At 41.3% G+C, this 72089-nt stretch overlaps 3 protein-coding genes across 3 annotated transcripts; all 3 read right to left on the bottom strand.

Annotated features, from left to right (window-relative positions):
* Positions 1-15882: 15882 nt before the first annotated feature.
* Positions 15883-16980, bottom strand: LOC149832866 (uncharacterized). Its single transcript, XM_090012618.1, has one exon. The coding sequence runs from the start codon at positions 16935-16937 to the stop codon at positions 16362-16364; it is 576 nt and encodes a 191-aa protein (XP_089868744.1). The 5' UTR covers positions 16938-16980; the 3' UTR covers positions 15883-16361.
* Positions 16981-41328: 24348 nt separating this feature from the next.
* Positions 41329-45385, bottom strand: LOC149832865 (heat shock protein 83-like). The gene is made up of 4 exons (XM_090014749.1): positions 45034-45385; positions 43667-43808; positions 43302-43582; positions 41329-43152 (listed from the first exon to the last, which is right to left on the bottom strand). Exons 1-4 carry the CDS (start codon positions 45160-45162, stop codon positions 41590-41592), a joined length of 2115 nt encoding a protein of 704 aa, XP_089870875.1. The 5' UTR covers positions 45163-45385; the 3' UTR covers positions 41329-41589.
* A 9034-nt stretch (positions 45386-54419) lies between these two features.
* Positions 54420-71842, bottom strand: LOC149832864 (uncharacterized). Its single transcript, XM_090013321.1, has 11 exons — positions 71709-71842; positions 71422-71593; positions 71243-71341; positions 70959-71060; positions 70765-70847; positions 70552-70668; positions 56078-56180; positions 55201-55987; positions 54818-54999; positions 54677-54772; positions 54420-54542 (listed from the first exon to the last, which is right to left on the bottom strand). The coding sequence occupies exons 1-11, from the start codon at positions 71840-71842 to the stop codon at positions 54420-54422; spliced, it is 1998 nt and encodes a 665-aa protein (XP_089869447.1).
* Between the last annotated feature and the right edge of the window lie 247 nt (positions 71843-72089).

Raw genomic sequence — 72089 nt, 5'->3', positions numbered from 1 at the left:
TAAGTTAATATTTTTTTAGTGTTGCTACGTGTGTCTTTGTTTTACTCCAACAAATACCTCTCATCCTCAACATGGAAGTCGAGAATCCTTGCAGCTCATGCTGGTTGCCGGTCAGGGTCATTCATGGAGGTCCACACAAAAAACGTGTAAAGGCCAAATAGAAATGCCTCTACTTCACGCTTCTGCTGATGTACGCCTATTTGGTTTCATTCTCTTTGTGGGTATCGAAGATGAATGAGTACCCTCCCTCCATTATGCCTCTGTGAAGGAAGAAATGGAGTGAGGAGGAAGAACGGACCATCATAGACATGTAGGCTGAGATGCTTGCCGATGGAACACTGGGTAGGATGAAGACCAGGGAGAATCTGTTCAGACCCATCGCTGCCCATGTGAATATGGTGCACCATGCCCATGACCCAATTGCCTTCCCTTGGCAGTGGACATGGAAGGATGTGTCCACCAAGGTGCAGAACATGAGGCATCAGTACTTGGGTGTCAAGCAGAAGATCAAGAAGAGCATGGTAGCTCCTGATCAGGGCGGTGCCGTCAGGCACGAAGAGTATGATTGGGTGGATGGCCTAACCCACGGGCCCAATTTTCTCAGATACAAGGATGTGGTTCCAGGACTTGATGACTCTGTTGATGGGGCAAATCAAGCTCTGGTGCCATGAATGATCAGATTCATTCTTTTCTGAATATTTTTTATGAGGGTTTTTTTTTTTTCATTATGGAAGGATAAGGGTTCCCACCCTCGAATGCCTTTACATGCGGCGATAGGGTATGACATATACCCGCTCCCGGAACCAGACTCTGTTTGTTACACCCACCCAAGGGAAGACACTTTCACTTGAAAGGGGGCCCAAGAAGGAAAGTGATTTCCCATAGGGGGACATGTGGAGCCATTTTGATAAGAAAGATGTCTTTTTGCATTTATTAAGTGTAGGAGTGTCAACGGGTCGGGTTTGGTTCAGACCCAGGTGAAACTAGACCTGACCCTGATTTTTTGGTATGATATCGGGTTTGAATCCGGATTTAATCGGTCCCAACATAAGAGAAACCATACGCAGACATGATAATAATAAGAATTACATGAATCAGACCCGGGCCATACCCAATAAAATAATATTTTTTTAATCATTTTTACATTGAAAATTTGTGGGTCTTAATCGGAACTTGGGCCGGGCCTGTGTCTGGTATAAAACTTCACAAACAATACCCGACTCCATGTATTAAATGGACCTTTGGGTCTGGACCTGGGTCTTAATCGGGTCTTCTTATTTATACCCAGACACTATAGGGTTTGGTAGGGGTCTGGTCCGTTTAAACCCGACCTGTTGGCACCCCTCATTATGTGGCTACATATTTCTCATGTTGTTGGTGGTTTCACCCACCTTGAGAAAGATGCCTATTTTTTTTTATGAAAGATGGCTTCTTTCATAGGAAAAGCATAAACAAATGCCCCCTTATAGGGCTGGTAACAAATGATCTGAGGGGTAGGTGACCCGTTTCCCAGAAAGGTTCCTTGTCAACATAAAAACTAAGCAACTATTAAAATAGACATTGTTTTATGGACCATATCAGCTCAAAATACATTCCGTTGGGTTTCGGCACTCGATCCAAATCCAACCCACTCACACCCCTATGTATGCCATAGTGAGGCAAAGTTCGATGCTGGAAGCCTGGAAACAGGCTGGACCTTTTAAATCTTACACAGATCCAGATCCAAATGGGTATGTTATGTAGGGCAACACGAGAAGAATGGTAAGGGCACTGATTTGAATCTGATCTAAATCTATGTCAAAATTGCCCAACCAGGTTCAGGACTGAGGTGTTCAGCTTTAGCAGTACCATGAACTCAACAATATTGCACCCATTTTTTGTGGGCATGGATCCATACTTGATCAACCTAGATTCCGCTCCTTAGTGGCCCTATTAAACATCGGTTGTGGCCATGATAGCTCAGCAGGACTTTCCAATGCAGCATGCAGATTGCAGACGTGCATACACGAGGACATATGACAAGGGTTCGACTCGCAATTTTTTGAAACCAACTCTTGAGGTGTGGAATGCATCAATTGCAGTGGAATCCAATTTTTTGAAAAGATTTTGACAATGTCACCAAGAAATGTGGACACGAGGACGTGTGACATGGGTTCTACTCGCAAGTTAATTTTTTTTTTTTGGAAAATATGACACGAGGACACACATTTTTTTTAATTTCTAATAAATTTAAAACTATTTTTTTGATATTTTAATGCTAAAATTGTATTTTTTATAAAAAAAATTTGTAAACCAATAAAAAGCGAACACATAATATTAAAGTATCATATGTCAGTGTCTATGTACACGTGTCTGTTAGTGTCACCAGGGACACGCCTCAATGTGGCATATATATAGGGGTGTCAATGGGTCGAGTTTGGTTTGGACCAGGTGGAATCAGACTTGGCCCCAATTTTTGGGTATGGTATCGCATCTGGACTCGGGTTAAATCACACCCACCGATAAAAACTACATCAACCAAACCTGGGCCATACCCGGTAAAACATTGTTTTTTTTATCATTTTTATATTAAAAAATTACGGGTCTTAATAGGAACTCGGGTCTGGTATAAAATTTCACAAACTATACCTGGGTCCATGTATTAATCAGACCTTCAGGTCCAGACCCAAGTCTTAATTGGGTTGTCTTATTTATCACCACACCCGGGCCATCTAGGGTTTGATACGGGTCAGGTCTGGGTAAACCCGACCCGTTGACACCCCTAGTGTCTAGGATTTTTACCAACATATCAAGGATTTCAATCATCAACATAGGATTCACAACAAAATAAAAACAAACAAAAGGTAAACAGATGCATTCGAATGATAAGGATATTTACATGAACAAAATAAGGGATGTTTACAAGAACCATGTGTGTGCGCACGTACACATAGACATTCATTAAGACGTGCGTGGATGGGGGCACATGCATGCAGATTGCAGACGTGCATGCACACATGCTCATAAAGACACACATCAATACAAACATTAATGGTGTTCCCTTGCGACTTATATTGTACAGTTGCGCTTAGAGTCTATTTTGCTTTTGTTGAGTCTGATGTAAGCTGCCCAGATCAGGTTTATCAATACCAAGAAGGGGCAGCCCGTATACTTGAATTGTAATCGTCTGCGGGCAAAATTGTGAATAAAGTAAATGTGTTGAGCTTTTTTTTGTTCCCCCTTGTTGTGATTGCAATTTTTCTCCCTCTATTCTCTCTTGCTCTGTTGCACTCTGATTACAAGCTTCCGTGATCGGCAAGCGAGCTGACAAATAGGTTTGCGGTGGTGAAGAAGGATCATCGTGTTGCGCTGACCCATTAAAGAAAATAGACCTGTGACAAGTGGTACCAGAGCCCGTTCTCATGCTGGTGAAGGGACTCCGAAGTCGGTGTCGACAAATACGGCGATAAGCTGTGATTTGTGAGCAAGACATCGTGGCGCCTTATCAAAATTTGTGCACCAGCAAAGGCAAGGCAGTTGTCGAAGCTGAGGAGATGGGTTCACCTCGGGGCCAAGAAGAGTTGGCTGCAACTGTTAACAAGCTGGTGAAAGATGTGACTTCACATAAGAAAGCGATTTCACGCGCATGTGAATCATTTAGTGGATTGAATGATGTGGTGGCGAGCCTGCAAGAACAGGTAAACTTACTAATGGGGCAGGTCACTTCGTTGACGACTACAATGACCGACTTGCAGACTGAAGTAGGGGAGATTCAGTTGAAAAACCGTACGTTGCAGCCGACGGTGACCCTAAATGACGGAAATGGTGAGAGGCCATCAATGATTGATGTGCCAAGACCCACAAAATTCAATGGTTCTCGCGATAGCAAGGCCATTGAAAACTTCTTGTTCCAAGTAGAAGACTACTTGGATATCCAGAATATGATCATTGAGGATCTGAGGATTAAGGTCGCAGCAACCTTACTTGTTGGAGATGCTATCGTTTGGTGGAGACGGAAGCACAACGACATGAAGAGGGGTCAATGCGTGATAGACACCTTTGACAACTTCAAAATGGAGTTGCGCAACTATTTCATGCCAAGAAACGCGCAGAGGCAGGCATACCAGATGGTTCATGAGCTCAAACACTGTGATTCGTTGCAATACTATGTCAGAACATTCCAGAAGCTTATGTTGGAGATACCTAACATGCTAGAAGACGACAAGCTCAATTGGTTCATTGTGAGACTTCAGCCATGGGCACAGTCTGAAGTACAAATGAGCAACCCTCATATTTTGAAAGATGCTTATGTGGCGGCCGAGCGCTTAGTTGACACTCAGCGCAAGCCTTTCACTCCATCCACCAAAATCGGGAAGAAACATGACCACAAAGGCAAGAAGAATGAGCGGCGCGATGATAAAGGTGAGGCATCAACACGCTATCAATCCAAAAAAAAACAGAACTTCACAAAGCATAACAACAGCAACAAGGGTGCAGTTGTGACATGTTGGTTCTGTGATGATAGACATATCGTGAGGCAGTGCCCAAAGTGTCTCGTGAAGGACGACGGGCAAGCCAATGCTGCACAGGAAGAATGCAGTGATACTGAATGCAGTGACACTGAGACAATGCAACCAAGGATAGGGGTCATGCGATCGATTAACGCAGCTAGAAGTTGCGCGGCTAAAAACATGCAGGTCAGTAAGAAACTTATGTACTTGAAAGTCATTATGAATGGAAAGTCTACTTCAGCAATGATAGACCTTGGGGTCACACACAACTTTGTCTCGCGGGAAGAGGTAGAGCGGTTGGACTTGAAGCCTGGGCCAAAGCAGAGGACCATCAAAATGGTAAACTCTAGGGTCAAGCATGTCCTTTGTGAAGAAAGAGATGTGGCTATTGAAGTGGGGATTTGGGTGGGTAAAGCCAACTTCTCTGTGGTGCTCCTGGACAATTTCAAGGTGATTTTGGGTATGAAGTTTTTGCGAAACCAGAATATTTAGATGCTGCCAAAGTTTAACACGTTGACGATCATGGGGTCAGACCTATCCCACACAGTGCAGTGCCTTACGCAGAAAGACAAGTCTTCAGTGCTATCGACAATGCAGTTGAAGAAGGGTGTCAAGCATGAAGAGCAGACATTCTTATTTGCAGTGCGCGCAGAAGAAGGGGAGGTAGAAGCAGCAGTGCCGCTGATCCCAGCCCTACTATTGGAGAAGTTTTGGGGGTGATGCCTTCAGAATTGCTGAAGCGTCTTCCACCATGACGTGAGGTCGACCACAAGATTGAGTTGACCCCGGTAGCGAAGCCTTCCGCAATGATTCCATACCGTATGGGGCCAGCTGAGTTGAAGAAGTTGTGCAGGCAGCTAGATGAGATGTTGGACACTGACATTGTTCGTCCATCGAAATCCCTATTTGGCACCCCAGTTATTTTTCAGATGAAACATGATGGCTTTAAACGGTTATGTGTGAATTAGTGTGCTTTGAACAAGGTCACAATAAAGAACAAGTACCCATTGCCCCTAATAGCAGACTTGTTCGATCAATTGGGCAGTGCTCGAGTCTTTTCAAAGCTAGCCTTGAGATCGGATTATTGGCAAATGAGGATTGCAGATGGCGATGAGCCGACGACAACTTGTGTCACCCGCTATGGTGCTTACAAGTTCTTAGTAATGTTATTCGGGTTGACGAATGCTCCAGCTACATTCATGACCCTAATGAATCAGATTTTCTACCCGTACTTAGACAATTTTGTGGTAGTCTATTTGGATGACATCATGATCTACAGCAGCAACATGGAGGAACATGTCGGGTACTTGCGAACAGTATTTCAGGTGCTAAAGAAGAATGACCTCTATGTTAAGCGAGAGAAGTGTCTCTTCGGGTAGGAGGAGATCTGCTTCCTTGGCCACGTTCTGGGGCGTGGTGTGCTGCGCATGGATGGGCAAAAGATAAGAGTCATCCAGAAATGGGTTCCGCCTTACAAAGTACCAGAGTTGCGGTCATTTCTTGATTTGGCAAACTACTATCGGTGTTTTATCAAAGGCTATTCCCTCATTGTTGTGCCCCTCACCAATTTGCTAAAAAAGAATTAGGTATGACTCTGGATAGGAGCGTGCCAAGATGCTTTCAGCGGCTTGAAGAAAGCCTTAGTGAGGGAGACAGTGTTGCGACTGTTTGATCATTCAAGACCCTTCGATGTCCACACGGATGCCTCAGACTTTGCCATTGGCGAAGTTATTATGCAAGATGGCCATTTGATTGCATATGAGAGTCGTAAGCTAAAAGATGCAGAGAGGCGTTACACGGTGCATGAACGTGAGATGACAGCCATTGTGTATTGTCTCGGAACTTGGCGGCACTATCTTCTGGGTGTTGAGTTTGGCGTCAAAACAGACAATGTGGCCACGAGCTATTTTCAGACACAAAAGAAGTTGGCACCTAAAAAAGCCTGGTGGCAGATGTTTTTGGATGAGTTCGACTTTGCCCTATAGTACAAGGTTGGAAAGACCAATGTTGTGGCAGATGCCTTGAGCTGCAAGGCTGAATTGGTAGTTGCACGTGCGGAGCCTTCTGAAGTGCATTTGGAGGGTGCATTATTAAGCTACATCCGCGAAGGTATGCAGCAGGATCCAACAGCACAACACCTTATTTCTCTGGCGCAAGCAGGGAATACTCAACGATTTTGGCTACAGGATGACCTCCTTGTGACAAAAAGGGAAAATATCTTCGTGCCGCGGTGGGGAAGCCTCCGTTGAGAACTACTTAAGGAGTGTCATGATACACTATAGGCCGGTCATCCTGGTCAGGAGCGGACCTTAGCACTCCTTGAGTGTGGCTACTATTGGTCGCAGATGAGAGACGACGTTGAGGAGTATGTGCAGACATGCCTCATCTGCCAGCAAGATAAGGGGACAAACTTGAAAGTTGCTGGTCTCCTTGAGCCTCTACTAATTCCAGAACATCCTTGGGATAGCATTTTCATGGACTTTATTGTTAGTCTGCCAACGGTAGAGGGTCTCAGTTCTATTTTGGTTATGGTAGATCATTTCTCAAAGTATGCCACATTTATCCCAGCTTCCAAGGAGTACCCTGCAGAGAAGACTGCAAAGTTGTTCGTAAAGCATGTGGTGAAGCACTGAGGCATACCAAAGAGCATTATGAGTGATCGTGATGCTCGCTTCATGGGCAAGTTTTGGCGTGAAGTATTTTTGCTACTTGGCTCTGATTTGCTGTTTTTAACAAGCTTTCATACGCAGACAGATGGGCAGACAAAGCGCATCAACGGGCTACTTGAGCAGTACCTTAGGCACTTTGTTAGTGCCAATCAGAAAAATTGGGTGAAGCTCCTTGACGTGGCACAATTTTGTTATAATTTGCAGAAGAGTAAGTCTTCAGGTCACAGCCCGTTTGAGATAGCCACGGGGCAACAGCCACTGACCCTGCACACTCTTGCCCCACAAGAAAAAGAAAGGTCATCTTTCACCTATCAGTTTGTTCGCGACTGGCACGAGCAGAATGAGTTGGCGAAGACATTCTTACAAAAGGCGGCAAAGAGAATAAAGAAGTGGGCGGACAAGCATCGTCGGCCCGCAGGGTTCCAAGTTGAGGACCAAGTGTTGGTGAAGCTTTATCCTGGTCGCACATGCATCTTCTGTGGGCGGCACCGCAGACTGATCAGAAAGTATAAACAACCCTTCACCATCACAAAGAAGGTGGGCAAGCTGGCATACAAGTTGGAGTTGCCCCCAGACTTCAAGGTGCACCCGGTGTTCCACGTGTGCAACCTCAAGCAGTTTCATCCAGATGATAGAGACCCAAAATGTAGTGTGTCACAACGCGCTCCTATCATGCAGAAGGCTCCGACAAAACAACGGGCCGAAAAGTACCTCAGTCAGATCCTTCGCCACAAGGTCCACTACTTGGGTGAAGCGAAGAAATACTTGGTGCAGTGGGAGGAAACAACGGAACCAACGTAGGAGCCTGCATTTCGAATGAACAGTCGCTACCCAGCTGAAGTCAGGGCTTACCACGAAATAGATGGCGCCGAGGACGATGCATGATTTGAAGGGGAGAACATGTTCTCTTGCGACTTATATTGTACAGTTGCGCTTAGAGTCTGTTTTGCTTTTGTTGAGTTTGATGTAAGCTGCCCGGTTCAGGTGAATCAATACCCCGAAGGGGCAGCCCGTATACTTGAACTATAATCGCATGCGTGCAAAATTGTGAATAATGTAAATGTGTTGAGCTTTCTTTTGTTCACCTTCGTTGTGATTGTTTCTTGTGTTTGCAATTTTTCTCCCTCTATTCTCTCTTGCTCTCTTGCACTCTGATTACAAGCTTTCGCGACCGGTAAGCGAGCTGACAAGTAGGCTTGCGGCGATAAGGAGGGACCGTCGCACCGCGCTGGCCCATTGAAGAAAATAGACCCGTGACAAATGGCATACAATCAAACATGAATATTAATGATGATATACAATAATATCTGCAATTTGCTGTTTTTCATACAATAATATATGCAATAATACAAGCAAACATGAATACAATACAAGCATTAGGGGTGCATTTTAGAGCATCCCTAGTAAATATGTCCTTCAAAATGTGGGATCTGAGATACTTTTTTGAAGGCCTCCTTCCTGAGCACCAACATCGTGCCAAATCCTCGGATCTAAGGGTTCTCGAACTCACTCTCTTTTTTTTTTTTTGAAAGGCAAGCTGGTCTAGGCAGACCCCTCACCAGTTATTATTCAAATTACCACTGGGTTTTGAACCTGGAACGTCCCACCGTAAGGAGACGTACACTACGACATATCCTATCAACTACCCGGAGCTCCAGTTGGTTATCAAACTCACTGTAGCTTGACAAGAGTGCCCATGTTCTATCAACCTCGGCCCCTAAAACCACTGACAGCATATTGACAGGCTTTTGGTTGGTAAAACCCTTGAGGTACCCTCTTGGTCACTGTAAAGTACACCCAGGTTTCACCTTTTGGCAAGGGAAACCACCCAAGGGTTTTGAACTCGTGATGTCCCGTGGCGTGATGATCAGAAGTCGCCCCTACTAGGTGAGTAGGGCCCTTGTAGGCAAAAGTTAAGGTACTTTCAGTGTTCGGTTATAACAATTCCTCAGTTGAGGCCCACAAGGGTTCCCCCTTCCCATCTAAGAGCATCCATAGTTTGTCACCTAACATGAGACAGCCACAGTTCGAAACCCATTGAGGTATCCCTTACTACAAGATTGCAGCTAAGGCTTCGTCTGTTTCATTCCCATCAATCAGAAAATACCTCCATGGAAAAGTCATCCAATAATGGGAAGGTCATCCCATGTGTGAAAAAAATCATGTAAATCTGCGAATGGATTTTCGTGTAAAATGCATGGTCAACCTGAAAAGAAACCCCTACCAGTTATACAACTATACCATCGGGTTTTGAACCTGCAACATCCCAACATAAGGTGGCGTGCACTAGCTTCTCCTACCAGACAAGTGGAGCCTCCGTTGGTAGAGTTGGCATGTTTGTTATGGGTGAAACAAACGAAGCCTAAGTAGATTAATTCCCTAATGTGCAAGGGGAACCTCAAGAGTTTTACAACTGAAGGCCTGCCAATGCTCAGTTGGTGATAGACAAAGTTTTTCCTTGACCTAACTAAAACAATGCCAGTGTACGTACATTCAAGAATGGTTAACACAAATTCCCCGCATACTGAGCATCTTTTAATTGAATATTCGTGAAGCATGTCTAATTTACCCTGCCTTTCATAGCCATGATGCACTCATATATATATTGATTACTGTGGTAGATGGCACTGGTGTGTGTAAATGTGACAGTCCACCATAAAACTGCAAATGCTCACCTAATCCATAGAGCAAGATTCCAGATCTGCTTGTCATCGACCATCAAACATTTTTTTTTCTTTTCTTTTGTCTGCCAAGACCATGTCAATCGTTCACACTTGCAGGGTAAGAAGGAACGTCTGCTTGTTTCTGCTTGTTTGTTGTTATGTGATGTTTAAAGATCAAGCAAAATCCTTCCAACGAATATGGTGTGAACGTGATCATAGGCTTGTAACCATGGTAGGCAAGGGGTTCCTTCGGGAATGTGATATTGGATAAAACTATTTCACCCCAAAAAAAAAAAAAAGATTATGACATAGGTGTGTACATGCATGTGTATGAAAGAAGCTTTGTTAGTGATAATTGGCTCTTGGATCATCCTACTACGACATATAAGCGGAAACAGATCAGGTCATGCTGAACATGAGTGTTTTTGTTCATGCCGACATCGTGGCCTTTGCATTTTGGATGAATGCCACGTGGTTTTGTTGACTTTTGAGCTTTTTAAAATGCAAATCGGATGGCCACGATGTCAGCACGTGCAAAAACGCTCATGTTCAGCATGACCTGATCTGCTTCCCATATAAGCATGTTTTTATAAGGCTTAAAAAATCAAAAGCCTGCAATTTGTGATACTTCCTTGGCTCATAAATTGCTGTTTTTTCATTAAAAAAAAACATGAATAAAGAAGCGATCCCCAGCAATTGGCCAATGCTAAACACATCTATGAGGTCCCATTGGATCAAAACAACATGCATTGATGATTTTAGAGACGACATGATGTCATGGAGCCCTTACCAAATTTTATCTCCCAATGCATATCATTCTCTATTAGCAGTTGTAGACACTCCAATTTTGACTTGAGACTCTTGTGTCAAAGGTCACCTTTCAGAAAAAACAGTTTTTTGAGTCTTTCCAGCTAACATACTCCAATTTTACTATATTTTTGGCATACAAACCACAGCATCTTCAAAGTTTTTGTTCAAAAGAAAGTTGAAACTAGAGGGCCTTAACTTTCAAAAGTGACAAAATTCAAGTCATTTTGATTTCAGAGTAGCACAAAGTTATGACCAAAACAAGTTGATTTGCTTACCCGAAAACCTGCTTTTGGGTAGGGTTCATTTTGAGTCCAATTTTGATTCTAAAATCTACTGAAAACCTGTTTTTAAACGATGATTGTAGCAGACAATCCTTGATTATTTGAGCAGAAAGTCAATCGATCTTTACTTTATAGCTGATAATACACGTACAGATGGATGAACAATTCAAGGATCTTTGATGACACGCTTCTGGCCCAAATCAAATTAAGTGGTTTTTTTCTGTTTCATAATGCAAATGGGCCCTATGATGCTGGATACCAAAACACCTTCTCTCTTTCCACAGTTTTTGGTAGCTATGGGGGCTACTGAACAAGTCTAGCAGCGGCAGCCATTGCTTTTCAACTGCATACTATGGATTGTAGATACAAGGGATGAACTGGTGCAGGACCCACGTAAGTCAGATCCGGCCCCAGTTTTGCAAACAGAGAACCTCAAATCGAAGGATCTGAAATTCTCAAAAACCCTCATAGGCTGTTTGATGCCCTGAACGCACAACTCTTCCAATAGGGCTGGGAAACAAGCCGAGCCGCTCATGGTTTGGATCATGTTTGTCTTGTAAAGAGCTCATTCAAACTGGTAAAATAGCCTGGGCAAGCTAAATAGATAATTGGTTCCGCTCAACTCGTACAAGCTCGTTTAGTAAAAAAAAATATTTTACATCATATATATTTTGTAAAACATGTGATTGAACTACTTTGTTTGCACAAAAAATATGGTTAATGGTAATATCTTATTACTTTTGTCCCTAAAACAATGCATTTTTTGTAATATTAAAACAATGTACTTTTTCTCTAAACATGCCAGCTCTAACTCTGTTCATTTAACTCGGGCTCACTATGAGCTCAAACTCACTTGGCTTGCCACAAGAATGAGCCAAGTTTGAATACTTCATGCTGGGGAATCAGAGCTCCGTCCGGCCTCGCCCTGTTTGGACCGGGGATGAAGGTTAAAATCAAAACCGGTATGGAGATGGAGGGGGGGATGGACTTACGCTTTCCCCCACCCCACCCCATCCCCAATCCTTCTAAGGATGGCAATGGACCGAGGGAAAATGGGTCCCGCTTCGCCCTGTTTGGACCGGAGATGAAGGACATGAAACGGGTATGGAGGTTAAAATCCAAACCCGTGTGGGGTGGAGAAGGGGATGGAGGTCTGGATTTTGAGACGGGGCGGAGGTGGAGACCTTGTCCCCTGCCCCCGCCGGGTCCACTGCCATCCCTGTAAGGGAGATCCTCGAATTTGAGACTTGAGAGTCTAACAATAGGCCCTTCTCCATTCATTCTCTGATTCAGGATTTGTTACCCATTCCTCTCTAGATCTTGGCATGGGGCACACACCACATCATCCGTTATTTTGGATATCTTTTGTGGTTGGACTACCAAGTTCAAAACCAATAAGCTGAACCTAAGTTCAAAATTTTTTTTTGAGATAAAATAAAAAATGGCTACAATTATTAATAAAAATCTATTTCATATGGACAAATCAAACTATTTGCTGCAGTCAGGGCTGGGCTAGGACTGGACTGGGCTAAAATAATGGATAAAAATCTATTTCATATGGAATCAGGGCTGGGCTAGGACTGGGCTTTTAAAAAAAAAAATTAACTGTTTCAGGAGGCAGGACTGGGCTCCGCCTCTGCATGCAACCCTGAAAAACTCCGCAGGGAAACCGTCAAGGCCCGGTGATTTGCCAGTCGTAAGACTCCGAACGACCCCTTTCAATTCTTCTAAAGAAAACTCCGGCGTCAGTTGCCTGTTAATCTCCTCTTCAATTGATCGGAATTCCCTTCCACTCATATCAAAAGCTGGGTTCATCCCCAGCTGTGAATCTTCTACCGAAAAACTCCATCACCTCGCACAAGACGTCTTGGCCTATACACTGTTGGCATTCTATATGCAGAGAGGAAAATTGATTCCTCCTCCGCCTAGCAGATGCGTACATATGGAAATATCGGCTATTGGAGGAGTCAGGTAGAACTGAATCATATCTTCAATCAGCTTTTATTCAGTGGCAGAGCCAACTAAAAAGGAAAGCTGACTCAAATAGCCAATAAAAAAACAAAAATTTATGAACACTTTACATAAATAAAAAAAAACATGATTTTTTATGATAAATAATCAATAAAAAAAACATAAATATCACATTTAAAAATGTGATATTTACGTTTTTGATGAAAATATCATGAAAATTCATCATTTTTTAAAATTTCAGGTAATTTCTCGTGATATTTTTCACGATCTCGCAAGCTTTGTCATTGTGGGCACAACATGGCATTGATTTTTTTTAAATTGTTTTTCTAACTGTAATGTCCGTACAAAATTTACGAGCACTTTTCAGTAATAACAAAAAACTACAAGTAATTTTGGAAGGAAAGACTCATTATGAGATACATTAAAACTTGCAGCATATTCTCCAAGACTTAACTTTTGACCTCAAACATAAAAAAAAAATAGTGAAAAATATCAAATTTTTTTAATGAATACCACCAGCTATACAAGACACTGTTTTTGTTTTTTTTTAAAAGGCAAGCTGGGATTAGGCAGACCCTCACCGGTTACTATTCAGCATACCATTGGGTTTTGAACCTGCAAGGGCTCACAACAAGGAGACGTGCACTCTGACAACTCCTACCAACCACGCGCCATTGGTATTTGAGCATAAGCTCTTACCAGAACCGATCAGAAAATATGGACCTAAAACAACTATTATGATTAAAAACAGGCTTTTTAGGATTAGCTAAGGATCTGAACCTCACTTTGACCCGCACTTGATTAGGTTATTCATGATCTGTATATGACATGAGATTCAGCGTAGACTGCAACTAGTTCTAGACAAGGCTGATTAGCCAATTATCTCAGGCATGGTTATGTGATAGAATCCGGATCTGGACCTGAAGAGACCTCGACCTCCTCTCTCTCTCTCTCTCTCTCTCTCTCTCTCTCAAATGGAAGCACCCCTTCATCGGGGTTGGCGATATGAACCAAAAAAGAAAATACCCAGAACATAAATTGAAGTATTAACATCAAACAAGTTTCTTTAATTATATTTGTGCTGACAGGACAGCAACCGTAAGTTTGGCAGGTTGAACCAGCGGGGCTCGGTGAGCAGTTTCTCCAATTAAAATATATATATAAGCAAAAGCTAAATCTTCCAACCAACAGCAAATGCAGACGGTGTGTGTGCACCAAAAATCTAATCAGCCTTTCCTCAACAACATCCATCAAAATCAAATGCACCAAAGTTCCTCTGTTAGATGAACTACCAGACTAAAAACTCACCGAATTACTCTGAAATTGGAATAAAGACTCCCTCTTCCACCAAACATAAAACACCAAAAACAAATTATGACAACCAATTTAAACCATTTAATGCATCTGACAGGAAAAATGAAAAAAAAAACTTTGGAAAGAAAGATCACCAAGTACCAAAGCCCTATCTTTTAAGCTCAAATTAAGAGAACCCCCACGAGGGTTCACAAACTTTTTTTTTTTACACAAAAACCTAAACGTTCTTAGCATCAAAAACCAAAAATGCATTTATAAACCAAAATGAAAGCACTCAAAACCCAAAAAAGAAGGGAAGTACTGAACCAGCCACAGTATCCATGAACCACATTAACTCAAATGTGCAAAAAGAGATCACAGAAACAGACGACACTCAAAAAAAAAAAACTAAAACTAATATGAACAAAAGAACAAAAGATTTCTTAACAGCAAAGTAGCAAAACACATCCTGATCTACATATAAAAAAAAGTATATCCCACAAGAAAACCAATATCTGCATCATACATCAGAACAAACTCATCTCGTTCACTTAAACAAATAGCAGCTCTCGTTTTAATCGTACACCCAAAAGCCAAAACAAAGCTTTTTAACACGTTCTGCATATCAATTTCTTGGCTCTCATGAATTTGAAGTACAGTACATTGGCATGCCCAAATGCTCAAATCGACAACCCCAAAATGCCAAACAAGAGAAGAGATTCCCATTATACATATATAGAGAGAGATCCTAGCTCTTGCCGATTGGAGAATACAATACACCGAAGACATGCCCAAGTGCCCAAACCGATCGAATCAACATCCGCAAAACACCAATCAAGGAACATCGAACACAAAGATCCCCCCATCTTGGCATTTTGAGAGAGAGATTTCGTAGCTCTGCTCAATTAGAAATGCAATATACCGACATGCCCAAGCGCCCAAAACGCAGGAAAACAAAGCTCCCCATCTTGGCATTTCCAGTGAGAGATCGAGAGAGAGAGATTTCGTAGCTCTGCTCAATTAGAAATGCAATATACCGACATGCACAAGCGCCCAAAACGCAGGAAAACAAAGCTCCCCATCTTGGCATTTCCAGTGAGAGATCGAGAGAAAGAGAGAATGGAGGAGCCCCGCCATTCTAATGGGTGAAGGCGTAGAAGACGGTGGAGATGTAGGCGAGGAGTACGGTGGTGATGAGCCCCGCAACGGCCCTCTGCGGTGCCTGGCTCCCGCACGGCAGCAGCCCCAACCTGATCTCGATGACGCACACCATGGACAGCACTAGGAACACGCATCCCATCACCGACCCGAAGGCCGACGCCAACATCCCCATCCGAAGAAAGACCACCACCGGTAACCAAAGCCTTAACTTTTAAGCTCAAATTAAGAGAACCCCACAGGCTTTCACCAACTTTTTTTTTACACAAAAACATAAACCAGTTCTTAGCATCAAAAACCAAAAGTGCACTTATAAGCCAAAATGAAAGCACTCAAAACCCAAAAAAGAGGGGAAATACTAAACCATCCACAGTTTCCATGAACCACATTAACTCAAACGTGCAAAAAGAGATCCCAGAAACAGAGGACACTCAAAAAACTAAAACCAACATGAACAAAAGATTTCTTAACATCAAAGTAGCAAAACACATATCCAGATCTACATATAAGAAAAGTATATCCCACAAGAAAACCAATATCTGCATCATACATCAGAACAAACTCATCTCATTCACTTAAACAAATAGCAGCCCTCATTTTCATCGTGCACCCAAAAGCCAAAACAAGCTTTTTAACACGTTCTGCATATCAATTTCTTGGCTCTCATGAATTTGAAGTACAGTACATCGACATGCCCAAATGTTCAAATCGACAACCCCAAAATGCCAAACAAGAGAAGAGGTTCCCATTATATATATATATATATATATATATATATATATATATATATATATATATATATATATATATATATATATAGAGAGAGAGAGAGAGAGAGAGAGAGAGAGAGAGAGAGATCCTAGCTCTTGCCGATTGGAGAATACAATACACCGAAGACTTGCCCAAGTGCCCGAATCGATCGAATCAACATCAGCAAAACATCAATCAAGGAACATCTAACACAAAGATCCCCCATCTTGGCATTTTGAGAGAGAGAGAGAGAGAGAACAGAGGAGCCCCGCCATTTTAATGGGTGAAGGCGTAGAAGACGGTGGAGATGTAGGCGAGGAGTGCGGTGGTGACGAGGGTGACGAGCGCAGCTACGGCCCTCTCTGCTGCCTGGCTCCCGCACGACAGCAGCCCCAGCCTGATCTCGATGACGCACACCATGGACAGCACTAGGAACACACATCCCATCACCGACCCGAAGGCCGACGCCAGCATCCCCATCCGAAGCAGCCTGTTGCTGATGCGAGCCCTGAACGCCTCCTCGGCGTCGTTGCTGTTGAGGATGTTGATGGCAAGCTTCAGCCCCTGCGCCACCAGGCTCGAGAAGAGGAAGAAGCTGAAGGACACCACCTCGAAGACCAGCAGCCTCCGCGCCACGTCCGCTCCCGCGTCGCACTCGTACTTGTTCTCCAGGCTGCGCTGCCCTGAGGTCGTCAGAGACAGCCCCACGAACACCGCGATCGTGAACAGAGAGTTCACGTTCACCAGCCCGTCCAGCGCCGTCACTTGCACGATCGTCGTGTTCCTGGACATCGTCTCCATGATCCCCCGGTGGTGGTTCCTCCCCTTATTCTCCTCCTCCTCCTCTGCCATTGTGAGGAGCAAGGAGACTAAGGATCAAGTAAAAGGCACCAAATGGAAGATGGGTAAAGTGGAAGCGGAGGACAAAAGGGTAGTGACTAGTGACCTAATATAATATAATGCCTGGGTAGTTGGATTTAGAACACGAAACCGTCAATTGAAATGGCATGGCTTCCATCGTACATTCAATCCTAGTCATCCAATCATCTGATGAATGGCTAGGATTGAATATATGATGAAATCCATCCTGTTTCAATTGATGGGATCCGTGTTGGTTGGATTTCGGATGTCATTTTTCTATTCGAGTGCCTTTTAAGTGTTGTGTTTGGTGTAGTGCAACTAGGGATGGCATTGGATCGAGGCGGGGGTGGGGGAGAAGGCCTCCACCCTGCCCGGTCTCAAAATCCGGACCTTCATCCTTGCCTCCATCCTCAGTTTGGATTTTAACCTCTATCCCCACTTTCATCCTCGGTTCAAACGGGGTGAGACGGGGCATTTACAACCACAAAACCCACCAAACAGTACCTTAGCTCATTTCTGGTGGGACCGAGCGATGAAGGACATGAAACGGGGATTGGAGGCAGGGATGAAGGTTAAAATCAAAACCCGTGCAAGGATGAGCTTATGCTTCCCCCACCCCACCCCGCCTCGTTCTGGTACCGATCCCCACCTTTCCCCATCCCACAATCCCCCATTCTTCTTTAGGGATGTCAATGGATCGAGGGAAAACGGAGCCTATTGTTATTTTGATTATTTTAAAAAAAATTTAAGGCGCTGCCCTCGAACTCCTACTGTTAATAAGGGGCCCATTTTTTCCCTCTGCCTCAGGCCGTGTTAACATGATTGGCTTCTCGACCTGTTGCTGGAGTTTGCTAAAATATGGATGTGGTACATCTACTTTGTCTTTTGAGAGAGAGATCAGGTGTGGGCGGCTCAAGAGAAGTAGAGGCCCTAAATTCTTTTCATTGTACATAAAAATTTTATTATTTATTAAAAGGGTTGCATCTTTTTTTTTTTTAATTCTTAATATCCTCCATATTTACTAATTGGGTTCATATATATATATATATATATATATATATATATATATATATATATCATACTACATCAGAAAAAATATAAAATAATTTAAAAAATAATATCTAAAATCTAATCTCACTATGCGTTTTCCAGGATCAGCTCTCCTTGGCAAGAGAACAAAGAATATGTAAAATTGAATTTTAGGTAGGAAAAATTGTGGGGTTAAAGGTTGAGATGCCTTTTTCAATAAAGTGAGCATCTTTTAGTGGAGATTGTCCCTCCCCTGCTTGGTTTTGAACACATTTGCTTGGCCCTTTTTCTCATTTTGCTCAGTTTCTCAAGTGCAAGCAAATTGGAGAATTGGGCAGTGAGATTTGAAATCACATTTACCAAAGGCTCTCCTTGTCTGGCAGGAGCAGTAAGTGCAGGTCACCCTGTGTTGGGGGTAAGCCGAAGCTTGGTGATTCTTTGGGGTGGAGGGGTAACGACATGATGAGACAATGCGGCTAGGTCTATGCTCCTAGGGGCATTTTCTTTGAGTAAAAATATAAAAAAAAATATTTTACTTTTCAAGATAGTAAAAAATTAATGGCTAGCATACCAAAATTTGGCAATGAAAAAGATCGAGTTTTTTAGTGAAATAGTTCGTTGCAAAGTATGTTTTCTAGTAAATGATTATAATACACATCTACTATTATAATATACCAACGGGGCTCCGCATGGTTGGTAGGAGCTAGCAGTGCATATCTCTTTATAGTGGGACGTTGCAGTTTCAAAACCCAGTGGTATGTTGAATAACCAGCTTGCCTTTTTAAAAAACACACATCTACGATTAGATAAAAAAAAACCTTGATATGACACTTTGAAGCGATCCATAATTGAGTATATTATCGTATTAGGAACTATAATAGACACATTATTCTCGGTCACCATCGTCATCAGGCCTTAGGGCCAACTTTTATAAGTCATGTTTCTTCGTTCCTTATTATCTAAGGCTACAAGTTCGATCACCTTGAATCCCTGTTATCACCTTTCATTGCTTCTTTCTCAGTCTTAAATGGTATCTCTAGGGGTATTTTGCTAATACACAGTTCATGGCTAGAACCAATTTAATCCTATTTAATCAATTTCAAGTTCATGCTGGCTGCCCCAAGGGGAGTTGGCACAGTGGGGTCAGGCCTTGGCTACTAGACAGACAGTCAATGTTCGATTTTCATGAGTGTCGTCCCTCTATGCAAGCCAATGTGTAGTTAGGCCTCGGAGGTAGGGGTCCTAGCCTTCTAGTTTTCAGCTGCCCGGCAGGAGGACCGTAGGTATGGTAAGCTAAGTCAGTGCAATCAGGTCTTCATGTCGGGTGCGGTTTCTTTGGGTTATAAATTCAAAATAAAAGTTCGCGCTGACTCCCAAGAATCGAACTCAAGTTTGTACATAGTGAGCGGCAGAGGCGGAGCTGGGGGGGGGGGGGGGGTCCGGCCTCCCGAAACAGTTAATTTTTTTATTTTTTTTAAAAAGCCCAGTCCTACCCCAGCCCTGATTCCATATGAAATAGATTTTTATCCATTTTTTTAGCTCAGTCCTAGCCCAGCCCAGCCCTGACTGCAGCAAATAGTTTGATTTGTCCATATGAAATAGATTTTTATTAATAATTGTAGCCATTTTTTTATTTTATCTCCAAAAAAAGTTTTCGGGGGCGCTGCCCCCGAACCCCCGACTATCACACCAAATTTTTTTTTTTTGCTACAGCCATGTTTGCCCCCCCCCCCCTCACATGAATCCTAGCTACGGCACTAGGCTTACTTAAGGGGTGACACCCATGGGATTTGAACCTAGGCTGCCAGTCAAACAGCCTAGGCTCAATCCCACTACGCCAAACCCCATGGGTATTTAAAAGTAAAACTTATGGTATATTGAAAATAGTTAAACATTCTCACATAGTAACTGCAACATGCCATACACATTTATATGTTTAAATCTAGCTTTTGTTGGCTAAATGCATGCAACATGAGATTTTACCACCATATGATATCGTCGTTCAAAGAGTCACGTTAGTTGTTTTCGGACACAACATATACATATATGATTACGGATGGGCAACGTGCCCGGCGGTCCGATGGAAGAAGCTGACCCAGCCCGCCATAGACCGGTTTTGGGTCAAGGTTTTAGGCCCGGGCTCATTAAGTTCTGGGCTGAAACCTGACCCGTTATATATGTGTGCCGGGTCCGGGTCCGGGTCCGGGTCGGTCTGCGAGCTACTGGGCCAGCCTAATGGGTTTGAGCTATTTATTAATTATAATATAAAAATTAAAAAAATATTATTTACCTAATTAGTTTCATTAATTTTTTAAAAACTAAAAAAATATTGATTACATAAGAACTTATTAATTAATTATTATTTACCTAATTAGTTGGGTTTGGGCCCCGGCACACTTCACATTGGCCCATTGGACCAATGGGACGGGTCATGGTCTGCTCTTTAAACTCGAGCCCATTAAGAACCGGGTCGGGCCACCCTTAAAGCCCGATGAGCCAAGCTCTAAATGGGATCAGACCGGCCCGATGCCCACCCCTATATATGATATATATGGTCGGAGACGGAGACGGAGGCTGTGTTTGGGAATTGGTAGTTGGGGTGGTAGTTTACGCATTTGATAAAAATATGGTCAAACTACTTTGGTGGTGGACGTTTGGGAACTGGAAGCTAAGATGGGAGTTTATGCATTTGGGAAAGGAAATGGGAGCCTCCCCCCTTTGTATTTTTTACCAAATGCTGGATTTAGTAAGGTAGGAACTACCACCTCCTACAATGGTAAACTCCACCCACTCCCAGTTTTCAAATAGAGCCTAATTTTCTTTGTCAGAGAAGGTCTAACCACTCCACACCATTTGCACTTGTCTTAATATTCTATCCTAAAATACTCCTCAATTTGATTGAATTGCATTTTTCTTATATTTTTATTGCTTATTATTTAATTTAATTAGCAACTTGTGTGTTAAATCTAAATAAGCCAATACGGGTTAACCTACCCTACTAATATGCTTTTCTTACCTAAGGGGGAAAATGATCGAATCGTTAAAAAGCTAACAGTCTTACTGTAAAAACATAAAGTAAAAAAGAAAGATACTTTGATTGAAGTAGCCTTACACAATGAGGGACATCTACTTTTTTCAATTTTGTGTTGATGTAACTGGCACGTGCACCCATGTGCATATTTCTCCAATTAATAATAGAGTATGGTAGTTTGTCTTCGTCGATTGTTGAGAGAAGTATTATGAACAGTCAAGGTTCAAATCCCATGGGCGTCACTATTGAGTAAGCTGCCGAAGCTTAGCGACTCTCCTAGGTCGATAGTGACCGTAAGTGTGGCAGGCTAAGCCAGCACAACTAGGTCTCTGCGCTTGAAGCGGTTACTCAGTAAAAAAAAAAAATTTGAAAACTTGTTGCATGTAAATGAGACAGGAGGCCTGAACTGATGTTTGTAGACTAGTTGAGAAAAGTATTGCCTGATGATCCATTGTTGGAGTTTCTTCCAGCCAAATTTTGTCATTTAGGGCACGTTCCGTTGGATCATTCTGATTTATTTTCTCATTCGAATAAGAAAGTGAATCTGATTTGTATAAGCAGGCGAACATAAAAAGTAATGCAGTGAGAAAGTTAATATCATTTGTCTTTGTAAATGAGAGTCACTTTCAGATTCACAATCTTGATCAACTTTCTAATTTGCTTGAGATTCAAAATCACATGAGACGCCATGTGATTATGAATCTCAACCAAATTATAAAGTCATTTTGAATCATGTTTTTTGAAAGGAGCAGCAGAACGTACCCTTAAAAAACAAGACTTGTTGCTGATCAACTTTTTCTAATGAAGTGGGCTTGACTACTTTACTTTATTCACATTGTCTTGTACGGGATTCAAAAGGAAGCAAAAGCAAGCTGATCCAGAAGATCCACAAATCAGCAAGCAAGTTTGTTTTCCTTTCACATGATGGTTACGGTGGATATATTAATTTGCATTTGGGCTGAGATGAAATTAAGTGTAGATTTTTGGATCGGGATGTGTGCGGGGAGGACTCGAGGAAAAAAGGATTGAGGATTGATTAACGACCTACATCAGAGGGAATCATTGAACCTCTTCACTTACTTTGCAGAGGTAGAGGGCTGAAGAATTTAACCTTCTTTAGGTAGCCATTATCCCGCTTAATTGTCTCATTGAATTCCCAAACATGTTGGGAATCTAATGTGTAATGGGCTCCACCATTATCCTGGTGGTTCATATCTCAATAGCCCACTAAGTGGGTCCTTGGATTTCTTGTGAGACCCATTTGACCACACTAGATCCATACCAGGATTTAACATCTCCCACTTGGTCATATGGGGCGAACACCCATATTTATCATAACCAGTGCATTACGTATTGCACTCATGACATTATGAGATTTACATACGCTAGTTGAATTTTTTTTCATGATATATCGCTATCGTGAGGTTATTCACAAACTAAGTTATTTTTTCATCATGTCATAACTTTTAAGTATTCACCATTCACTGCATATTAAGTCATGCAGTCCATGAATACATAATAATGTGGGTCTCACATAGTCATGGGGTTCTTTGGCTCTTTCATGACCTTACCATAGGCATGCACACTAGTGGAGTACTATGAAAATTTATTAATTCATAAATATCTGATTTGCTAAATATAACAAATACTCGCACTTCTCAAATCTTATACTCCTACTTTTCATGTGTATTATCACATAGTGATAATTACCTAATCATTTTAGATCAGTATATCCGAATCCAATAGTTATAAGTGTGATTGACCAACACCATTTAACATTTTATGTATGAAAACAAAAATATCCCTTCATGCATTTATACAAACATATCATAAGAAGCATTGTTATTTAACACTATATACATATAAATGTCTTCACATGTATGTGTAAAATTATAATTCTGCTTTCACTTTTCAAATGCATTGCATTTAAGCAATATTTGCATTAAGTCATGACATTATTTAGTTTTACATAAACTAGTTGGATTTTTTCTTCATGATATATCCCTATCATGAAGTTATTCGCAAGCTAGGTTGTATTTTCACTATCAAGTAAGTCATAAATCTCATACCCAAATCCAATTTGACTATGCACCAGATCCATTATAACATTTTGAAAGGCCAAATATGATAAGCCAATTTTAAGGCTTTAATCAAACCACAAGTTTGAACATTTAAGTTCAAAGCCATGAGATTTGTCTCTAGATCCATATATATATTCAATTTTATTGGATTTATAGGATTTCATATCCAAATCTGACTTGAGATGTTATCTATCAAATCCAACATGATCCATATTAAAATGGATCTTCATACAAATTCAACTAAAACCATGAATCTTACAAGATTTGACCATAATCCAAATCTATATCTGAAACCATATATTTCAAATGCCAATGGATCCATATTACATATTCAGTATTCCACTTATCTGGATCTAACCATGTAAATTCTGGATCCATACAAAATATATCATTATTAGATCCAAATATATGGCTTAATACTATCCAGATTCAACATAAAACTAAATCAAGTCTAGATCCATATAGTATGTGTATATCTATTTAGATTTGTCTATCGATCAATTCTGGATCCATATCACATATATACTTATTTGGATCCATCACAAAAACTGGATCAAACTATATCCATATAGTATATATACATAACTTGATTAAAAACATGAATCAAATCTAGATCCATGTCCCATATCTGGGCATATCACTCAACTGGATCCAATCTAAATCAACCTAGAACCAAAACTAATTGCATTGGATTTATACTAAGTCATATCATATCCAGATCCATATAAATTAAGACCCAAAAAATTAGATCGATGTCAGATCCAAAACATAAATCATAATGTGAAGCGTAAGAACAATACAATAACTCAAAGAATTTCATGATCCAAAAGGTTTTACCGGATCCAACCAGGTCTTTTACGAAAATACATATACCAACTGGATCCAAACCTGGTAGGATGACGCTTTGGGAGTTATTCCGCTAACCAGAAGCACTTTTCTTCAAAATCAGAAAAATCAAAAACATTCTGGGTAAAATCAACAATCCATAACACCAAAACATAATTTTTTGAGTTAAACCGAAAACTTTAGGTGGTCTTCTATAATTTCAGAAAACATGCTTTTATCTCGGGTATTAACTAGGAGACAGGTTTATTTTTGAAATTTCAAAAAATTGGAGCCTCTATTCTAAACATAATAGAGGTACCAAAAAGTAATATCACATAAAAATATGGACTGAATGTGAGAAAATGAAAAACAGAAGAAAGAGATAAAGGGTTCTCGAGTTATAGAGAAACCCTAACTCTTGTTTTCATTTTTTTTCTTTCGCAGGTTACCCTACGGTCGGTGCCGCGACCGAGATTTTCGACAAGAGCCAGGTAGAGATAAAGCCACATCGGGAGATGCAACAACTGTGTCGCCTTTGGCGCAACCATCCGGAGCCTCCACCTCCCGGCGGTCAGTCGATCAGAGCCCCACTGCGATCCCTCCCTGGCGTTGCCTTGCAGTTATAGTAGAAGCAACTTCTCCTCCCTCACTATTCAGATTTGCAGAGGGTTTTGACCCTCCGCTCTCTCTATGTTCCAATGTCTCTCTTTTATTTTATTTTATTTTTCTTTTTGTCTCTGTTTCTGCTCTCTGCAGACAGAGGAGGGAAGCACGGGGTTCTCCTCTGTCCCTTTCACCCGAGTGCCACCTATTCTAGCTACTCCACCAGCCGAAGGGGGTTTTTCGATCTAGCACCGTAGTTGGAGGATTTGAGGTTAGCGTAATAGTGTCGATCAAGGTGGCTCTGCTGGAGCGGCCCGAGGCCGAGCTTGTGGCGGTGAATATGCCAGAGTGGTTGCTAGCCGATTGGCAGATGAAGATCAAGGTCAAGACCAGCGGAGCGACGGCGAAAGCTAGGGATAAGAATTTCTATGGCCCAGTGTCAAAACAGCGTTCCAAATGGCAAGTCTTCAGGTTTCTTGCAAAGGAAAAACACAAAAAAATGGCATGTCGATCAAATCCGGCCTGTCGATCAAGGTTCTCTGATTTCCCTTAAATAGATGGTTCGATGGTCTAGAATCGAAGGGTGTGTGTCTGTCGGATGCGGTCGTAGGAAGATGTTGTGAGTGAGTCGGTGTCAGAGAGCCAGACCGACTTGTGGGAGCACAGGGTGTACCCGGAGATGGCCTGCCACCTTGGGCTTCGCTGAAGAGGTCAGTCAACGCTTCGATGACTCTGTTGCTCATGGCCGAAAAAGTGAGTGAGTGGGGATTACGATGATGACTTTATCGAACCGTCATCCTGCCCAGTCGTGACCACGCCTCCGTTCTCATAGAACCCTAGTCGGACACGATCGGTAGATCCTTCACCATCGTTCTGCTCCATAAGGTCGTTTTCTTTCAAACCCTCACTCGTCTTTCGGTTAAAAACTTCAGAAGCTTCACTATGTTGTTGTCTTGGAAAGGCCTCGTTCGACATCACCGTCAACGGCTGCAGGCAAACACATTCACCATTTGCCTTGCCTCTACCTGATCGCAGAGTGTTGAGGCTCCTTGCCAGATGCCTCTTGCTTGCCATCGCTCTGCTCGCCCTCCCGTGGCTCGAAGGAATCCAGTACTCCTCTACCTCTGGCGTCTCATCCTCTGTGAAATGGCTGCTAGAAGATCTCATCCCAGCGATGTTTCGGGATCTTGTCCACCAGTGTCTGCTTAGGGTGGGTGAGTATGCTCTCTTCATCGATGGCCCGTCGGAGGCCGCTGAGATCCAGTCTTACATCGACGATGACGTACTGCTGCCCCTAGAGATCGTCAATGAGGCCATGTTTCGACCCTGAGGATGCGGTCGATCAATGGAACTCACCGGAGATGACCTCGGATCTAACCCTCGCCACATGGATGTGGAAGTCGGACGCGGCCTGAGGATGCGGTCGATCAATCTAATCATAAGAAGCATTGTTATTTAGCACTATATACACATAAATATCTTCACATGTATGTGTAAAATTATAATTCTGCTTTCACTTTTTAAATGCATTGCATTTAAGCAATATTTGCATTAAGCCATGACATTATTTAGTTTTACATACACTAGTTGGATTTTTTCTTCATGATATATCCCTATCATGAAGTTATTCGCAAGCTAGGTTGTCTTTTCATTATCAAGTAAGTCATTAATCTCATACCCAAATCCAATTTGACTATGCACCAGTTCCATTATAACATTTTGAAATGCCAAATATGATAAGCCAATTCTAAGGCTTTAATCAAACCACCAGTTTGAACATTTAAGTTCAAAACCATGAGATTTGTCTCTAGATCCATATATATATTCAATTTTATTGGATTTATAGGATTTCATATCCAAATCTGACTTGAGATGTTATCTATCAAATCCAACATGATCCATATTAAAATGGATCTTCATACAAATTCAACTAAAACCATGAATCTTACAAGATTTGACCATAATCCAAATCTATATCTGAAACCATATATTTCAAATGCCAATGGATCCATATTACATATTCAGTTTTCCACTTATCTGGATCTAACCATGTAAATTCTGGATCCATACAAAATAAATCATTATTGGATCCAAATATATGGCTTAATACTATCCAGATTCAACATAAAACTTAATCAAGTCTAGATCCAAATAGTATATGTATATCTATTTATATTTGTCTCTGGATCAATTCTGGATCCATATCACATATATACTTATTCGGATCCATCACAAAAACTGGATCAAACTATATCCATATAGTATATATACATAACTTGATTAAAAACATGAATCAAATCTAGATCTATATCCCATATCTGGGCATATCACTCAACTGGATCCAATCTAGATCAACCTAGAACCAAAAGTAATTGAACTGGATTTATACTGTCATATCATATCCAGATCCATATAAATTAAGACCCAAAAAATTAGATCGATGTCAGATCCAAAACATAAATCATAATGTGAAGCGTAAGAACAATACATTAACTCAAAGAATTTCATGATCCAAAAGGTTTTACCGGATCCAACCAGGTCTTTTACGAAAATACATATACCAACTGGATCCAAACCTGGTAGGATGATGCTCTGGGATGTATTCCGCTAACCAGAAGCACTTTTCTTCAAAATCAGAAAAATCAAAAAAATTCTGGGTAAAATCAACAATCCAGAACACCAAAACATAATTTTTTTAGTTAAACCGAAAACTTTAGGTGGTCTTCTATAATTTCAGAAAACATGCTTTTATCTCGGGTATTAACTAGGAGACTCGTTTATTTTTGAAATTTCAAAAAATTGGAGCCTCTATTCTAAACATAATAAAGGTACCAAAAAGTAATATCACATAAAAATATAGACTGAATGTGAGAAAATGAAAAACAGAAGAAAGAGATAAAGGGTTCTCGAGTTATAGAGAAACCCTAACTCTTGTTTTCATTTTTTTTTCTTTCGTAGGTTACTCTACGGTCGGTGTCGCGACCGAGATTTTCGACGAGAGCCAGGTGGAGATAAAGCCACGTCGGGAGATGCGGCAACAGTGTCGCCTTTGGCGCAACCATCCGGAGCCTCCACCTCCCGACGGTCAGTCGATCAGAGCCCCACTGTGATCCCTCCCCGGCGTCGGCTTGCAGTTATAGTAGAAGCAACTCCTCCTCCCTCACTGTTCAGATTTGCAGAGGGTTTTGACCCTCCGCTCTCTCTCTGTTCCAATGTCTCTCCTTTATTTTTTTTTTCTTTTTGTCTCTGTTTCTGCTCTCTGCAGATAGAGGAGGGAAGCACGAAGTTCTCCTCTGTCCCTTTCACCCGAGTGCCACCTATTCTAGCTACTCCACTAGCCGAAGGGGGTTGTTCGATCTGGCATCGTAGTTGGAGGATTTGAGGTTAGCGTAATCGTGCCGATCAAGGTGGCTCTGCTGGAGCAGCCCGGGGCCAAGCTTGTGACGGTGAATACGCCAGACTGGTTGCTGACCGATTGGCAGATGAAGACCAGCGGGGCGACGGCGAAAGCTAGGGATAAGAATTTCTATGGCCCAGTGTCAAAACAGTGTTCCAATTGGCAAGTCTTCGGGTTTCTTGCAAAGAAAAACACAAAAAAATGGCATGTCGATCAAGGTTCTCTGATTTCCCTTAAATAGATGGCTCAATGGTCTAGAATCGAAGGGTGTGTGCCTGTCGGATGCGGCCGTAGGAAGATGTTGTGAGTGAGTCGGTGTCAAAGATTCAGACTGACTTGTGGGAGCACAGGGTGTACCCGGTGATGGCCTGCCACCTTGGGCTCCGCTGAAGAGGTAAGTCGACGCTCCGATGACTCTGTTGCTCATCGCCGAAAAAGCGAGTGAGTGGGGATTACAACGATGAATTTATCGAACCGTCATCCTGTCGAGTCGTGACCACGCCTCCGTTCTCATAGAACCCTAGCCGGACACGATCGGTAGATCATTCACCATCATTCTGCTCCATATGGTCGTTTTCTTTCAAACCCTCACTCGTCTTTCGGTTAAAAACTTGAGAAGCTTCACTATGTTGTTGTTTTGGAAAGGCCTCGTTCGACATCGCCGTCAACGGCTGCAGGCAAACACATTCACCATTTGCCTTGCCTCTACCTGATCGCAGAGTGTTGAGGCTCCTTGCCAGATGCCTCTTGCTTGCCTTCGCTCTGCTCGCCCTCCCCTGGCTCGAAGGAATCCAGTACTCCTCTACCTCTGGCGTCTCGTCCTCTGTGAAATGGCTGCTGGAAGATCTCATCCTAGTGATGTTTCGGGATCTTGTCCACCAGTGTCTGCTTAGGGTGGGTGAGTATGCTCTCTTCATCGGTGGCCCATCGGAGGCCGCTGAGATCCAGTCTTACATCGACGATGACGTATTGCTGCCCCTAGAGATCGTCAACGAGGCCACGTTTCGACCCTGAGGATGCGGTCGATCAATGAAACTCACCGGAGATGGCCTCGGATCTAACCCTCGCCACATGGATGTGGAAGTCGGACGCGGCCACCATATGGAAGGCATTGGTGAGTGGTTCTAGGAGAAGAGTCGATACCAGCCATCGCAACCTCAATCAATGGTCTCTCCACCGACGGCGGTGGCGCCTCCGGCCTACTGGGCATTGCAAACGCGGGATAGGCATGTGTTGGTGCCAGACCAAGCAGTGTACTCCTCTGGTTATGTTCGGCTGATGATCGGTCTGGCGGTGGGCCAGAGCTACTACATTGTGCTGTCGGCGAAGATGATGCCCCAACCGCAGCCTCCTCTCCTGCTTTTGTCGGTTCATCGGCAATCAGTATGGGATGAGACCAAGGATGGGCCAACGGTACCCGGAAACGGAGGTAGCGGTGCAGGGTGTTGACTCGGCCTTGCAGTTCTCGCACCAACGATGAGTTTTTGTGCACATCGAAACCATGGCTCTGATACCACTATAGGTTTTTTGATCGGGATGTGTGCATAGAGGACTCGAGGAGAAGAGAATTGAGGATTGATTAATGACCTGCATCAGAGAGGATCTTTGAACCTCTTCAGTTACCTTGCAGAGGCAGGGGGCTGAAGAATTTAACCTCCTTTGTAGTTGTTATTCAACCCAACTGTCTCATTGGATTTTCAAACATGCTGGGAATCCAATGTGTAATGAGCTCCACCATTATCCTAGAGGTTCATATCACAATGGCCCACTAAGTGGGTTATTGGATTCTATGTGAGACCCATTTGGCCATATTGGATTCATACCAGGATCCAACATTAAGGATAAGTCATTGGTGCGGATGTGTATATTGATAAGTTGAAACTTTTATATGTAAATTGTTTTGACACAACCTTACCGATAGATATGTTCAACATAATCAATTTGTTAGAGATCGACCCTGATGGTGTTTTTTCGGCTAAAATTTTTACCTTTTTTAAGTTATAAAAATGTGTTTATAGCCTTTGAATTTTTAATCTCCAAAACAACTTTCAAACACTAGATGCTGGTGATTCTTTTTCTCTTTTTTTTGGAAAAAGAATAAAATAATTTTTATTTATGAATAAAACTCAAGGCCTAAGACGATGAGAGATCAAACCCCATCTTTGATAGAATAAAAGAACAATCATAAAAAATAGGATGAGTCCAAGAGACGCCCATCCCTGGCCATTTTTGTTTGACCATTAGGAATACATCGGAGAGGATATGCCTATTCACCAACCTTGAAGGTCTAGCCCGTCCTCCAAATATCATGCAATTGCGCTCCTTCCAAACTGCCCACCAAGTTGTGAGTAGCCAGCATCACCATACACAATACCATTTGCAGTTTGTAGTCGTCAACCCCAAACCCAATAGTAGATCTCGTGCGACCGCAAACCAAGATAAGAGGCTCGTAGTTGAACAATCCTACAATCAAAGAGGTGGGATGTTGTAGCAGTAGAGACAGGTCTCGTGTTGAAAAGATAGACCTCACTCTTAGCCTTATTCATGTGCAACCATGATAATAGCCTAAAGGTTTTGAGGATGCAAAGCACTTTGAACATCTTATCAATATTAGCCTCACCAACCAAAAGTGATAAAATCATCAACAAACTGCAGTAAAGCAAAATCAGACCAAAAAAAAAAGATGTTGGATTGAAGAAGCCAATGTTGGATGCTTGTTGAAGAAGAGATGTCAATCCTTCTGCCACCGTATAAAAAATAAAAGGAGATAAGGAGCAGCCTTGTCTAAGACCTCAATGCAAGTCAAAAACCTGCTTAGATTCACCATTCAGGTTGACATGGGCTTACTTAGATTGGACCGATTTTTTTTACCCAACCACACTATATAGGTCCAAATCTCATATTTGCCAAGGATTACATGAGGAAAGATGAGAAAACATAATCAAATGCTTTAGTAATATCCAATCTAAACATGAAATAAGACTGAGACTCGAATTGGAGATGTTGTGGATGGCTTCTGAGGCGAGCACAATACAATCTTGTATTGAGCGCCCTTTTGTGAATTAATGATTACACTGAAGATGACCAATTGCATCCTAGTTGCCAGCACCTTAGTTAGGATATTATATGGTGTGCATAGGACTTAAATGGGCTAGAATGATGAGATGTCTATAGCGTTGATTGTCTTGGGCAATAAAATGATTTCTGATGACCAAACACTTTGAGCAAATTATAATAGTGAAAAAAATCAATAAACTTGGAGCATAAATTTGATTTGACTACTTTCCAGAATCAAAAGAAGAAATCCACAGGGTACCCATTAATCCCAGAGGATTTAAGCTGTGACATGCTCCCTGACTACATGGATCTCCTTAGGACTAAAACGAACTTCCAATGACACCATTTGCTCGATAGTTTGAGGCAAAAATCATGCCCCTCACGACGATAGTCTTTTCAAAGAGACTGTGAAAATGCTCTGAAATCGTTAGAAGCAAATCTCCCCCCCCCCCCACACCCACACACACACCAAAGCTCCCCCAATCTTCATAAACTCATGTCTATTAACATGATTTATGTTGGAAGCATAACTATGAAAGAATTTGGTATTTTTGTGTCCATCCTTAAGCCAGAGGAGCCAGAGGACCCGGGACTTCTGATGTCATTTCTGCTCCTTAATTCTCCACTCTGTGATACAGGTAATGAGTTCGGACTCCCTACTCCCAGTAGGGGCTGACTGTAGACCACCTCCATACTTTGAAAGGCCTCTTATCGCCTATAACTCAGACTCTCATTTAGAGGCCTCAAAGTTCTTTAACCAATGCATGGCCTTATCCCTAAGGCGGTTAAGCTTCTTATGTAATTGATAGGCAGCCCACGTCCATTCTACTAGAGCAGCCCAAGAGCTTTGTACCATCTCAATAAACCCCTCCTCTTGCAACCACCAATGTTCAAAACGAAAACGTTGACTGCTCCAAAAATTGAATCCCAAACAAAGAAGCAAATGCCCATGATTCAAGATAGACCATGGATGTCAGACAACATATCTAAAGCCCCTTGAGAGAGAAGAACTCGATCAAGCTTGCGAAGGCATGGGCTTACATTTGAAAGTGAGAAGTATCGCACTTCCAAAGCACGCTTCCAAGAACAAAGACCTTTATAAGAACTACCCTCATTTTTTTTTTGTTATTTACATGGAGAAACCGCTTCCAAGAATAAAGACCTAACCACGCTCGCTTTGCCTGTCGTCACTTTTCTGACAACATAAAACTTTGTGGGCTTACCTCTTTCTCCTAGGAAATAGCCACATTTCTGCTTGCAAAAAGGGGTGTCCCACAGTATCGGAAAATGCAGAGAATCAGAGTTGGGGTGAGGGTACCTTAGAGGTTTGAAGAGTGTTGGAGGCCGTGTCTGGATGAGGGAAACCCATGGATCATAGACAGCGTCTTATCGGGGTTTTAAGAGTCATTTTTTGTTACTATTTAACCATGATAAATAGTTAATTATGGTTAAGTTGACGCCACCTACTGGAAGGACCTTTGGTGTCACGGGCCTATTTCCTTCAATGGGTCAGCGCGGCGCGACGATCCCTCCTCATCGTCGCAAGCATACTTATCAGCTCGCTTGCCGATCACGGAAGCTTGTAATCAGAGTGCAAGCGAGCAAGAGAGAATAGAGGGAGAGACATTGCAATCACAAGAAGCAATCACAAAGAGGGTGAACAAAAGAAGCTCAACGCATTTACTTCATTCACAATTTTGCCTGCAGGCTATTACAGTTCAAGTATACAGACTGCCCCTTCGGAGTATTGATTCACGTGAACTTGGCAGCTTACATCAGGCTCAACAAAAATAAAACAGACTCTAAGCGCAATTGTACAATATAAGTCGTAAGGGAACATGCTCCCCCCATCAAATCATGCGCCGTCCTCGACGCCATCTGTTTCATGGTAAGCTCTGACTTCAATCGGATAGCGGTTGTTTATTCAGAATGCATGCTCTCACATTGGTTCTGTTGTTTCCTCTCATTGTACCAAGTATTCCTTCGCCTCCCCTAAGTAGTTCACCTTATGGCAAAGGATCTGACTGAGGTGCTTTTTGGCACGTTGTGCTGTCGGGGCTCTCTGCATGATGGGAGTGCACTGTGGCACACTATGTTACGGATCTCTATCATTCGGATGGAACTGCTTGAGGTTGCACATGTGAAACACCGGGTGCACCTTGAAGTCAGAGGGTAACTTCAGCTTGTATGTCAGCTTGCCCACCTTCTTTGTGATGGTGAAGGGTCCTTCATACTTTCTGAGTCGTCCGTGGTGTTGCCCGCAGAAGATGCCTGTACGACCAGGATATAGCTTCACCAACACATGGTCCAAAACTTGAAACCCCGTGGGCCGACGATGCTTGTCCGCCCACTTCTTCATTCTCTTTGTCGCCTTGTGTATGAATGTATTCGTCAACTCATTTTGCTTGTGCCAATCGCGAACAAACTGATAGATGAATAATGGCCTTCTCTTTTCTAGTGCGACAAAAGTGTGTGGGGTCAGTGGTTGTTGCCCCGTGGCTATCTCAAACGGGCTATGGCCTAAAGACTCGCTCTTCTGCATATTATAACAAAACTGTGTCATATCAAAGAGCTTCACCCAATTTTTTAGATTGGCACTAACAAAGTGCCTAAGGTACTGTTCAAGTATCTCGTTGATGTGCTCTGTTTGCCCATCTGTCTGTGGATGGCAGCTTGTTGAAAACAACAAATCAAAGTCAAGTAGTCGAAATACTTCACGTCAGAACTTGCCCGTGAAGCGAGCATCGCGATCACTTATAATGTTCTTTGGTATGCCCCAGTGCTTCACCACATGCTTTACAAACAACTTTGAAGACTTCTCTGCAGGGCACTCCTTGGAAGTTGGGATGAAGGTGACATACTTTGAGAAACGATCTACCACAACCAAAATAGAACTAAGGTCATCTACCTTTGGCAGACTAACAATAAAGTTCATGGAGATGCTATCTCAAGAACGTTCTGGAATTGGTAGAGGCTCAAAGAGACCGACAGCCTTCTTATTTTTTCACTTATCTTGTTGGCAGATGAGGCATGTCCGCACATACCCATCAATGTCGTCGCTCATTTGCGGTCAATAGTAGCCATACTCAAGGACTGCTAAGGTTTGATCCTGACCAGGTTGGTTGGCCCATAGTGTATCATGGCACTCCTTAAGTAGCTCTCGACGGAGGCTTCCCCACTGCGGCACGAAGATGTGTCTTTCTTTTGTCACAAGAAGGCCATCCTGTAGCCAAAATCACTGAGTCTTCCCTGCCTACGCTAGAGAAACAAGGTATTGTGCAGTCGGATCCTGCTGCGTACCTTCACGGATGTGGTTGGATAATGTTCCCCCCAAATGCACTTCAGAAGGTTTCGTGTGTGCAGTTGTCAATTCAACCCTACGGCTCAGAGCATCCGCCACAACATTGATCTTTCCAACCTTGTACTACAAGCCAAAGTCAAACTCAGCAAAAAATATCTCTCATCAAGCTTGTTTAGGCGTCAACTTCTTATGTGTCTAAAAATAGCTTGTGGCCACATTGTCCGTCTTGACGACGAACTCAGCACCTAGTGTGAGTTTTATGAAAACCTTTTTTAAAATAATATTTTTAATGAAAATCCAATGAAAGCCAGACACCAAAAATATAAAAACCGGCTTGCACAAGTGGTAGAGTCCGGGTCGATCTCAGGGAACGGAAAATACTTCGTATTCAAACACACAATCTAACTACTCTTTATTGCCAAAATAAAAAGACTTAATTAAATAATTAACTACGATAGTATGGCCCTACGTAGAGGGCTTAAACAAAATAAATAAATGGTTTTATTACAGACTCAATTAATAAAATAAAATAAAACCCTAATCTAAAAAGAAAAGAAAAGGCTTCAGTGCTTTGAGTAGTCTTGTCCCTTCTTGAGGTAATGTATGTTTTCTTGAACTTTTGCTTTTCTGAGGGCACTTCTGAGAGCACAAAAAGGGCTATACCACAAGTTTGAACGCTTCCCTGCACACAACAAAGACACAGGACACAGCAGTACTAATAGAAGTAAAACAATTCTAAGTAAAAAAAAACACTACAAACAAATCTGAACTACTTTAGCAAACCACTGCAAGACGAAATAGCATAACCAATTGCTAATCTAGAACACGAACGAGATTAACTAATCATGAAACAACTAGTAAACACTACTCTACTTTCAAAAATCAAATGTGACACTTACTAAAATAAAATGACTAAAACAAATTGCTAATACTAAAACAAATGGCTAATACTAACACAAATGATTACATGACATGAACTAATGACATAGCTAACTATCATGTTAATTAATGTGATCAGCCTAATGAATTCAATGCAGCCACTGAAATGAATAACTAAAACAAATAATTGTGGATGAAGTAAAGCACAGCTAGTAAGACAGTTAATATCTAAGGAAATAATAACTAATGCAATTACTAACCTAAAGCAACCAGCATCTAATACAGTCAATACTAAACAGCAAACACAACGAAAATATTCAAACTCAATAACTTAACCTATACTAGCTTGACCTATATAAAAACTGGATAAACATGAATCAGCTTAGCTATATGCACTTTTAACGTTAACAAATAATTGTTGTTGAAACAAGGCACACTACCTTAAATAAAAGGAAGAGATGCTGAATGAAAACTAAAAAAATTGACCTAAGTAACACAACGGCTGAACCTAAGTAATTGAACATGCTGCCAAAAAAAAACAAAAGATGCTACGTTAGTATTAACTCTAATCTAACATATAATATTCTACTGCAAGCATTAATACTAATGAACAATAAAAACAATAGTACCTGTGTAATGCAATAAAATAAAGACTCTAACTACATACTGCAAATTGAGTTCATTTCAGGTATGCACAGCAATGTCATTTTTTTCTTCACAGCGTGAAACGCTGTGTATTTTTTCTTTCTTTTCTAATTTTTTTATTTTTTTATTATAGACAGCTAAAATCCAAGAAACCGTGTAACATGTAACCCTAAAGAACACAATGAAACGAACAGTCTAATACAGAATTCAGGATACGATTTTATTTTTTCTTTTCAGCACAAAATAAAAAAATAAAATAAGAAACTATTCTGAACACATAAAAAGAAGTGGAGAGAAGGAGAAGGAATTACCAAATAGTTCGGCTGGACTGGTTGAGAAAAGAGGGGTCTCTCCCGTATCAGATCGTCATGCTACTCTATTGTGCTGAAAGAAGACGAAGAAGAAGAAGCCGACGAGAAGGAAGAGAGAAGGAGAAGAAGAAGGGAGGAAGAAGAGCCGGCTGGTAGAGAGAGAGAGAGAGAGAGGGGGGGGGGAGGGAGGCGTACAATCCACCAGGGAAAAGATGCCTCTCCTTTGCTTTAGTATCTTATTTATAATATAATATTAGGTTAAAGCAAATTTTTCAACACAAGTCCAATATTTTCAATAATTTTCAAAAAGACCCACTTTAGTAAAACCTGTTTTATTGTCTAAAAAGAAAACTTCCTAAACTAATAAAAAATTTATAAATTAGCTAATGCAAACCTAAGCTAGCTAATCTACCATTAAGAAAATCTAAATCTAATAAAAATACTAAAACCGTAGGGAAAGCTTTGAAAACTTGATTTTCTGATAAGATTTAATTCAATGTGATTTCTCAGAACTAACAATAAAAATGGGTTTTTAGAGCGATTTTAACACAGATCATGCATAAATAATGATTAATAAAATGCAAATATTATGCATGATCAGCACCCAAGAGGTGGTGCTGTCAGGTCCTGAAACAGTACACAATAGCAGTCATCTCATGTTCATGCACTGTGTAACGCTTCTCTGCATCTTTCAGCTTGCGACTCTCATATGCGATCGAATGGCCATCTTGCATAATAACTCCACCAATGGCATAGTTTGAGGCATCCGTGTGGACTTCAAAGGGTCTCGAATGATCAGGCAGTCGCAACACTGACTCTCTCACTAAGGCTTTCTTCAAGCCATCAAAGGCATCTTGACATACTCTTGCCCAGAGTCATGCCTAATTTTTCTTTAACAAATCGGTGAGGGGCGCAGCAATGAGGGAATAGCCTTCGATGAAACACCGATAGTAATTTGCCAAACTAAGGAATGACCATAATTCTGACACTTTGCTTAGCAGAACTCATTCCTAGATGGCCCTTATCTTTTGCCCATCCATACGCAGCGCACAACGCCCCACAACATGGCCAAGGAAGTTGATCTCGTCCTGCCCGAAGAGAAACTTCTCTCGTTTAACACAAAGGTCATTCTCCTTCAACACCTTAAATACGGTTTGCAAGTACCCGACATGTTCCTCCATGTTGCTATTATAGATCACGATATCATCCAGATAGACTACCATGAACTTGTTTAAGTAAGGGTACAAGATTTGGTTCATTAAAGTTGTGAACATGGCTGGAGCATTTGTCAACCCAAATGGCATTACTAACAATTCGTAAGCACCACAGTGAGTGACACAAGTTGTCTTTGACTCATCACCTTCAGCAATTCTCACCTGCTAGTAACCCGATCGCAGATCAAGCTTGAAAAAGATACAGGCATTGTCTAGCTGATCAAACAATTATGTTATTAATGGCAATGGGTACTTGTTTTTCACCGTGACTTTGTTCAAAGCACAGTAATCCACACATAATCGCTTGAAGTCGTCATGTTTTATATGAAAAAGAATCGGGGTACCAAATGAGGCTTTCGATGGACGAACAATGCTTGCATCCAACATCTCATCTAGTTGCCTGTGCAACTCCTTCAACTCAACTGACCCCATACGGTATAGAATCATTGTAGGAGGCTTCGCTCCTGAGATCAACTCAACCTTGTAGTCGACCTCACATCTTGGAGGAAGACGCTTTGGTAATTTTGAAGGCATCACCCCCTGAAATTCCTCTAATAGTGGGGCTAGGTTCGGCAACACTGATGCTTCTACATTTTCTTCTTTTGCACACACTGCAACTAAGAATATATGTTCCCCATGCTTGACACCCTTCTTTAGTTGCATTGACGATAGCACTAAAGACTTGCCTTTCTGCGCAAGGCACTGCACTGTGTGGGACAGGTCTGACCCCATGATCGTCAACGTGTTAAACTTTGGCAGCATCATAACATTCTGGCTTCGCAGAAACTCTATACTCAAAATCACCTTGAAATCATTCAGGGGCACCACAGAGAAGTTGGTTTTGCCGACCTAACTCCCCACTTGAATAACCATGTCTCTTGTTTCACCAAGAATGAGCTTGGCCTTAGAGTTTACCATTTTGATGGTCCTCTGCTTTGGCCCAGGCTTCAAGCCCAACCGCTCTGTCTCTTCCTGCGAGACAAAGTTGTGTGTGGCTCCTAAGTCTATCACTGTTGAAGTAGACTTTTCATTCATAATGACTTCTAAGTATATAAGTTCTTTACTGACCTACATGTTCTTAGTCGCGCAACTTCTAGCTGCGTTAATCGATCGCATGGCCCCCATCCTTGATTGCATCGTCTCAGTGTCACTATATTTAGTATCGTTGCATTCTTCCTGTGCAGTGTTAGCTTGCTCATTGTCCTTCATGAGGCGCTTTGGGCATTGTCTGGCGATGTGCCTATCGCCACAGAACCAGCATGTCACAATCGCAACCTTATTGCTATTGTTATGCTTTATGTAGTTATGTTTCTTTTTTGATTGACGGTGTCTCGACGTCTCACCTTTATCATCGAGTCGCTCATCCTTCTTGCCTCCGTGGTCAGGCTTCTTCCCGACTTTGGTGGATGTAGTTAAAGGCTTGCACTGAGTGTCAACTAAGCGCTCAGTCGCCACATGCATCTTTCAAAATACGAGGGTTGCTTCTGTTTACTTCAGATTGTACCCATAACTGAAGTCTCATAATGAACCAGTTGAGCATGTCGTCTTCTGGCATGTTAGGTATCTTCAGCATAAGCTTCTAGAACGTTCTGACATAGTCTTGCAACAAACCAGAGTATTTGAGCTCATGAACCATCTGGTACGCCTGCCTCTGCACGTTTCTTGGCATGAAATAGTTGTGCAACTTTATTTTGAAGTTGTCAAAGGTGTCTATCACGCATTGACCCCTCTTCATGTCGTTGTGCTTCCGTCTCCACCAAGCGATAGCATCTCCATCAAATCATGTTGTTGCGGCTTTAATCCTCACATCCTCAATGATCATATTCTGAATATTCAAGTAGTCTTTTACTTAGAACAAAAAGTTCTCAATGGCCTTGCTATCGCGAGAACCATTGAATTTTGTGGGTCTTGGTACATCAATCCTTGATGACCTCTCGTCATTTCTGCCATTTAGGGGTCACTGTCTGTTGCAACGTACGGCTCTTTAATTGAAGTTTTTGTACTTCAGTCTGCAGGTCAGTCACTGTAGTCGTCAACGAAGTGACCTGCCCCATTAATAAGTTTATCTGCTCTTGCAGGCTCGCCACCACATCATTGAGTCCACTGAATGATTCACATGCGCGTGAAATCTCTTCCTTGTGCAAAGTCACATCTTTCACCAGCTTGTTAACAGTTGCAGTCAACTCTTCTTGAACCTGAGGTGAACTCATCTCCTCAGCTTCAGCAATTGCCTTGCTTTTAGTGTTGCGCAAGTTTTAATAAGGAGCCACGATGTCTTGCTCACAAATCGCAGCTTGTCGGCGTATCTGTCGACACCAATTTTGAAGTCCCTTCTCCAACACGAAAATGAGCTCTAATACCACTTGTCACGAACCTATTTTCTTCAATGGGCTAACGCGGCGCGACGATCACTCTTCACTGTTGCAAGCCTACTTGTCAGCTCACTTGTCGATCATGAAAGCTTGTAATTAGAGTGCAAGAAAGCAAGAGAGAATAGAGGGAGAGAAATTGCAATCACAAGAAGCAATCACAATGAAAGTGAACAAAAGAAAGCTCGTATACTGACTGCCCCTTAAAAGTATTGATTCATCTGAAATGGGTAACTTACATCGGACTCAACAAAAGCAAAACAGACTATAAGCACAATTATACAATGTAAGTCGCAAAAAAACATTTAGAATTAAAGGTATAAAAAGCAGTGATGGATTTGCAAAATTACTTAAGCCAATCCTGTATAATGCAGAGGCCAATTTGAAAAAAAAACCCACTAATTTTATTCCCCTCTTTATTTAATCGTAACCACCCGCAATTTCCTCCCATCCTCTTTCCTTTTCATTGACCATCTCTCTCTCTCTCTCTCTCTCTCTCTCTCTCTCTCTCTCTCTATATATATATATATATATATATATATATATATATATATATATATATATCACTCCAAATAATGGATCCACGGAGGGTCAGGTCAACGATGTAAAAATGAGAAAAGACAAAGGAAATAAAAGAAATAGGAAGGGTATAGTTGTTAATGGTAAAAATGAATTTTTTTAATTGAGGGTAAAATGATGATTTGGGATGAAAATATGAACCATCACCTTTGGAACCAACTCCAGGTATGATTTTGGTTAACCAAAAAATAAGTGAAGTTAACCCAAATAAATCGACAATCCTCCCAAATCCGAAAGTAGGGCTGGGAAACAAGCCCAGCCGCTAATGGTTCGGCTCGCCATGAATTGTTCATGTAGCTGGAGGGCAAGGCCACAAGCACAAGCAGCTCGTTAACCAAAAACGAGCCAAGCACGAACAAAGAATGCTGGTTCGGTTTGGTTCATCTTGTGTAAGACGGTAAGATTATATAATATAAAATTTCTTGTAAAATTATAATATATAAAATTTTTGTATAGCATGTCATAAAAAGGTATTTTAGCGTTAACAGGTGTTAAAAAGGCAGCTTTAGGTTGTAGGGGTCAGAAGTTCAAATCTCATTGTCATCATTGTAAAATACATGTTTTATTTCGTAACTCTGACTCAATTGACTCAGGTTTAGCTCAGGAGTGAGCTCGAGCTGACTTAAATGGTAAACGATCGGAGACTACCAGCCCTATCTGCAAGAAGAGAGGGAAAGAGCAGTAGTAAGTTGGAAAGCCAAGTTTATATATAACAAGCCAGAGCCCTCCTATGTTGCGGCAACCAATCCGTAGAATCACCACTCTTCGATTAAACATCTTCCGTTTGTTATCCAACATCCTATCAAGGGAAAAAAAAACTCCACTCACACACAAATCAAACTTCTACCTAATCCTCCTGTCATCATCTAATCCATACCAATGAAAATAATAGTATTCTCGTATTCAACATTTTTCAGCACAACGACAACAATCTCACATTTGTTCCCTACACATTTCCGACTGAACTATCAACACTTGGTTAAGACTACTCAACACCAAATCCATGATTTTACGCAAACATAGAAGGTTGAAAGTTACTACCACTCCACATTTTACGCTTATTTAACAACAAAATGAGAACACCATAGAATATATCTATTGCGTTAGAGAATAAATAACGATTACGACTCGACAACATCTATATTGACCAAGCAAATATCAGGAAGGTTATAGGGTTGACAATACTATCAAAAATCTAGTACATAAGTCAAGAAAAACAATGCTCAAAGTAAAACTGACACCGACCATTACCAGAAGAAAAGCTCAGTTACCGAGTAACAAAACCCAAGTACTTAAAGCCCTTCCAATTCAGCTCTCTGCCTTTAATCAACTTCTTCCATCTTGCTCTCACCGTTGGCATCATCCTCCAATGGGGGCATGTCGGTGTCTTCTGCACCGACAATCTCATCCTCATCGATGCTCAGGCCCAGCTTAAGCATCCTGTGGATCCTTCCTGCAAAAGTGTTGGGTTCATCCAAGCTGAACCCAGAAGTAAGCAAGGACGTCTCGAACAGCAGCAGCACCAGGTCCTTCACCGACTTGTCGTTCTTGTCAGCCTCTGCCCGCTTTCTGAGCTCCTCCATTATAGCATTTTCTGGGTTAATCTCCATCGTCTTCTTGCTCGACATGTATGAAGACATGCTGCTGTCCCTCAGAGCCTGAGCCTTCATTATCCTCTCCATGTTAGCCGTCCACCCGTACTCACCCGTCACCAAACAGCAAGGGGAGTCCACAATCCTATCAGACACAATCACCTTCTCAACCTTGTCACCCAATATGTCCTTCATCACCTTGCACAGCACTTCAAATGCTGCCTTCTTGTCCTCCTTTCTCTGCTTCTCCTCCTCCGTTTCCTCCAACTTCAGACCCTCCTTTGTAGCCGAAACCAGCTTCTTTCCATCATACTCCTTGAGCTGCCCAACTGCATACTCGTCAATAGCATCCACCATGAACAGCACTTCGTAACCCTTCCTCTTCAGTCTCTCAAGGAAAGGAGAGTTCTCCACTGCCTTCTTGCTTTCACCAGTTATGTAGTAGATATCCTTCTGACCTTCCTTCATCCTCGTGACATAGTCCTTCAAGCTTGTTATCTCGTCACCACTCTTTGTTGAGTGGTACCTCAGCAACTCGGCCATTTTGGCTCTGTGTTGGCTGTCCTCATGGATACCCAACTTGATATTCTTTGAGAAGGCTTCATAGAATTTGTTGTAGTCATCCTTGTTCTCAGAAATCTCAGTGAACAACTCAATGCATTTCTTCACCAGGTTCTTTCTGATCACCTTCAAGATCTTGTTCTGTTGAAGCATCTCACGAGAGATGTTGAGAGGAAGGTCATCCGAGTCAACAACTCCCTTAACAAACCCAAGATACTCGGGGATCAGTTCGTCACAGTTGTCCATGATGAACACACGACGAACATAGAGCTTGATGTTGTTCATCTTCTTTCTTGTGTCAAACAGATCAAAAGGAGCACGCTTCGGGACAAAGAGAATGGCTTTGAATTCAAGCTGTCCTTCAACTGAGAAGTGCTTGACTGCAAGATGATCCTCCCAGTCGTTGGTCAAGCTCTTGTAGAAGGAAGCATACTCTTCCTTGGTGATCTCTTCTGGTTTCCTCAGCCAGAGAGGCTTCTGCTTGTTGGTTAGGGACCATTCATGGGAGACCTCCTTAACCTTTTTCTTCTTCTTGGTCTCCTTCTCTTCATCAACTTCCTCTATGTCTCCCTCCTCCTCTTTCTTGTCGTCCTCCTCTTTCTTATCTTCCTCCTCGTCATCGCTGACTTCCTTCTCTGTGGTCTTCTCAGTCCACAGATAGATGGGGTAGCTGATGAACTCAGAATGCTTCTTCACTAGGTCCTTCAGTCTCCTTTCCTCTAAGTACTCCAGCTGCAAGTATAGCCAAGATTTAAATTAGACCACAAAACGACTGATACAATGAAACAAGAAAGCTCCAATTTCTACCACAACCACAGCAAAAATATGCATCTGATAAACAACAATAAAGCAAATGAAGGATAACTCAGGATGGCAATTACCTGATCCTCCTTCAAGTGAAGAGTGATCTTGGTCCCTCTTCCCAGGCTTTCTCCTGAGACATCCCTAGTTACACTGAATGAACCACCTGCCTGTGATTCCCAAATATACAGCTCATCGTCATTGTGCTTGGTAGTGACGATCACCTTCTCTGCTACCAAGTAAGCAGAGTAGAACCCCACTCCAAACTGACCAATCATGCTCACATCAGCACCAGCCTGCAGTGCCTCCATGAATTCCTTTGTGCCGGACCTTGCAATTGTACCCAAGTTGTTCACCAAGTCTGAACCATTCCAACTCCATTAAGCATATTGCAAACAAGTGAAGACAAACCTAAAAAATTGCTAAGGGAAGGGGAAACACATACCAGCTTTGGTCATGCCAATACCACTGTCAATGATGCTCAGTGTTTTGTTAACCTTGTCAGGAACAAGCCGAATGAACAGCTCAGGCTGTCCATCCAGCTTGCTCTTGTCTGTCAAGCTTTCGAATCTAATCTTATCCAATGCCTATTAAAAAAAACAAAAACATATCAGATACACAACTCCACGATGAGAAAAGAGAACCCGAAATACATCAGATTACACCAATAATATCAAAAACAATGGATTCAGCTACAGAAGAGAAATAAGTACCATAGAAAACAGAGACCAAGTATCTATAAAAAACAAGAACTCCCCCTAACACTAGCAAACCAATCACAACAAAACAACACCAGACGAACAAATTGTCAACATTATTCTAGCACACTTAAAAATAAATCAAACAAATTACTGTGCAGAAAAAAGGAGAGAAGCAAATAGAAAATAAGGTGAACCAAGTTTAATCTCCAGCAAACCAAATGCTTATCTATCCAATCTAAATTTGACATTACCAAAAGAAAAGTTAAAGGATGTGACAAGTCCATGTTTGTGGTACCCTTATTGACAAGAACACTTGTGGTTTACCTTTTCTTCTGTTGAAAAGGTAGATATAAACGCACTTGGAGAAGTCAAAACATTGGCATGAAGAATAACTAAATCCAACTGTAAAACATGGGCAGTGAACCAGTGAAAAAGAAATGACCCGTCACAGCCCCCCACAACATACTATTAAACAAATCTAATCCTTGCTTAGAAAGGTACTACTGATCTCCATATTTAGATCCTTCTGCTTCCACTATGACTACAAGCAGATGATTATTTCAAAAATATTTCTTTAAAAGAGGGTTTGGCGGAAAATAGTAATACCAAAACGCATGAAACAGAGACCATAAGTACCAATATAAAACCAGATCTACCAACCATCACAGAATCAATCTCTTAAGCTTAGGAGCTGAAGGTGTCCATAATGACAGAGGAACACATGCAAGTAATTAGTGAGGCATCAAACTAACAAAAGCAGATGATTTCTAAAATATTAGCATCTATTGGCTTAAAGAGAGCTCAGGCTTAAGATGGTTGATCAAAAATCCGCAAAGAAGACTAAAATTACTTACAAAAAATACAAAATCAGATCTATCAACCATCATAGAGCCTAATTCTTCAAATTTGGGGATGTGGGCATCAAACAAAACACCAGAAAACGCACAAACAAGCATCAAACTAACAAAAACAACGAGTTTGACGACGATGGTAGCCACTAAAAGACCACGGAAACGCCGTTATAGCACCAAACAAAAACGATTCCAAGGCATTAGAAGAGATGGGTATCGATCAAGACAGAAGAAGTAAGAAGGAGAGAGCAGAGACTCACATCAGAGGAGTTGCTGATGAGCTCACGAAGGAAGATCTCCTTGTTGCTGTAGAAGGTGTTGATGATGAGGCTGAGAAGCTGGTTGATCTCCGCCTGGAACGCAAACGTCTCGACCTCACCACCCTCCATCTGAACCGTTGATGGAAACTACCAACAAAACAAGGATGTAATCAAAAGGAGAGATGGGTAGCGAGCGCGAGAGGGGGTGCGAAGCTTATAATCACGCTAGGGTTAGGGCTTGCTCGCAGAAGGATAGATATTTATATTGAGAACGGTCTCTTTCTGGAGACTTCTATGCCTAAACCCCTCCCTCTCTCTCTCCTTTTTTTATTTTTATTTTTCTTTTTTCCCTTTTTTCGTAATGGAGAAGAAAAAGATCTTGGAGTCTAGAAGCTTCTGACAGTTGAGCAATTCCATTAATGTTCTGAGGGCAACATCTTTGGTTGTGAGAGGAACCCTTAGACCTATAATTTGTGGACACTTCTGCACCGTCCATTTTCAGGGTTGACGGTCAAGATGATGCCAATAACGACCCGTTGGACGGCCATGATTTTTGCAAACTTCCACGCTGTGGGGCCTGGATTGCTCGATGTGGACGAGCGGTGGATAAAACAGAAAGACCCGGGCTGTCAACGGGTCGGGTATCTGACGCATCAGGGTATACCCGAACCCGCCCAAATAACAAATTGTCAGATTTGGGTTTTATCGGGTCGTGAAAATTGAATCCCAAACTCGAACCCGGATAACGGGTCGGATCGAGTACCCGGGTAGGGTTGAGTCGGGTACCCTACAAAAATCATAACCCTAACTCGGTCAGCATAATATTATTCGAGTCAGCATTTTTCAAGCCCATACTCCGGAATTCCGGTTCCAGTCAGGTTGGGTACCCAGTAAAAACCCGACCCACTGACAGTCCTAAATTTATAGGGTTAGGGTGTTTAGTTTATTCTAAACAAATCCAGATCTATATCTGGATAACGGGTTTGGATAACCGCTATTAATAGATTTTTAAAAGTGTTGTTTACAAGAAAATAACGTTAGAGTACTAACAAATTTAGAGTAAAGATATAAAGCGCCTTAAATACGAAATAATGCAATAAAATTGATATAGGAATGCCAAATGATGTTCCGAAATTATGAAATAAGCCCCAAAGAAATTCAAGATAGTAATGTTATTTGTGGAAAAAAAAATTAATTAACGGTGTAGCTAAATAATTTTTATAATACCATATTGTAAGATTCAGGGTTAATCTACGTGTAATGAGTAATGGGTACAGGCTAAATAAAATGTGTTAAATGAGTTTTTCAGGTTTTTTTGATTTTATTTTTAAATTCTGACCGTACAGATGTATTAACAAAAATAGCAATTATACCCTCTGAAATGTGTTCTTTCTTTTTGCAAATCAGCTCCTGCATTATTTGTTTTTTGCAAAATGGTCTTCGAAGAGGCAAACAATCATTTTTACTGACTTTTTGCAAATTAGTTTTTTTGTTTTTAATTTGGCATTTGCAGAATGGTGGTAGAGCCATCAATTTTTTTCTCCCCTTAAACGGCTCATAACCTCAAGGACTATTTTGCAAGAATAAATGAAAATGAGGGGACCAATTTGCAAAATCTCATAACACAAGGTCTATTTTGCAAATTGCTAATAAGACTAGACTATTTTGCAAAAAACTGGAAAAAAAAAACTGTGTTTTTTGTTTGTGCAGACAAGTTGAAAGATAACCTTTGTTTTTTTTTTATAGTTTTAAATGAGTATATCATGCTTATAATGTTGTATACATCTTTATCAACAAAATACTAGGATCAAAACAAAATACTAGGATTAAACATTTGTTTCGTTTTTACACATAATCTTAATTATTTATTTTGCCATTTTTGCAAAATGTAATTTTATTAATTTTATTATTAGGAAAAAGAAAAATAACACTTAAAAAATCTACCACGGCGAGGGTCGCCACTTGAGCAGCATGATGGTTGTGAGGATGCCAAGACGAAGGCGTCAGATCAAACCTCTTTGGTGCATGAGTGTGTCTACAGCTTTCAAAGGTGGGCCACATGGTTCTTCATCATAAAAAAATACTTAAAAAATCTTTCAAAAGACCTTTATCACTATGCTTTGGCAAGATCCAAACCTGAAATTGGATATTGAGAGTCTAACTACAGTAGTGGTGGATTCAGGATTTTGCTTAATGGAGGGCAAAAACTTTTTGGTTTCTAATATTTAAAATTTTCAGAACTTTTCAAAAGGGGCATCACTTACTGGGTTGAATTTTTTTTTAAATTTTCTAAAAATCCTGGTTCAGCCATGCTGCTTGGGCTGAATCATAGTGACAAATGTTTTTATCGGCAATTTCTCGTTTCTCAAAAACTCGCAAGAAATTTAAAAAAATCATAAATCTCGTGTTTTTTTCGGCAAAATCTCAGCAATAAAAAAATTAATTAAAAATTATTTTTTATAAAAAATAATAAATTTTATTTAAAAATAAAAATACACAATTTTTTCGTGATAAATAGCTGTTTAAAATGTAAATATCACGTTTAAATCATGATATTTATGTTTTTTTTCATAAATCTCACGATATTTTGAAAATATCGTGAGAAATTGCCGTTTTAAACTTTCAGGCAATTTCTCGCGATATTATCGTGAGATTTTCATAAATCTCGCGATATTTGTCACTATGGGCTGAATGTGCCAAATATGATTGAATGTCTAGTATAACACAACCTACAACATGACTCCTTCCTTCAAAAATCCTGCCATTTCTTTCTTTACAAATCTGCCACCAGGCTGAAACAAGCCACCATTTCCAAACCCATTGTCATTTTTTGGAAAACTTGACAAAATGAGGGCCCAAAACTAGAATCCCTGAGGTTTAAGCATGGAAAAACCTTTAAGCTCAAACCTTCAAGCATGGAAAATGAAAATTGATTGAAAGAAAAGACAAGAGCAGAACAAGTGCACAACAGTCTCCAAGTCTTGCTCACACAAACAACAATGGTGAGGAAAATGAACTCCCAATTTCTAAATATAGTCAAGAGTGTTAACATGGCCAAATAACAAGGCCCATATTAAGAATAGCAACCGAGGCGAAGGCCCCAAACCGATCCCTTAGGCAGCCAATCCATACTTGTTTCTAAGCTTACAGCATAACTAGAGGCCATTGAGAATTCTCCATTTGAAGCAAGGGACCATTTGAGACCAGTCCCATCATCTGATTGAACTAAGAAAGAGTAGAATACCTGGAAAGATTTGGAAATCACCTTCCACACTAGGGTTAACCTCTTTTTCAGGTGTAGTGCTCAAGCCAGTCTAGTGGGGGGGGAATCACTCAATTTTATATTTACGCTTCAAGAAATCCAATGAAGGCATTTCTCCTTTAGCAGAACGCTACCACCACCGGCATAAGAGAGCTAGGTTGAGGATTAAAAGCCTTTTGATGCCTAAACCGTCTCTTTCAATAAGAGAAGTTACTCTTTTCCAATTTACCAGCACTTTACAAGGACCCCAACCTCCCCACAGAAAATTAGAGATCTTATTTAGCTTATTGATGTGATGGCCCTGTCAAGCTTCGTTAGGCATGGCATATCAAGCTTGTTGGACCAAGAGTAAGTTTGAGCCCTAGAAGAAATGTCATATAGGTTGCATCTATCAAGAAAATTATTGAAGTCCTGCATCGATTTGACTGAAAGATTACATTCATTGGAAGATGGCAGGCAATTAAAGTCCCCAAGAATACACCAATGAGCAGATACTTGAAACAATTCATTCCAAAAAACTCGCTTTCTGGATCCAGTTGTAGGACCATACACTATAGATAATAAATAGCAAGGGAGCTTTAAGATTAAAGGTTTTTGATAAGTAGTCAGTCAATTGCTTTAAGATTAAAGGTTTTTGATAAGTAGTCAGTCAAGTGCGCCCACCCTATCAAACTGCCAAAGCACAATTATTCCTCTTGAAGCTCCAGAAGAAGGTTTAAAAGCAAAATTGCGATCACCCCAAACTGAGTTTATGAAGCACAAATCAGCATGCTCAATTTTCGATTCAACCACTGCAAGAAAGTTCCGGGCAGAAGTCGTTTCTCCAATTAGCAAGGTACAACTGCCTCTCTCAGGAATTGAGGCCCTCGGCATTCCATACTACAGCTTTCATTGGGGAATAGATGAAAATTTCCTTGCCTGACGAGTAACTCGGCCATCAGTTGGGAAAGCAATGATGGAAGCATAAGCAACCTTAAGATCAAGGCTTTTAATTTCTCTCTCTTAAGCTTCGAGAGTCGAAGGCTCTTTCGATTCATTGGGGTTTCCATTTCCCCATTACTGAACTTTGGCTTGAAGTTCCTTTTGAATCTCATTCATGAGAAACAGAAATGTCCATAGAGTGATTTTTCCGGCCGAAAAACCAAGCATCACTCACGGTCAAGAAGAGGCGGGAAAGGAGAGGATGGGGCAAGCTCAGTTAAGGAGGCGGGTAGTTGCTGTGGAACCCGGCCAAAGGAAGGAGATGAAAGATCGGCAGTGGGAGACAGATCAGGTGGCAAAAGGGGTCCAGAAGCTTAGACTCGACCCAACAAAAATGGGTCGAGTGCAGCGGGAGAACCACTTAACCAATCTGTGGCAAGGGTGAAGTAGGCTCGGAAGAAGTGCAATGAGAAGGGTCGGGCGAAACAGGCTGAGAAATAGAAGAGACCCAGCCAGGTGAAGGGCAAGACGGAACAGGAAATATGGATGAGTCCCCAGGCTGGACTCGATCTAAAAAATCTGGATCAGACCCAAACCATGTAAGTGAGATGGGTTCGGTCCCAGGAAGGTACCGGGTCAAGGTGGGTTAGGCCCAGATTAGGGGAAGAGGGAAAACTGCAATCCACGTCATAGGATGTTACATGGCTAAAAGAAGGAGGGCAATAAAGGGAAAACGGCAACTGGGTAATGATATTCAAACGAGGCAATGAAGGCTATATGGGGAAAGAGAAAGAAGGCAAGGGAGATAGTGATTAAAGATGTTGGGTAGATTGCGTATAAGAGGTTAGGCCTCCAGATTGACGTCCTTAAGGGCATGTTTGAATCACTGTCCCTCTCTCGAAATGGGATGAAATAGACGTGGGGGACGGTGATTTTAACAAACCTTGAACGCTCGGAACAGTGTTCGCCGCATCCTTAAAAACCTGTTCTTTTGTAACAGTCTTCCTCCTATTACAAAAAAAAGCTGGACGAGAGAAACATGTTTAAAAAAAAATGAGTGCAAGGGTCCCCGACTCTCTCTCTCTCTCTCTCTCTCTCTCTCTCTCTCTCTCTCTCCATGAAAAACGGGATGAGTCGGCAGATCGTCACGGTGGTTGGAGTCCTAGAGAACCGTTTGCATGTGGTTTCATGAGCTAAGATGATCGCGTTTTCAAGAGGATGTGTTAGTGTTTAGGGCTGCGAATGTGCGTCTGAAAAGAGTTGTTGCTCCGGGATTAATCTTTCTTCTGTTTCGTTTGTGTCCGCTAAAAGGGGGGTCCTTTGAGATTCAGATTAGGGGCTTTGGCGGAGATTCAGGTCAGGTGCTTCTGCGTCCATCGGTGACGGGGCCCGTGGTCGGCATCAAAGATGATGAATGTGAATAGGAAGGGTGGCGAGGCGTGTTGTGGGGGTCAGGATCCGATGAATGGGATCGGGAATCGCTGGGCCGAATTCAAATGCGTATGAAGATGGTGATCGGTCCTTCATTACATTTTTTTTGGGGGGGAGGGGGTTTCCTGCTCATTTTGGGTTTTTTCAATATGATTTTGCATTGCAGAAGATTGGATATAAGTTTTTTTTTTATTGATTAGGGTTTCTTTCTTCTTCATTCTTTCCCCCATCAAACAAAGGACATTTGTTGGGCTTGGAACAAAAAGAACAGAACGAACAGAACATTCTGTTTTTTTTTGTTCATCTCGTCCAACCCTACACAAGGTATCAAACATACCCTAAATGCCCGGGCCAACTCCGAGTCCCACCTGGTTGACGGTTGGTTGTTGATCTCCCACAGCATTGATCAGCATAACTGCCACGTCATCTGTTCCACCTGCCACATCACCCTTTCCAAGCGTTCCCTGCAGGACTGGTGACTGTTCCGCTTTCCATGGCAGTTCAGCATTCTTTGAGGGTGGTGCACAGATCCTGCCGGGTAACGTATTCCAGCGGTGCACAGTCCTTTGAGGAAGGGTGACGAAGGTATATGATCTTCGATGCCTTGGGAGGATAGGGACAAGAAAGGATCCGAACTTGGGGAGTTCAGCGAACACATTAACAGATCCGGCTGGATGGAAGTCGATGGGTTTTTAGTAGAATCCTTAGAAGCTTTTGGTATTCGACTTCGAATGACGAACAAATTTGGATTGTTTTTTGCAACATCCAAACTGCATTTGTATCAATGCTTGCGACGTTGGAAGTTGAGGAAGCTGCATCTCTCGCACCATCAGTCCCCAGGCCAAGCCGGGAAAGTGGACATTTTTTTCAGCAGTAACTTGCGGTGTAAGAAAGATTGAGTTGAAGACCAGTCCAAAGATCCTACATCCAAACAGTCTCTGATCGTTCTGGAAAGCTTCAGGAAGAACTCTTGATTGAAATCGGAATTGTCCAAGCAGTGCGGATTAGAGGACAAAAGATCTAGCCTCACGCCAAGGTTCGAGAGAAATCCCTGGTTGATTTCTCGTGATTGACTCCAATGGAGTGAGTCCCCAAGTACTTTTTTTCCGATAGGGGCAAGATGCGATGTAACGGAGGGCGACCAGCAGAGGAGGGCCACCTGAGATTGGATTGACGATATCTGGGACGTTTTTCAGGGAAGCTAGCAGCATCGTTACGTCTGAAACAGCGGTATCCACGACCAGATCGTGAGTCCAAGACCCCCTTCTCACCATCTCTCCTTGTTGGACCAGTGTGAGTAGGGATGGGCAACCGGCCCGGCAGATCGATGGGCCAAGCCGACCCAGCCTGCCATGGGCCAGGTTTGGGCCATGAATTTAAACCCGGGCCCGTTAGGAACCTGTCCGAAACCCACCCGTTATATAAGTGCGCCAGGCACAGGGCCGGAGTTATTTATTAATTTTTTTAATAATATAAAAAAATTTAAATTTAAATATTAGGTAGTAACTTGGATAACTATTATTATTTACCCATGGGAACTTGCTATTTGTTAATTATTATTATTTACCTAATTAATTGTACTAATAAGAAATTAATTCCATGGGAACTTGTTATTCTCTGGTTAACCCATAATTTCAGTCAAGCATTTATGCATTTTAAGATTGGGCCAGGCCCAGCTGGGCCAGACCAGGCCCGCTTCACATTGGCCTGTTGGGCCAATGGGGTTCTCTTCAAACCTTAAGAACCTAGCCAAAACCCAGCCTGTTAATAAATAGGCCCGTTGACCATGCCAGCCCGGTCCATTAGCGGGCCAGCCCTATGCCCACCCCTAAGTGTGAGCTATGTTAAATCTCTTATTGGTGTTAGACTTCCTGATCCCATTTCATGAGTTGAAACAAGCTCTTTACGAGTTGAACATGAGCTGAGCCACAAGCAGCTCGTCACGTTTCTTAGCCCTAATCAGTGTGACGTTTTCTAAATTAATGATTATGTAGAACCACGAAAAAAAAAAAAACTAAAGAATTTAGAAGGGCAAGTCATGAACTTTGTAAGTTTTGATTATTTTGTTCACAACTATAACGAAAGCAAAATAGTAAATCAGTCAAGTCCAAGCCCACCATGTATGGAAGTGCTTACATTTTGATAGAAAATTTTGAATATTCATCTCATATGAAAGGCAAAAGTATGGATAGGAAATATTTCACCACCCTTTTTATCAAGTCTTTGGCCTTGGAGTGGAGAAGGTTTCATATATACTGCTGGAGAAAACCTACAAAACTATCAAAATGATGCCATTGATGTCACCCTTTATATCCCCCTTGTGGATCCCTACCATCCATACCTCATACATGACAGACTAATGGCCAACCTAGAGAGTGGAAGATGATGGAACATGGAGAACTTCCTTAACCTTTATAAATCCCAACGAATTTGTTAAAAGAAATTATACAATCGTTATTGATACCTTGGTGGAAGTAAAACTTATGGTCACTATTTCCAGAGTATATATCAAACGAAGGCAGGAGACCATGGCCATATGCAGGTTGGTGGATTATAACAGGGCACAGTGTGGGCAACATATATAATTAGTTAATTACATGCTAATCAAAGTAGCAAATAACTTGAATTACCTTGTTTCTTTCCTTCAAAAGTTAACAGGCTTAACTATATGCTGCCGCTGACGATGCAAAATTAACTCTTCGCACTACCCGTCAAGCTTTGATTTTTATTCTGCCTGAACATGATCATAAAAGGTTTTTAATTGTGAACAATCAGTGGCATACCATGATTTTCTCTCCAAGAGATCTATTTTCACATACTGTTGAATCTGCACTTTTAAAAGATGGTCTAATTGCAAATAATCTAAACTGAATGAGATTATATTTTGGAGTGATGCATCTTGCAAGTATTATGTCTGCAGCATTAATATACACATCTGGATTTTATCTAAAGCAGCTCCATATTAATTGCATAATCCAGCAAAACTGGTTCCAGATATAATTACAGACGTGATAAAGCTGAAACAGCACTATTCCAATTAAAGAGTTTGAGGACAAAATTTGGGGGGAAGAAACCCTCCATCAGGCATGAAGTGGAGCCTTTGCTGAAAGGCTTGTCTCTGATATTAGTTTCTAGCAACTGGTCCTCTTAGCAACCATTACAAAATAAACTATGCACTCCTTCCAGTTCCTACTGTAAAATGTTTTTCTTCCTAGATCAAAAGTTCAGTTCACTCCATGTATCCAAGTATGCAGCAGCAAAAGACTATACAAAATTTTAGTTCACTCCATGTACCCAAGTATATAGGCAGCAATAGTTTATACAAATATAACTACGACTTCTGGGAGCCACTGGTAGCAATATGTTCATGAGGCCCAAAACACATTATACAGATGACCTGGATCACAAAACATGTGTCATAAATAATGGCTGAACAAAAAAAACGCCTTGTTCAAATTTAGAGATTAACTGATGATTCGAACATGAAATTGCATTTTGAAGACCTGTAAAAGTCAGCATCAAACTTTGAAAAATTCAACTAGGTTGTGAACTTCAGGTAAATACCAAGCACCAAGCCTCTGCATTCCTAGGCAGGCAGTCTGTCACTCCCTATGGCCTTGGACGAATATGACAGACCTTGGGTAAATGACTAACCACCAACTACCTCACTGGAGATCTGCCCAACTAGCAACTTGGGTACAACTAGTTCCCTTCATTTTGAAGCCAAGGCCTGAAAAACTACCTTCACAATGTCTCAACTTTGAACAGCAGCTCAGCTCTCTGATTTTGGAAAGAAATGCTCGATTTGCAGATATCCTCGAGCCTGCCCATTTTGCTTTGTCCCATCTGTCAACTTTTTGGAAGGTTTTGTCCAAAGAGACTGCTGCTTACGAGCCTGCAAACAACCACAAGGCAATTCAGACAAGAGCATAAGAAGCTTCCTAACATGAAGTTATGTCGCATGGATACAACCATAGAACATGGGATATGGCTGGGATATGGCTACTTCCGGTAGATTTTTCCTCTAACATGTATGGGAACATGGAGTGGGACCAAAACTGAATCATCAACATGACAGGTATGAACAACAGTCATGGAGAGATTGAAAATTAAGTACTCACTAAACTGCAAAAGAAAAGAAAATTAATGAAGAAATAAGGTTAAACTTACCAATGATTCGTTCTGGTTTCTCAAGACTTTGATGGTACCCCCTCTCCCATCTGCTCCAATTGCAATCAACTGTCCCATGGCATCAGGATCTTTTGGTACTGTTTGGCCTTGCCTGCACCATTTTCCCATTGGTCTGCTTGCAATTTTAGATCCAAGAAGCACGCCAGGAAAACATTGCTCAACTGTAAATCAAATGGTAACTAACTGTGAATATTTCTGAAAAGACGCTCGTGAATACATTATCCACCTGCAAACCAAAGAAGTGATAGCAAATGTTTCTACAAAGCAGGCACAAATGCTAAAACTCTTTGCCATAGAAGGCTTGAATTTAATGTGGAATTTGCTATTATTTGAGTGTATAAACTTGGTCTTAGAGAAATCACCTGAGCGTGTAATAGATTTATAATGGGATGTTGCTTTTTCTTTCACAATTGGGATGAAATTATCATCATCTAAATTAATCAATAAACTTGTATCATCTTGATTATCTGATCTACTATGATTTCCATCATCCTTACAACTTAGATCCAGTGATGCAACAAGCATATGCTTTCTGTCCTCAATGATCCCTTCCAATGCGTCCATGCTAATAGTTGGTTCAATTGCTGCCAACTGTTCAGAATCTTTAGATTTCTTAGAGTACCGCAATTCCATCCATCCTTTTGGATCGGTCCTTGATTTTCCTAGCCTGACCGGAGAATGACCAACTGTATCCATGTCAGTTTGGAAGTCAACTTCTTCCATGTCAACCTCGATTATCTCTCTTTTCAAAGCCTTCTCACTGCAAGAATTTTTATTTGTGGGAACACCACTGTTTGCATTGATATCAAATGAATGATTTGGCAACAAACCATTCAGACTGGAAGATTTTGGAATTTTGGGAAGATAGCCATTTGCGTTGATATCAAATGAAAGATTTGGCAACAAACCAGTGCAATGTGAGTCTGAACTAACGTTACGCAAGAAACCAGTATAACATGAGTCTGGACTAACATCAGCAGATTCCCTTTTTACTTTTGACTTGCAGCTGTCTAAGTCACTAGAGCTAAGTTTGACACCATATTCATCAATTCCTTCTGCACGAACTCTCTTAGATGCCTTCAGCTTTAAGGCCCTCAATACCTCATTATCTCCATCTTCAACAGCTATCTCCACTTCTTTCAATCTTTCCTGATACAGTTGATAAAAACATGCAGATCTTCATTAAGGCAGGGGAAAATAAGAGCATAAACACATTAAGTGATCACAGGGAGACCATACCTTTAATTTTTCTATCTTTATCACAGCCTTGGCAAGCTTTTTTTGAGAAATTTGCCCTTCTCTCCCTAAAAGGTTGCACTGGGCCATCAATTCTTTATAACTCCTTTGAAAACCCATTTGAAATGAAGGTTAGATGAACTAAATATATGCTAGATTATCAACTTATCAAAAATTTAAACTCACATAGAAATCAATGAAGGGAGCATAAAGGGAAAGCTATTGATATATAAAGTTGCTAATAACCATGCAAAGTTGGACACTTCTGGATGAAAATGTTAAAATATATGTATCAATACATACATACATATATATATGTGTGTGTATGTATGTATGTATTTCTTCAAATACACCATAATACCCAATAGGGGTATTATGGTCATTTCACACAGTACCCGATAGGGGTACTTGTGTTTTTTCTTTTTTTATATTTATTTTATTTTTCATTTTCTTTCTTTTCTTTCTTTTTTAACAACTTAAGGGGCCCCACCATAGAGTCATTGGGGCCCCAAACGGTCACAATTGTGACCGTTGGGGGCTCCCAACGACTCCATGGGAGCCCCCTTTTGGCTCTCCTTTTGAGGCCATATGGCCTCCCTTCCTCTCATTTCTCTTTGTATAAATAGGGGTGAACCCCTTTGTATTTTCTTCATGCTTAAGAGCTCTCTTTCTCTCTATTTCTCAATAAAGAGGCTTTTATATTTTTGCCTTTCTCAAGGCTTGTGTATGTGTTGTCCGTTAGTGGACTTGGCTATTGTCTATTTTGGTTGTCCATTGTAGGACATTACAAGTGCTTATAGCACTCTTTATATTTTCGCATATCTCATTACATGGTATCAGAGTCATCTGATTCTTCCAAGGTAAAATCTTGTCTCTCTCTCCACTTCTTTTACATATTCTCCTGTTGAAGCAATGGAGACCAAGATCAACCTATCATTCAAGCTCAATAAAAAAAATTACATGATGTGGGCATCCGCAATGGAAAATAATCTCAAAGGAAAGCAACTTTGGGGTTATGTAATGGGGATCATTCCGGAACCTCAACTTAAGCTCACAAAGATGGAAGGAGGTCAAGAAAAAGCTTTTGAAAGAGATGCTCGCATCAAAGCAATAGAAGACCATCAACGTCAAGTAGAAGATTGGGAAAGCAACCATACAAAAACCCTAGCATGGTTTATGAATAATGTTGAACTTAAGGTATGTGCAAATATTGTTAAATTTCGCCGAGCCAATGAAGTTTAGTTTTTCAAGAAGGGTATGTATACCAAAAAAAAATCTTGCAAGAGCCTATTTCTTGCAAGAGAAAGTTAGAACTACAAAACAAAGGGATATGAGCATCCAAGATTACTATAGTGCTCTAAACCCTTTGTGAGATGAATTGGCTCTTTTAGAGCCTAAATGGCTGGCTATGGAGGATGTTGAGCTTAGAGAAAAACAAATGGAACAAGATAGATTGTTTCATTTTTTATTTGGGCTTCGTCCAGAATTTGAACAAGTGAGATCCTCATTCCTTCATAGATCCACTCTTCCTCCATTAGAGGATGTCATTGCCGAAATTACTCAAGAAGAGACTCGGCATGGCATGAGTAAAAGCATGGATAATGTTCTTGCCATATCTAAATCCGGCAATCATGCTAAAACATACAAGCCACCTCATTTTTGGAAAACAAGGGAATGGTGGAAGGAAGATGATTATATGTCATCATTGTTATGAGCCAGAACATATCAAACCCGCATGCCCAAAATTAAATGAAACTTTCAAGCCTAAGGTGGCTTCCGTTAAGGAATCCTCCATTAAAGAAGATGAAGGCAAAAACGGGGATCTTAAAGACACTCTTGGTCAAATATCCATGGCTCTCCAACAAATCTTAAAGACTACTTGCTTCACCTCTGGTGCCGCCATTGCCTCTTCATCACCTCCCGGTACGTATTCTTGAATTTTAGATTCTGGAACTTCTTTTCACATGACTCCCCATGAAAATGCTTTAACTAACGTATGCACCAATTCAAAAACATCTTGTGTCTCTACGGCCGATGGAACCTTTCTCAAAACAAATGACATTGGAACTCTAGATCCAAAAAAAATCCAAAACTTTTTTGTTCCAAAAGTAAGAATAGTTCCTAAACTAAATCTCAACCTTTTTTCTATTTCCCAAATTGTCGACCATGGATGTGAAATATCTTTCTCATCTCAAGGGTGCTTTGTGCAAGATCTTCAGTCCGGGAAGCGGATTGGACAAGGCCATAGAAAGGGAGATCTTTACTACATGGATCACTTGACACTCCCTACAAAATCTTTTTGTACTTATGTTCAAGATAAAAGTATTGAAACTTGGCATAAAAGACTTGGACATCCAAGTTATTCTAAAATGTATCTTTTTTTCTTTTGGAAACAAGTTTTGTAAAGAAAGAGATATAAATTATAAAGATTGTATTTTTTGGAAAAATGAAGTCTATTCCATTTCCTACAAGAACCTTTATTTTAACTAGACATTTTGAATTGGTGCATTCCGATGTGTAGGGACCATCTTCGGTTCTATCTAAAGGTGGTTATTCATATTATGTGACTTTTATTGATGATTATACTAGATATGTGTTGATTTATTTTCTTAACCTTAAATCGAAAGTCTTTACCTTTTTTAAAGAATTTTGTGCAAAAATTCAAAATCAATTTCAAAGCCACATATCCATTCTTAGATCCGACTCCGGAGGAGAATACCTATCAAATGAATTTCAAACATATTTAAAATTGTTGAGAATAGGTGGTTTTAAGTAGAGTTATTTTACATTAAGATGTTTTTTGTAATTTAGTTCTTTATAATAGGGCTCTATTGTAATTAGGTCTTTAAGCCTCTCTCTATTTAACATAGAGAGAGGCCCTAATATCGATGAAGGTTCTGAGGTTTTTCTTTGCAGCCGTCTCTCTCTCTCTCTCTCTCTCTCTCTCTCTTCTCTCTCTCTCTCTAGGGCCCAGTTCATCTTCTACATGGTATCAAAGCCATATCGACCGTGGGAGCGTGATCGACTGTGACGTGGGAGCATGATCAACCGTGACGAGGGAGCGTGATCGAGTCTGATCAAGGCTCGATCGATCGTGGAGGCCATCGTGATCGTGATTCAATACCTAATCAGATCGTGATCAAGGCCACCAGATCTGTCAACAGATCCAATGAGTAAAAGAAATAAATACCTAATCAGGTCAGCGATGTAAAATGTTTTTTTTTTATCTGTTGACAGATCTGATCACGCTGCTGGTCGTGGATGCTTGCTGTGAGTTCGCAGCTTCTTGTTTTTATCGTTTCATGACTACCTACTGTCTCGGTGGTATTTCCTGCCATCAGTTTCGTGGCTACCTGTTGGGAGTTGATTGCTGTTGGTATAGTGTGCACTGAACATGTCGTGAGATATTGATATAGTTGTTGTTGGGAGTCTGATTACTGTTGGTGATTCTACATATGGTTGGGGCCCTGTTTTGTGTATCTTGATATCGTGGCTGTGGGGAGTTTGATTGGTGTTGGTACTATTTGCACTGAAAATGTCGTGATTTCAGGTCGTGACTTCCTGCTTATTTTTTTTTACAGCAATCCAACTCTTAGTGGTGTTGCTCGTGAGAAAAAAATGAATGACTTATTGTCAAACTGTATATGTCTGGGGAGCTGCCCCTGTTATGAAAAAAAATATTGTTGCATATGCAGAAGTCGTGTTAGCTGTGATTCACTGAAGTGCTGAATTATCTTTTTGTTTGTGGGCTGCTGCTCACTACTGTAGTGGGGTTTTTTTTTGTTGTTCGTGAGTGAACAACTGCTGGTTGGAATATCAGTTGGCGTGTGGGTGTAACACGCGGGGTTTTTTTGTTTAGTGTGGAGACTGTCCAGTTTTTTTTTAACCTGCAGTATGGTTGAAACTTTGAAAGGTGATTCAAAATTGGAACATATTGGAGAATATAAGGCATTTGCCAATCCCTTTTTGTACGGCTCGTCTGTAAGGTTAAATGAAACTAACTATGACAGGTGGTCCAGAACATTTATGATGTCGGTATCTGGACATCGTAGAAAATATATCTTGTTGGAAGATGGACCCACTGAAAAGGTGGGAAAATATGTTACCTGGGATGAAGATAATGACATAGTCATGTCGTGGATTATGAATAGTGTCGAACCCCATATTGCAGATGGTTTAATTTATTATAATACAGCCAAACAGATGTGGAACAATCTTCGAGATATATACTCACAAGAAACTAATGTGAGTCGTATCCTACAAGTCGAACAGGAAATATACAATTTACAAAAGGGAGATCAAACCTTGGCCCAGTACTATGCCTCCGTAAAAGCTGCTTTTGAAAGACTTAATGCTCACAGACCTCTCTGTTGTTCGAAACAAAAGGATCATCAAGAACAAACTATGGTTGCTAGGTTTCTTACAGGTTTATCTTCAGAATTTTCTGTTGCAAAAGTCCAAATGTTGACTGGTTCAGATGTACCTACTCTTGCTGAGGCATATAACCGTCTAAGCAGACTTGCTATATCTCTTCCACATTCTCAGCCTGTGACTCAGTCTTCTGCCTTAGTTGTCTCATCTGGTTATGGACGTGGAAATCTTCAGAACATCAGAGGACGAGGTCGCGGCCGAGGTGTGGGAGGCAGAGGAAAGCTTCAATGTACATTCTGTGGAAAATCTGGACATTTAGAAGATCGTTGCTGGGATAAGCATGGCTGACCAACCTCATCTTCATCAAAGTCATATGCTCCTAAAGCTAATACTACTTCTCTCGAGGCAACAAAGGCACAAGACAATATTTCTACAAGTGACAGTAGTATAACCCTCAGTCGTGCTGAATATGATGAATTGATAGCTCTTCGTCCTTTGAGCTCTACCTCTCCTGTTGCTGGTGTTGCCTATTCAACCGGAAATCTTCTTCATCCGACTGACCGTAAGTGGATTATTGATTCTGGTGCATCCAGACATTTGTGTGGAAATTCACTTGTTTTTTCAGATCTAAAGGATATTAAGGCTCAGCTTGGAGTCTCATTAGCCGATGGGAGTACCTCCCCGGTTGTTGGTCAGGGAAATATTTCTATATCCTCCTCATTACAGTTGAAAAATGCTCTTCATGCTCCAAAATTTCCTCAAAGTTTACTTTCTGTGAGTTGTCTTGTAAAAGAACAAAACTGTAGAGTAATATTTGATCCAATGGGTTGTCATTTTCAGGATTTGCTGACGGGGAAGAAGATTGGTGGAGGCTATGAAGAAAATGGAATCTACTACTTACATCATCCAATGGGTATTGTTCATGCTGCAGTGGACCATTCATTTAGTCCTGTTCAGTGGCATCGTCGTCTTGGTCATTCTTCACTGTCAAAGCTTCGTTCGGTCTTTCCTCAGATTCCCTCCACCACATCATTTCAGTGTGAAGCATGTCAGCTGGGCAAGCATCATCGAAGTTCGTTTCCTTCGAGTCAGAGTCAGTCTAGTAATAAAGTCTTTGAACTTCTTCATGCAGATGTATGGGGTCCTAGTAATATTCCTACTAGGACTCAGTGTCGATACTATCTAGTTATTGTTGATGATTTCTCTAAGTTATCATGGGTGTTTTTAATAAAGGAACGATCTGATGTTCCAAATATTATCAAATCTTTAATTCTTGAAATAAAAACTCAGTTTGAATCGAGTGTCAAGATTGTTCGCACTGATAATGCTCTCGAGTTTAAATCAAAAAGTCTGTTACAATTTTACCATGATAGTGGCATCCAACCCCAAACTTCCTATGCCTATTCATCTCAACAAAATGGGGTGGCTGAGCGAAAACATCATCACCTACTTGATATTGCCAGGACCATTATGATCCAATCAAATGTTCCTGCGTTATACTGGGGAGATGCAATTACAACAGCTTGCTATCTGATCAACCGCATGCCTTCCTCTTCTGTGGGTGATCAAATTCCAATTCATATCCTAAAACCAAATACCCCTCTCTTCTCCCTCTCGCCCAAAGTGTTTGGATGTGTTTGTTTTGTACACAAACTTGGCCCTGACCGTGATAAATTAGCTGCTCAAGCTACAAAGTGCATATTTATAGGTTATCCCAAAAATCAAAAGGGATATCGATGTTATGATCCTACTTCTCGCCGAGAGTATGTCAGTGCGGATGTGTCTTTCTTGGAATCCACTCCATATTACTCTAATACTGGTTCCCCGCTGCAGGCTGATCCAGCTGAGTCTTGTCCATTACCTATACCTCCTTTTCCCTTGGAATCCGTGCCCTCATTCCCGAACCACACTTCATCCTCTTCCAGATTTCATAATCCTCCATTGGTATATGTGCGTAGAGATCCACCTCCGCAAGTGCCTCCATCTTCTTCTTCCCCTGAGGTAAGTTCTACTGACAATAATGATCTTCATGATGATGATAACAGGCCGATTGCTCTATGAAAGGGGACACGACAATGTACTTTATATCCCATGTCTCTTTTTGTCTCCGAAGCCAAAATTGGAAATCAGATGAAATCTTTTATTTCAGCTTTATCTGCTGAAGTTATTCCTCTGAACTATCAGCAGGCCGAGCTTCATACTCGCTGGAAGAGGGCTATGCAAGAAGAAATGGATGCCTTAATATCTCAGCATACTTGGGATCTAGTTGATTCCCCTGCAGATGCTGACATTGTTGGATGCGAATGGGTATATACGATAAAGTACAAATCTGATGGTTCAATTGAACGGTACAAGGCCAGATTAGTAGCAAAAGGGTATACTCAGACATATGGTATTGATTTCTTTGAAACTTTTTCTCCTGTTGCACGAATGGGTACCATTCGTCTTGTTCTCTAAGTAGTTGTGCAACATGGTTGGAGCCTGTCCCAATTAGATGTGAAAAATGCATTTCTATATGGGGACCTATCTGAAACTGTTTACATGCAACAACCTCCAGGATTCGAGGTTGAGGGGGAGTGTCAGAAGGTGTGTAGATTGAAAAAGGCAATTTATGGCTTGAAACAAAGTCCTCGTGCATAGTTTCAGAAGTTGTTTGAAGTAATGTCAGGTTTTGGCTTTAATAGGTCAGCAGCAGATCATACACTATTCATAAAGAAAACTAGCTATGGCATAGTTGTTATGGTGGTATATGTGGATGACATCATTCTTACAGGTGATGATGTGAAAGCTATTGAAGCCACAAAGGCTCATCTTCAAAAACACTTTGTTACAAAAGACCTTGGTTCACTCAGGTATTTTCTGGGTATAGAAGTTGCCAGGAGCCGTGAAATGATGGTTTTGTCTCAACGGAAGTATGTTCTTGACTTATTAAAGGAAACAGGAATGTTGGGAGTTAAACCAGCAAATATTCTCATGGACCATAAAGTTCAGTTGTTTGAAGAAGGGTCAAAACTGGTTGATAGCAAAAGCTATCGCTCCCTAGTTGGAAAACTACTGTATGTAACTGTGACCAGGCCGGATATTGCTTTAGCACTGAGTAAAGTCAGCCAGTTTATGGACAAACCAACTGAGGTACACTGGAATGCAGCTATTATGATTCTCAGATATCTAAAATCTTCTCCTGGAAAGAGGTTATTGTTCAAGAAAGGTGGAACTCTGGATATAGTGGCCTATTCTGATGCGGACTATGCAGGATCTGTAGTAGATAGAAAATCTACCACAGGATTTTGTGTGTTCCTGGGAGACAACTTGATCTCTTGGAGAAGTAAGAAGCAAAATGTGGTTTCTAGGTCGAGTGCAGAATCAGAATATCGGGCTATGGCCCAAACAACTGTTGAATTGATGTGGGTTCGTACTGTTCTTGATCTCCAGGTGAAGGTTTCCTCTCCCATGACCATGATGTGTGATAACAAAGCTGCAACATATATAGCGAACAATCCTGTATTTCATGAGAGAACAAAGCACATTGAGGTTGATTGCCACTATGTAAGGGATATGGTTCAAGCGGGTCATATCACTACCCAATATCTAAAGTCGGAAGACCAAGTTGCAGATATGTTAACGAAACCTCTTGCCAGACCAAATTTTTCAAAATGTTGTGACAAGCTGAGCATGATCGATATTTATGCTCCAGCTTGAGGGGGAGTGTTGAGAATAGGTGGTTTTAAGTAGAGTTATTTTACATTAAGATGCTTTTTGTAATGTAGTTCTTTATAATAGGGTTGTATTGTAATTAGGTCTTTAAGCCTCTCTCTATTTAACATAGAGAGAGGCCCTAATATCGATGAAGGTTCTGAGGTTTTTCTTTGCAGCTCTCTCTCTCTCTCTCTCTCTCTCTCTCTCTTCTCTCTCTTCTCTCTCTCTAGGGCACAGTTCATCTTCTACAAAAACAACATGGCATTTGTCATCAAAGATCATGTCCAAGAACTCCACAACAAAACGGTCTAGCAGAAAGAAAACATAGGCATATCCTAGAAACCACTAGATCATTACTTATTTCTAAAAATATTCCTAAAAAAATTTAGGCCAAAGTCGTGTTAACCTCCACTTAATCAATCGAATGTCATCCTCAAAATTAAATAATATCTCTTCTTATGAAAAGCTTTTTAAAATCTCACTCGATTTCAATCGTCTTCGTATTTTTGGATGTAAATGTTTTGTTCTTTTACATAAAAGAGATAAATTATCACCAAAGGCAATTGAATGTGTATTCTTGGGATATGGTGAAAATCAAAAGGGCTATAGATGTTTTGATTATAAAAACAATAAGTTATACGTCTCAAAAGATGTGACATTTTTAGAAGATGAGAACGGATTTAAAATATTAGACAAACAAAATGAAATTGAATATATGTTTTTAAATGATCTTTTAGAAGATACAAATGATGAATCTTTAAGTCATTCGGAAATATTAGAAAACACATAATAGTGAAGACGCACATGATATTGAAATGTCACCAACCAAAGGTGACAATCTACAAGTTTACACCCGACATGAGCAAGAGAAACCTATTAGTGCTCTAGAAAAATTCTTACGACTTAATGAACCTCTAGAAGAAACTTCCCTTAGGCGCTCCTCTAGAGAATCAATTTCACCTAATAGGTTTGTTTCATATGAATCTCTCTCATCAAATTATAGAGCTTGTCTAATAGCCTTACATTCATATTATGAGTCTTCTCATTATAATCAAGCGAAAAATATATCACATTGTATTGAAGCAATGAGGGTAGAACTAGATGCCTTAAAGAAGGTTAAAACTTGGGAATTAGTTCAACTTCCTCCAAATAAAAAAGCTATTGAATGTCGTTGGGTTTACAAAGTAAAGACAAAAAGTGATGGTTCCTTAGAATGATATAAAGCAAGATTAGTGGTTAAGGGATACTCACAAGAATACGGTATCGATTATGAGGAGACTTTTGCTCCTGTTGCTCGAATGACTAGTGTTTGAACCCTAATTGTTGTGACATCATTTAAGAAATGACCTATATTTCAACTAGATGTTAAAAATGTCTTTCTTAACGGTCAACTAAATGAAGAAGTATATATGGACCCTCCGTCGGGAATTACTCTTGAACAAGGTCAAACCCTTAAATTATTAAAAGTTTTATATAGTCTTAAACAAGCCCCTAAGGCTTGTTATGATAGATTTAGTGCTATCATGATTAAGTTGGGATTCCATTCTTGTTATACTGACACTGCTCTCTTTGTTAAAAGTGAAGGTAATAGTATTGTTATTCTTTTACTTTATGTTGATGATATGATCATCACAAGCAATGATGAAAGTGGTATTATTAATGTTAAAAATATGTTAAAAGATAACTTTGATATGTCTGATTTAGGTTTTCTCAGATATTTTTTTGTCAATGAAGTTGCATACTCTCCTTGAGGGTATATATTATGACAGATAAAGCTTGCTGCAGATATATGTTCCAAATCTAGAATTTATGATGCCAAAAAGGTAGAGACTCCAAAGGTTATCAACGCTAAACTACGATTGGAGGATGGGGTTCTACTGGATGATCCTACACCCTACAGACAACTCATTGGATCTATCACCTATCTGACCATCACCAGGCCAGACATCGCTCACGTTGTTCACTCTGCCAGCCAATTTCAGCATGCTCCTACAACTGTGCATATGAGTGTTGTGCTTCAGATTATTCGCTATATCAAAAACACTCTAACTAAAGGGTTATTTCTATCCTCAATCTCTTCATTAAATTTGTTTGCTTATACTGATGCTGACTGGAGAGGAAACCCAAATGATAGAATCTCAACTACTAGTTTATGTGTCTTTTTAGGAGATTCGTTAATTGCTTGGAGATGCAAGAAACAGCAGAAAGTCTCTTTATCGTCTACTGAGGCTGGATACCGAGTTATGGCAACTACTACAATGGAACTTGTATGGCTTCAAAGTCTTCTTCAAGATATGGGAGTTGAAATTTCTGGTGCCTCGAAGCTTTGTTGTGACAACAAAAGTGTCATCTACATTGCCAGCAATCACACCTTCCATGAGTGGACCAAACATATAGAAATAAATTGTCACTATGTTCGTGATGAGTATCTCCGTGAGACAGTTACACTGTCATACGTCACATCCGAATATCAACTCTCAGACTTTTTAACTAAAGCACTTCCTGCTCCTCGCTTCTTATTTCTCCTTGGCAAACTTTTGGTCATCTCCCCATAAAGTTTGAGGGGGGTGTTAAAATATATGTATCAATATCAATACATATATATATAATGTGTGTATTTCTTTAAATACACCATAATACATGATAGGGGTATTATGGTCATTTCATAGAGTACCCGATAGGAGTACTTGTTTTCTTCTTTTTTATTTTTTGTATTCATTTTATTTTTTACTTTTTTTATTTTCTTCTATGTCACATGGGTGCGGGTGCGGGGATGCGGCACTTCCAAAAAACCCAGGTGCGGGGGTGCGGTAGGGGCAAAAATATAAAAAAAAATTACAGGAACAGGGTGGGGGGCTCGGCCCCTTCCCTGCCGAAAATGGGGAGGGGCTAAGCCCCTCCCCTGCCGAAAACAAAGGGAGCAGGGGGGGCTCAGCCCCTCCCCTGCAGACCTAACAAGAGAGCGAGAGGGGGGGCTCAGCCCCTCCCCTGCAGACCCAACAAGAGAGCGAGAGGGGGGGCTCGGCCCCTCCCCTGCCGAAAACAAAGGGAGCAGGGGGGGCTCAACCCCTCCCCTGCCGACCCAACAAGAGAGCGAGTGGGGGGGCTCGGCCCCTCCCCTGCAGACCCAACAAGAGAGCGAGAGGGGGGGGGGGGGGGGGGGGGCTCGACACCTCCCTTGCCGAAATCAGAGGGAGCAGGGGGGGCTCGACCCCTCCCCAGCCGAACCACCTTTAGAGCGAGAGGGCGTAGGGGGGCTCGGCCCCTCCCCTGTCGACCCAACAAGAGAAAGAGAGGGTGCAGAGGGGGGCTCGACCCCTCCCCTGCCGACACAAGCAGAGAGCGAGAGGGACGTACCTACGACGAGGGAGAGGAGGAGCTTAGGAGGTGGCGTCAGGAGGAGAGGGCTCGAGCTGAGCTACGCGGGAGAGGAGAGGAGTGATTTGGGCAAAAAAAAATTGCCCTAATCACTCCTTTTCATCAGGTTTTTTTAACGTTCGAAATGTGGACGAAAATGACCCTGGGTGCATTGACCACACCCACGTCGCGTCGCGTCGCGTCGATGCGGGTGCAGCACCTGCTTTGCCGAGTCCCTATTACTCAGATTTTCTTTCTTTTTTAGCCACTTAAGGGGCCCCACTATAGAGTCGTTGGGGGCCCTAACGATCACAATTGTGACCGTTGGGGCCCCCAACGACTCCATGGGAGCCCCTTTTGGCTCTCCTTTTGAGGCCATATAGCCTCCCTTCCTCTCATTTCTCTTTGTATAAATAGGGGTGAACCCCTTTGTATTTTCTTCATGCTTGAGAGCTCTCTCTCTCTTTGGCACTTTCAAAAAACTTGGGTGCGGGGGTGCGGCAAATATATATATATATATATATATATATATATATATATATATATATATAATTTGTGCAGGGGAGGAGTCGAGCCCCCTCCCTGCGCTCCCTATTGGCAGGGGAGGGGCCAAGCCCCTCCCTGCGCTCTCTGTGTGCAGGGGAGGGGCTGAGCCCCCTCTCTGTCCTCCCTCTTTGTGAAGGGGAGGGGTTGACCCCCCTCTATGCACTCTCTTTTGAGAGGGAAGGGGTAGTGCTCCTCTTTGCGCTCTTTGTGTGCAGGGGAGGCACCGAGCCCCTTCCCTGTCCTCCCTCTTTGTGCAGGGGAGGGGTCGAGCCCCCTCCCTGGCTCCCTGTTGGCAGGGGAGGGGTCGAGCCCCTCCCTGCGCTCCTTGTTGTCAGGGGAGGGGCAGAACCCCCTACCTACGCCCTCTTTATGCAGGGGAGGGGTCGAGCCCCTCCCTGCGCTCCTTGTTGTCAGGGGAGGGGCCGAACCCCCTACCTGCGCCCTCTTTATGCAGGGAAAGGGTCGAAGAGGAGAGGAGGAGAGCAGAGGGAGTCAGAGAGGAGAGAGTGTACCTGAGGAGGAGAGCAGAGAGCGTACTTGAGGAGGAGAGCAGAGGCGGAGCGGCCGCGACAGCGTCGGGATTCGACGGAGGCTTTAGGAAGGGAGGATTAGGGCAAAAAAAATCGCCCTAATCCTCCCTCAACATCAAAGTTCATCGGGCGTAAAAAAAACGGAAAAAAAATAAAGTCTAAAAATTAGACACAAATGACCCTGGGTGCATTGACCGCACCCAGGGTCGGGTTGACCGCACATGCGTCGCGTCCGAGTCCCTATGACATAGCTTTTATATTTTTGCCTTTCTGAAGGCTTGTGTATGTGTTGTCCCTTAGTGGACTTGGCTATTGTCTCTTTTGGTTGTCCATTGTAGGACATTACAAGTGCTTATAGCACTCTTTATATTTCTGCATATCTCATTACAAAGAAGACCAACTGAAAACCAATCCTTCAGACTTTGGTTGTTTTAAGTGCTAGGCATGGCCTAGGCAATGTGTCTTGCCCAGACTTGCCCATATCTTAGCCCCAAGGCCTCGTTCTTGTTCAACTACAATTTACTTAAAAGGAAAAATAAAACTTTATAAGAAAATGTTCCATGGTTTCCACCAATTTATAAGTTCCATGATAATACAATAATAGGTTCAGGTACATGCAAGAAACAAGCGTACAACCAATCATGTATCATTTATTAACATGACAAAATCTGTTGAATACGCAAAGCAATGCTTGTATGTGTAGAAAACCAATATACACAATTTATTGTGACAAAGCTATAATCTATTAGCTTATTCATATCAAATTGTCAGCGTCAAACAAAATTTGTAGAGAAACAATTATAAATGATCAACATAGAATAAGGGAAGGACAAAAAACATTTGGTGTTTGAATCCTATAGGGTTAAGAATTACATGAATTCTTCACTCAGAAATGTCTAGGTTCAATATTTATGATTTCGCAGTTACGGCCACATTTTTTGTGGTTGTCAGTGTATTGAGACATTAATGCAATAATATCATGATAAATATACTCTGGCAAAGTGGCAATGCATTTCAACTATGTTGCAATACTATGTCACTTTTTATTTAAAAAATTGAAAATACAATAATTCAAACTATCATGAAATTTGATGACTACAAGTTACAGCACGACCAAATGTTCTAATGGCCCTGTTTACCGATTTGCTACATCTCTAGGATTGTATCAAAATGGCATTCAGATCTGATGAGGTTACAGTTTACACCAGTCTATTCTGCAAGTAAATTATGCACCTGCGTACGGATGAGACTCATTATTATATGTGAATATTGGCTAAGTTCTAAGATATGTTTGCAGCTGGCTGAGTCCCATATTTTCATCATTTCTGACAATTTATCACCTTGTCAGAGATGAAAAGGCATTTGTTACTGATTGTTGGATTAGAGTATACCAGGAATAGTTTGAGGTTTCATCCTACTCTGACTGACATTCGGAAATGGGAGCGTGATGCAAATTCTGAAAAAGAAACCAATCACGGTGCAACATTCAAATACAACTGGCATGTGGGACAATTCTAATTTTCTAAACCATGATGCTCTTTTTAAAAATTAAGGTTCTCCCACACTATTTAAATTACATGGCTTTGGTTGGAATGTGAGGCCACCCATTGTTTGCATGGCATATGCTAATCAACATTGGTCAATGATAATTATATTTCAAATGCTAGAGCACAGTTCTGAGTGGTGAATCATAAAGATGGAGATTTTAGCAACATTTCACTAATGTGTGTAAATGATAATGAATAAAGCAAGGCTATTATGATGGAGTTTCTCTCTTGTGATGAGTATCATGGCCAAGCAAACCAATTCCCAAATCAACCAATACTACCCAAACAGTTTTACAGGTTTGTGATTTCAATAAGCCATCTTTAATTGGATAAAGGATGATGCAGTGCATCATAGCATCAAAGAAAGCAATCATGCTATATAAAAGACACGCAATTATAAGCAATAATGTCTTCTCTGTGAAATGCTTACTTGTTCCGAAGGATTAAAGACTTTGTCAAGGTATCAATAACATCCTTGCTATTGTTTGCATGACCAACAGATCTTAATCTAATTATCTCTTCTTCATCTAGTTCCAAATTAGATACCCTGGATCGATAAGAAAAACAAAAAACACAATTATGTCATCAAAACAAACCTACATTGTACTGTTTCCATGCCATTGAACGACAAAAGATTTATTACAATTTGTGTGCAGCAAGCTCTTTTGCTAGAGCTAAACTCCTCTCCTGTAATTTGGAACACTCCCCATTCGACTGGACTAGCTCCTGTTGCATAAAACTATAAATGGTTACACTTAATTGCACGCTGTAACACATTCTTCTTTAAACGACAAAACGATCCAGCATATATTCGTCTATGTAGCACAAAACTGTCACCTCTGTCTTTCTTTTGAGCAGCTGCTGTAGTGCAGCTTTCTCCTTTATAGCTTCCACCTTCAGAGCTTCTTCTTTTACAGCCCGGTCTTTGGAGATAGAAAGCTGCAATACAATTAATCGTTCCGATATTTGTTCACATTCGCAATAGTGAATGAAAACAAGCACACGCGCAGAATAGATCAAATCACAAACTCCTAATTACCAATTATCGCTAAAACCCCATGTGCCCACATTCAAAATCATGTCTTTCACATCGGATAGTCGAAAAAAATCAGTAAGAATACCTCTGCCGTCAATTCCTTCAGACGCTGCTGCTGCTGCCCAAATGCCTGATTCACCGCAGTGAGCTGCCCCCCCAATTTCACCAACTCCCCCCGCAACGCCTGCAATCGAAAACCATAGCAAAATAAAACGTCATGCAAAATTTTAGGAGGACGGTATCGACGAATCGATCGAATCATACCACGACATTATCTTGGGAGGGATCGAAAAAGGGTGATTTCTCAGCTGCCTGGGTGGGTTCGCCGACCGACTGGAAATAGAGGCGATTGACGCTCTTCTGAGAGCACTGCTGCTTGCACACCGGGCATGTGTTCTTCTTTCCCGCCGGACAGTACTCGAACCATTGCTGCAAGCTTAGACCCGGAAACGGGGGATTAGAACGTAGGGGAGATTGCAGAAACCGTGAGATTGAACGGGGATGATGGAGCGGAATGCAATGGATGGTAGTGGGGAGTGGTGGAAGAGTACCAGAGCTCGTGGAATACGTGACCGCAAATGCAGATGGATTGAAGGTCTTCGATGACGGGCCTGAGTTCCTCAAAGCATATGGCGCAGATGGTCTTCGCGAATGCGTTGCTCGCCTTCGGATCATCTGGTTCCATCGTCTAGAGAAAGAGAGAGATGCTACTCGAAGAAGAACCAAAGTGCAATCTTAAACGAGGAATTCCATGGGTTTATTGTCAGCAAGAAGAGAGAGAGAGAGAGAGAGAGAGAGAGAGAGTTCTCGGTATTCTTTGAGACGGCGCGTGCTTTCAAACAAAAAAATGGAGGCAATGAATCGCGGGAAAAGTTGGGCTCGAAGGAAATCTTTCTTCGTTCCCAACTCGGACGGACGGTGGAGATGCTTCT

The sequence above is a fragment of the Nuphar pumila genome, chromosome 7 (genome assembly GCF_984573655.1).
Source record: "Nuphar pumila chromosome 7, dmNupPumi1.hap1.1, whole genome shotgun sequence".
Classification (NCBI taxonomy): Eukaryota; Viridiplantae; Streptophyta; class Magnoliopsida; order Nymphaeales; family Nymphaeaceae; genus Nuphar; species Nuphar pumila.
This window is presented reverse-complemented; position numbering and strand designations above follow the sequence as displayed.

Coding starts and splice junctions, on each gene's coding strand:
- LOC149832865 (XM_090014749.1), bottom strand. CDS start 45,162: ATGGAGGGTGGTGAGGTCGAGACGTTTGCGTTCCAGGCGGAGATCAAC. Junction 43,809..45,033: donor TCATCAGCAACTCCTCTGAT/GTGAGTCTCTGC, acceptor TTTTTTTAATAG/GCATTGGATAAGATTAGATT. Junction 43,583..43,666: donor TATTGGCATGACCAAAGCTG/GTATGTGTTTCC, acceptor GGAATGGTTCAG/ACTTGGTGAACAACTTGGGT.
- LOC149832866 (XM_090012618.1), bottom strand. CDS start 16,937: ATGGCAGAGGAGGAGGAGGAGAATAAGGGGAGGAACCACCACCGGGGG.
- LOC149832864 (XM_090013321.1), bottom strand. CDS start 71,842: ATGGAACCAGATGATCCGAAGGCGAGCAACGCATTCGCGAAGACCATC. Junction 71,342..71,421: donor CCTCCCAAGATAATGTCGTG/GTATGATTCGAT, acceptor TTTCGATTGCAG/GCGTTGCGGGGGGAGTTGGT. Junction 56,181..70,551: donor TCTTTAATCCTTCGGAACAA/GTAAGCATTTCA, acceptor GGGTTTTCAAAG/GAGTTATAAAGAATTGATGG.